Source organism: Tamandua tetradactyla, chromosome 23 (assembly GCF_023851605.1).
Source record: "Tamandua tetradactyla isolate mTamTet1 chromosome 23, mTamTet1.pri, whole genome shotgun sequence".
NCBI lineage: Eukaryota > Metazoa > Chordata > Mammalia > Pilosa > Myrmecophagidae > Tamandua > Tamandua tetradactyla.
This window is the reverse complement of record NC_135349.1, coordinates 23,056,665-23,124,834: the sequence shown is the minus strand read 5'-3', so window position 1 is coordinate 23,124,834 and position 68,170 is coordinate 23,056,665. Positions and strand designations below refer to the sequence as shown.

Here is a 68,170-nt window from a genome sequence, read left to right as displayed (position 1 = left end):
AGAATCAACCAGCCTGGTGGAGAGGCAGGATAAAGGAAGGGAGGTTGCAGAGGGAGTATGAATGTGCGGAGATGAGAAAAGCAGAATGACTTTGGGCTTCTGCTGAGCAGAATCGAGGGGAGGGCTGGTGTGGCCAGGGCCCTGAGATGGTATCTTTGGCTTGTCCTAAGCAACATGGCAGTTAAGCTTGGTATGGAGGCTGAATCTCTCCCCACATTCCGCACAGCTGTAGGGCTTACCCCACTATATGCAGTCTGACATGCTGGGTAAGGGAGTCTTCTGACTGAAGCGATCACCACAGCTGGAGCAGCAGAAGGGAGGTTCCCTGTGTGAATCCTCTGGTGGCATATCATCTTTGACCGATCCCCAAAAGCCTTCTCACACAGGAGACAGAAGACATAGGGCTTCAGCCGTATATGCACCCCTTAGTGAGCCAGGAGCAGAGAGCTGACTGCAAAGCCCTTGCCATTCTCCCCACAGATATACGGCTCCTCCCCAGAGTGGATTTGCTGGTAATTAACGAGGTTGGAGCTTCCACAGAAGGTCTTGCCACTTTGGGGACAATAATAGGGTCACTCACCAGTGTGAACACACCCGTGCTGGACGAGGGATATGCTTTGAACAAAACTTTTCCCACAAGTTCCACACTTGTAGGGCCTAGCTCCCTGGTGTTATTGTAAACTGGGAGAAGGCGATCTTTGCTTTAAAGTGGAAGAAAATTTAGCAAAATTGACCACTAGTTTTGGATGGAAGGCAGATTTTTTAAAACTTTTTTTTTAATTGTGAAATATAACATATATACAAAAAAGCAATAAATTTCCAAGTACATTTTAACAAGCACTTATACAACAGATTTAAAGTTTGGTATGGGTTATAGTTCCACAATTTTTCATTTTTTCTTCTAGCTGCTCCAAGACTCTGGGGACGCATTTGTTAAATCCTATCTTCTCTATTATACTCTTTGTTCTCTCTTTTTTTTCTGAAAAATAATATATATATACAAAAAAGCAATAAATGTAAAAGTACATTGCAAGAATTAGATGCAGAACAGATTTCAGACTTTGGTATGGGTTACAAGTCCACAATTTTAGGTTTTTATTTCTAGCTGCTCCAAGGTTTGGAGACTAAATAAATATCAATCTTTATTGATATTTATTGATACTCAGCACTGATACTCATTTGTTAAACCTGACCATCTCTGTATAACTCCACCATCACCTTTGATCTTTCTCTCAGTTTTTAGGGGTATTTGGGCTATGGCCATTTAACTTTTTCATGTTGGAAGAGGCTCTCGATAATATGGAATAGGGGTCAGAACTAGTTGATGTTCTGAAAAGGTTAAGCCCTCTGTGTTTCAGGACTTATGTGATCCAGGGACCTATCTGGAAATTATAGGTTTCTGGAAAGTTACCCTAGTGCATGAAACTTTTGTAGAATCTTATATAACACCCTAGGTGTTCTTTAGGATCAGCAGGAATAGTTTTAGTTGGGGTTTGGCAGGTTATGATAGGTAGCAATGTCTAACTGAAGCTTGTGTAAACGTGACCTCCAGAGTAACCTCTCTACTCTATTTGAACTCTTTCAGCCACTGATACCTTATCTGTTATACTTCTTTTCTCCCTTTTGGTCAGGATGGGATTGTTGGTTCCATGGTGCCAGGGCCAGACTCATCCCTGGGAGTCACTTCCCATACTCCAAAGAAGATCTTCACTCCTGTATGTCATGTCCCACATAGGGGGAGGGCAGTGGTTTCATTTGCAGAGTAGGGATTAGAGAGAGAGGGAGACCACATCTGAGCAATAAGAAAGATCCTCTGCAGGTGACTCTTAGACATACGTGTAGGTAAGCTAAGCTTCTCCACTGCATACATAAGTTCACAAGAGTAAGCCACAAGGTCAAGGGCTTGGCCTATTGATTTGGGTGTCCCTTATTGTTCTAGTTTGCTAGCTGCTGGAATGCAATATACCAGAAACAGAATGGCTTTTAAAAGGGAGAATTTAATGAGTTGCTGGTTTACTGTTCTTAGGCCGAGAAAATGTCCCAATTAAAACAAGTCTATAGTAATGTCCAATCAAAGGCATCCAGGGAAAGATACCTTGGTTCAAGAAGGCCAATGAAGTTCAGGGTTTCTCTCTCAAGTGAGAAGGCACATGGCGAACACAGTCAGGGCTTCTCTCTCAGCCGGAAGGGCACATGGTGAATACAGCGTCATCTGCTAGCGTCTTCTCCTGGCTTCCTGTTTCGTGAAGCTCCCCGGGAGGCGTCTTCCTTCTTTATCTCCAGAGGTCGCTGGCTGGTGGACTCTCTGCTTCGTAGTGTCACTCTCTCTGAATCTCTCATTCTCCAAAATATTTCCTCTTTTATAGGACTCCAATAAACCAATCATGACCCACTCAAATGGGTGGAGACATGTCATCTCTAATCCAGTTTAACAACCATTCTTGACTAAATCACATCAACCAGGGAGATGATCTCATTACAGTTTCAAACGTAGAGTATTGAATAGAGATTATTCTACCCATATGAAATGGGATTTATATTAAAACATGGCTTTTCTTAGGGGGCATACTTCCTTTCAAGCCAGCACATTTATGTTTGATACAGTATCTGGGGTTTCTCCAGTGGTAAAGTTTAATAGTTCCATATTGTTTTTCCATCCCTCAAAGGACTTTGCCAATCTGGAAGGCAGATTTTAAAAGTCATGAACTTGGATATTCAGCAGAAGAGATTTCCAATTTAAATATAGCAAATGTGGCTTGGTTTCTCCTTGCAGCTTATAGTGAAATGCATCAGGAAAGACATAAATTGAGAACTAAACTCTCAGGAACAAAGAAATGAGAAATTGATGGTCTGGAAAATTCTGGGCTTCCAGAAAGGGAGACCCCAGAATGCTCCACATAAGGATTTAACCAAACATAGAACCAGTCAGCCATTTCAGAGAAAGCCAGGATTGGAGATGGAGTTATCCAGGAAGGATCTGTGGAAAGTCTTATTGTCTGATGGTTATAATCCCTGCCTAACACATAGAAAACCAACAAGAATGTTACGGGATCTGTATAAACGGAACCACTGCAAGTCTGGACTACAAGGGACACAAAAGGGACAAGTTGAAGGAAAAATAACTTCAAAAGCAAAACCATGGAAGCTAAGGTCTGAAGCCAAGAAGGAGAGTGGAACCACCCACGCACTTAGAAAGAATGAGTTGGCCCCAAAGGAAGAGGGCAGGAGTTTCCATGCCCCAGGCCTCAAAGAGGATGGAGCACATTCCTTGGGGAATGGGGTGAGCCTTGCTGCCACCACATTGTTCTGAAGAGGTTGATCTTGTGCCCAAGAGATAACAGAGAGCCTGGGTGTTGCCTCTATGCTTGAAGAGGGTGAAGCTGAGAAAAAGATGGTCTCCTCAATGTCCTTCAAGGTTGCAATTCTCACTCCAGCATTTGGAGAGAGCTGGGCCGCTGTGCAGGCCTTTGGAAAGGGTGGGTCTGCCACCTTCTAAAACCCCAAGGATAAATGACTCTAGAATTTGAAATCTAAAGGAAATGGAAATACACATTCTATGACTGTCCCTACTTTTTATGTTGGCAGAAGATAGCTTGTTCTGAGTTTTACAGGTCCAGAGCCAGAGGAGAATTTTGCTTTAGTTCGGACAATGCCTATACTGATTTTGATGATATTTGGTACTGTTTCTGACTTTGTATTGTCTTTGTATTGTTATTGAAATGGTTTAAGGCTTTGTGATATTGTAATAGAATGAATGTATTTGGTATATGGAAAGAACATGTCTTTTTGGGGTCCAGAGGTTGGAATGTGCCAGTTTGATACTGTCATGTACCCCAGAAAAGCCATATTCTTTAATCCTCATTCAATATTGCTGGGTGGGGTCTTTTTTATTGTTTCCATGGAAATCTGACTCACCCAATTTGGGCAGTAACTTTGGATTAGATGGTTTCCATGGAGATGTGTCTCTACACATTCAAGATGGGGTTGCTTACTGGAGTCCTTTAAGAGGGAACCATTTGGAGAAAGCTTCAGTGCTGACAGAGCCCAAACAGCCAGAGACTTGGAGATGAAGAAAGAAAACACACCCAGGGAAGATGTTTGAAATGAGAAGGCAAAGACCCCAGCTGACATGCCTTCACAGCTGACAGAGGTGTTCCAAACCCATTGGTCTTTCTTAAACCAAGGTATCTTTACCTGGATGCCTTAGTTTGGACTTATTTTTATAATCTTAGAGCTGTAAACTTGCAACTTAATAAAATTCCTTTTTAAAAACTGTTCTGTTTCTGGTATATTGCATTCTAGCAGCTTTAACAAACTAAAACACCTATCATGTGGGAGACCCGGGTTCAACTCCCTACCCATGCATTAACCCCCCTAAAAATATATTTTATTCAACTTTTCCTTTACTATTGGACATATTATTATTATAGACAATGCTAAAATGAAAACTTCAAGCCATGCATTTTTTTCCCTGTTGAATCACTTGTGTAGGAATCATTCCCATGTGTGCAGCTGCTGCTCCATATAAGAAAGGACCTCTGGCTTCCATAAAGTGGAATCCCTTATAAATATGAACAGGCTGCAGTTCAACTTGCTAGTGCCTGAAACTGGTACAGTCACAGTGATGCCAGCCCATCCTTGGTCTTGAAGCCCTAGGAAGACCACAGCAGTTCTGGAAATTCTCCTCTGGAAGTCAGTAGGGACACGTAAGCACAACCAGCCCTTTTAACAATTAAAAGTACCACAGGATGTGAAAAACTTTAATTTAGTTAGCCACCATAACCTATCATTCTTTCTGTGGCTATCAATCATCCCCTCCTACATTTCCTTACTTCATCTCCTGATTACTTTATGCTTCCTGGTTGGGTTTTCTCATTTGTTTCCCCTCTCTTCCAATGATCATACACAAGGCTGTCAAAAATGCTTCTTGATGTGGGGCAGTGCTTCCTGTCTTCACAGCATGGCACACATAGAAAATGTTAAGAAAAATTTGTGCAGCACTGAGGTAAAGCATGAGGTTGCTCCCAGGTGGAGGTGTCTGGCCCAGGGGCTCTGGACACCGCAGGCCCACCTACCTGCCCTAGAAGTTAAAGCAGTGGTTCTACATTAGAATTACTCAGGAGCTTTTAAACTAAACCTGCCTAGGCTGCACCCAGAAGTAATAATGTGCAGCCAAGGTTGAGAATCTTTGTGCTAAAGGACTATCTCAGCACACCTGTAACCTCCACAGCTCAACCTTCTTTCCTGACAGTGCCTCCCTTCTGAGGAAGGGGTCCTGAGTATTAGTAAACTAAGGTCAAGGCCCTGAACTGAAGTGTGTGCAGCATTCAGCAGCTGGATTCATCATATGATAATACACTTTAACCTCATCAAACTGTGGAAGCCTAAGTGAGTGCTTCTGGGCTGGGGACACACAGATCTTTAGCCACAGTGGTGTAATGGAAAGTCCTGGGAAGGAAGGATAGACCTGAGGGAAAATGGGTGTTTATGCATAGAGGTTTGGTTTGGTGGTGGGGAGGGGAGTTACAAGCAGAAGCAGGTGGAGGATACAGGATAGTAGCAGGAGGTCTGGATTATGGCGGGGGTGGGGGATGGATAGGATGGAGGGAGATGCAGCAAGTGTTGCTGGATGAGCTAGTTAATGGAATAACAACTCCAGGAAGAGAATGAGGGGTGGAAAGCTGATGACAAGGGCAGCGGAGATACGTGTTCCGCCCTTCCACCCGGTAACACCAGTGTGCTTACAGGCGTTCAGGGAGTGCCCCACCAAATCTTCCCAGGGGTAGGAGATCTCGGTGGAGGCTGTGTTCAGAAACGCCCCCTCCTCCAGGCAGGAGGCAGCAGGTGCAGGGTTTTGTGCTTCAAAAGTTCTTACCCAGTAAGATCCTGTACCCTCGTGTCTCCTACATGACACCCTGGGAGGGGCCAGACCCTAGCTCCGGGAAGGCCACCGGTGGCATTGGAGAGGGCCCCTGTCCCTGCGAGCTGGCCACTGAGGTGCTGCTACAGCCCTGAGGCAGCATCCTTTGCAGCCTGGTGCCTGGCCTGGGGGGTGGGGATGCCGCTGAGTCCCCTTAGCTGCCAGCCCCATGGTGCCTGCTTGGAAATTGTCAGGCCTCAGAAAAGGAACTTTACATATAAAATGGACTCCCTAACCCAGAGGCCTCTCAGTTTCTTCCTCTCAGCTTCTCTCCCTCAGCTTCTTTTGCAGAGCATGATGTTTGAGAGACAGAGCAGCGTGTCAGTAACAAAGCAGTGTGTCAGAACCCCAAAAAACAATCAAATAATAAGTTAACAAGCCCCATCCAATCAAGGGTGACACACCACCTAGTGGACACCCTCCCCTCCTGACATCACTGTACCTTTAAAACACAGCTCCCAGAACAAAAATCCGGGGCCATTTTGTTTTTCCTTTTGTTGACTTCCCAGGCAGGAGCCATTTTTAGGTTCCCACCTGCTTTCTCTCTTTTGCTCTCCCACCTACCTTCTCCTTGATTCCACACCCCAAATAAACTTGCTAAGCTTTGACTCACTGTCCTGCATGGATTCCTTAATGACTCCATGTCTAACATCTGGTATCGAAACCAGAGATAGAAGCCACACTGAGATTTGGATCATTGACCCCTCGGGGTGACAGCCTTTCAGTTGACTCCATCCCCTGAACCGCACAGTTGTTCATGCTTCCATGCAATTGAAGGCTTGAGTTTACTGGCTCAGACCATCTCAACGTGATGCCGGCTTACATCCATGGCACACAAACATCTACAACTAATTCAGTCCTAGGTAAGTGACATCTTCTACCCAAATCCTCCCCTTGAGCATTTCGGATGGTTGCCCCACAGCGTTTGGGTCCGCTTTAACACAGTACCCTGGCCAGCTCCCCAAGTGTTTTTTTATTGGCCTGAAAAATCTGGGTGCTCAGTCAAAACTCTCCAGCTCCAAGACCGTTTTTCCATGCAGCAGTCAAAGTAATTCAGGGATGTCTTGAATGAAAGACTGCATGCACTTTTCAACAAACCGGGATGCCTGCTTTGTTGTCATGAAGGATTGTGTCTCTGGGTAAGTTAGTCTTACTTAAGGCTACGCCTACCTATAAGCTGCCAACGAAGCTGGTAACCATTAGCCTTGAAGGGAGCAGTTAAACATAAGTCTCCACAGGTAGACTCCCATAAGCCTCCTGTGCTTAGGGCCCCAACAAGAGACAGCACATCCCCAAACGCAAGTCCCCAGGGAGATCATAAGCCTTCAGTGGAGCTGGTAACCTTTAGCCTCAAAGGGAGCAGTTAAAAGTAGGTCTCCATGAGCAGACTTCCGTAAGCCTCCTGCAAGCAAAGTCCCTAGTACATAGCAAACTGACCCCTCCATTTTAATTGAAATTTGAACTCTGTAATGCAATTTGGCCACAATACCCTTTAGAACAAAAAGAAAAAAACAAAAAGCAATGTTGGCCACAAGATGCCACTCTCAAGTAGCACATGGTCTGATGCTCCCTACTCTCAAACTTAACAAACTTATTAAAATCTTGGCCTTCCTCTGTGCCACTCTATCCTCTATAGCTTTACCTCCTTCATGAAAAACCTTCTAAGCCTTCTGTCCCTTCCCTTACAGAGGTGTCCTTCAGTCACTTCTCCTTCTTTGATCCCACTAATCATCCCCTGTCAAAGCCTAAAGAAGTCATGGTTAATTATTAAGTTAGTGTGATAAGTGTTTTGTCTGGTTAATTGTTAATTAATGTATTCAGTATGTGTTCTATACAGGATTAAAGCCCTGGCCTAAATTTGCCTGTTAACTATACTCCTAAAAGATAAGTAACCCAACAATTAATCAATATTTAATGAAGTTAAATAAGCCTGTTTAAATGCTAGCTGATGTGCTGAAGTAGGAGTTAATGTCTGTTTTAAGAGGTTAATGCCTATTTATTAACAAGTATGCTCAGTCTAGTTATTAATTAATATGTTTCTGCATTTATAGTAATCAAATGTTCATAACTGGCTACTAATTACAAGAATTCTTTTGAAAGAAAAAAAGTTAGGCTGTATTAGAAAATTAAAAAGAATTTGATTATGTCTATAAAAAAGGTTTTATTTCTAAAACATAATCTGGCCTTGCTATAATTTAAAATAAAAATACTGCTATTATAATTAAAGTTAAAGATATTACAGTTAAAGTGTTCTGCAAAAAATAAAAATAGGATGAAGTAACATACTCAGTCCTTTATCTGTCCCTCTCAAAAGTATTTCTGTGTTTCTGTTTTTCTTTCAAAATAATTAATTTCCTATTTGTGACTATGCATTTTCAATGTTATAGTCTCATACTTCTGGATAACAAAAGCAAATTAATAAGAAAATTCTTAATGAGCTCTATTTAAACTGCTTAAAAATATTTAGGTGTCTGGTATAAATACATAAATCAATATTTCTGAAAAAAACTTTAAATAGCAAAATTCAAAAACTTTAGTTTTATAATTACTGTAAAGAAAACGGGACATTACAAAGAAACCATCCCTAAAATTTCCTTAAGACAACAGCAGAAAACTGCCAAAGAACTGCCTTTGGAAAAAGCGAAGACCTTTTTCCAATGGTCCTGGTCACAACTTTTAATAAAATAAATCTAATAATTGGAAATAATTTAAAAAGAGCATAAACTCTCAAAATTCCATGGCCCTTACCTAAAATTTTCAAACCCAGAAAGCCTAATATCTTTCTGTCTATGCAACCAATTACGAAATTTATCCTAAATTTAAACTTGGGACAAACTGAATGAGTTCAGTATATTTCCCAAAACTTAATAGTCAATATACTTTTAAAATTCTTTATAATTTTACTCAGATTAAAGGCCAACCTGTTTCAGTTGGGCCATACCTTAACTAAAAATAACATCTACAAAAGGTCCTATTTACAATGGGTTCTCACCCACAGGAGTGGATTAAAATCAAGCACATATTTTTCTAGGGTACATAATTCAATTCCCAACATGTAGAAAATGCTCAGCAAGGGCAGTCACTGAGAGGCAGGTGGGATACTTTCCCCTCCTGACTTTCTCTAGAGTCCAGCCTTCTATCTCACTCCTTTGCCTCTCAGTTTTCATTGCCCTGCTTATCATCTCATGCCCAAGGTCTTATCTTTCCAATGAGCTTTCAGCTCTAGAGGGCAGGGCATTTCATGTATCATCCCTTTACATTCCTTAGACATATAACAGTGGTGAGAAAAACCACTACTGAAGCCCCATATATGCTGAGCACATTATATGTGTGCATGTGTATATACAATCTCATTATTCAGAGTAGGCATTATCTGACCCATTGTTAAAGGTGAGTTCACTGAAGTTTAAATAAATTAGCATACTATGTGAACCAAAGTGCCAGGGCAGGAAACCAAAACTACTGTAGGTATTATAAACTTGGATTAGTTGATTACAAAACTTTTGGCTAAGTTTGACCCGTAACACTAACACTATGGAATTGACTTGTTACAGGAGCTTCTACTGCAATCATGAAAGTGCAGAATCAGGTGGGTGCCCTTGGAACTGAGTTTTTAAAGAATCACACAAAATAGCCCAGGCTACATATGGACAGTTGTGCAGGTTGTACATTGAAAAAAAAAGCTCCTAGCTGTGATGTGAGTGGGGATTTAAGTCAGGCCCATACTTGCTGTGGTAGACTGAATCGTGGTACCCCCAAAAACGACATGTTCTTAAACTTAGTTCATGTTTCCATGGGTGTGAACCCAAGAGTTGCTGTCAGACAGGACTATATAATGGTACAAATGTTCAGAGGAAAGCATGGACCTGCCTGTGCTTTGAGTTTTGTGTTTTAGCCACCCAAACTGCGAGATAATGAAAGTCCTATTTTAAGCCAACCAGTATGTGGTATTTTTCATAGCAGCCCTGGCAACTAAGATAGTCTTTCACCTCTTTGGGTAATTTTATTCCTAGATTTTTTATTCTTTTAGATGCTATTATAAATAGAATTTTCTTAAATTTCCTCTTCAAATTGTTCATCGCTAGTGTATAAAAACACAATTGCTTTTTTTTTAATTTCCAAAATATATTCAGGAACTACATTTGATGGTGGAATGTAGTATCAATATACAGTTAAGCGTGGTGGTAGAAGAACCACAACTGGCTTTTGTGTGTTGATCTTCTATGCAATTTAGCTGAATTAATTTATTAGCACCAGTCTGGATTCCTTTCTATTTTCTAAACACAGGATCATGTCATCTGCAAATACAAATAGTTTTACTTCTGCCTTTCCAGTTTGGATGACTTTTCTTTTTCTGGCCTATTGTTCTGGCTAAAATGAACAGCAGTGCTGAAAGTGTCCATTCTTGTCTTTCTCGTGATCTTAGGGAAAAGCTTTAGTCTTTCATCACTGAGTATGATGCTAATTGTGAGGTTTTAATGAATGTCCTTAATCATGTAAAGGTGTCATCCCCCCTTATTTCTTTTTATGTGATGATTTTTGCATATTGAAACCATTGTCTTAGTTTTCCCAACTGCTATGACAAATGCCATACAATGGGTCGGCTTAAACATTGGGAATGTATTGCCCCCAGTTTTGTTGTTGTTCAAAAAATTTTATTGCACGTGAACTAGAACAGGAACAAGGGGAAACAGTGATAACTAAAACAAAAGGCAGACCCAATAAAACCCAATAATTGCTAGTAAACCACTAGAAGCTAGGAAGTCGCAAGGAAGGAGTCTCCCCTACAAATTTAGACTTTCTAGCCTTTAGAACTGTGAAATAATAATTTCCTGTTGTTTTAAGCCATTCAGTTTGTGTTCTTTGCTATAGCAGCCTTTAGGAAACTAAGCAGGATAATAGGAGTGGAATTCCTTCTCCCCTTCAGGATCAATGAAACTTCACCATTCTTGATTTCATCACAGTTAACAGCCCCAGATGGAATGTCTGTCTCTTCTCTCCTTGCTTCTAAATCTGAGCAGCTGCAGCACAAAGGTTGAAGGGAGTCTGGGGTCAAGGGAGGGGAGAGGTGCATGTCCATGACCTGAAAGAGTATGTGGAGGGAACCAGGGTGCCAGCAGTGGAAGGAGGAAGGGAGAGAGACTCCATGGGCATTCTGTAGGAACTGGACATTCCCAGAGAGCTTCATACCCCTGGGATCAAAATCAGCCCAGGAGGCACAGTGGGAGGTAAGTGATGCCAGAGAGGGTATCATGTTCTTGGACCTCAGCATTGGGCAGCAAGTCAGCAGGCCCTACTGTCACCTCTGTGAGTAATTGGGATCAGGGAATCCCTGAGCCCCTCCTTTGCAGGCCTTGGATCTGGCCTCCCAGCCCCCACCCTGCCATCATGTTCCCAAATGGCACCTTACCCAAAGGTTTACTTACTCCCATGTTCACGGAGTTAACAGCCCTGTGACCTTCAGCCCTTTAGGTAGGCTGGAGTAGGAGGTAAGCAGGTCTGCCCTGGGCCAGCCCACTCTTCTCAGCCTTCCTTGGAGTCTCCCCCTCTTAGGAAGTGGACCCAGATTGCAGGACCAAAAAAGATGCATGTACCCAGGCAGCAAAGGACCGTCCTCAAGGCTCTCTGTGCCTGTCCCATTTGGGATATTGGAGACTCAGGAGGGACCCATGCAGACATGGACCTTGTTCTCCTGGAGTACACCTAGAGATGTCCTGGGAAGGGAAGAAGGGAGCTTGGCTATGAGTAGGGGGCTGTTCCAGTATCCCCAGTATCCCTCCTGAAGCACCTGTCACACCACAGTGAGCTCATAGCCACACCCATCCTTCAGCACCAGCTGAAGGATGATAAAATCAGAGACAGTGTGGTCCACTGAGCTCAGAGTGGGGGACCCTGACGCCCAGGGCTGATTGAGATCAGAGACAGAGCTGGCCTATATTAGAACCAATCTCATATCCACAACTAGGCAAGAGCAGCAACCTCCCTCCTACCCACACCTCCAGGCCTTAGTGTTTACAAAGTGCTTCCATATTTGTTGCTTGAGTCCCACAATAGCCCTGTGAGGAATGTCTACCAGGGACTGTCCCCGTGAGGCCCACAAGGGCAGAGGGCCCAGTATTTCTTGGCACATGACACCTGAGGGTTCAGCTTGCCTAGCTGGGCAGGTGCACTCCATCCTCATCCCTTTTCAGCTAGGGAAAGGAGCTTCAAAATTAAGGGGTGATATCTGGGGGTGAGAATGGGGGTGGGGAGGAGGGAAGACAGGCAGGCTCAGGGAAGGAGGGTAAGACTGTTACTGGGAAGGGCTGTGGGAAGGAAAATGGAAGGGCAGGGGGCAGAAGGGGGAGAAAAAATCAGGAACAGTTTGGCCTTCAGGAAATGGAGAGAGTTGTGTCTCAGCCTATGGCCCACAGCCAACTATGGAGGGATGGGAACTCCATCCTGCTATGCCCGTCTGGAAAGTCACTCAATCCTCTCACCCAAGCCAGCTCTTGCTCATCTGCTAAGGGTCAGTCTTCTAGGCAGCCTCCCCTGACCCTAGGCTGGGCCACTGGTGTCCTCCAGACCCAACCCTCCACCCTCCTTCAGATCCCCCATCTCAGCCTCTCTGCTATCATCTGCCTTTTCAGAACAGAAATTGGGTCCAAATTCTCTCAGGGACCCAAGGGACTGGAAAGACTGGGCTAGAAGAGGCTTTAAGGCTCCTGAATGAACAAATGAATAAATGGATGAATGAAAAAGCTGCTCCCTCCTATTGTTGTCACCACAGGGTTAAAAACACAATCTTACTGCAAGCATGTTTACCACCATGGGGCCTTAGAAACCTCTTTCCAAGCATTCAGAGTGGTGAGGGTGGCTGGTGGAACCTGAAATGGACAACCTTCAACAGCTAGGGAGATCGGTCCCCAGGGCAAAGGATGTCTAAGCATATTCGTCAAGTCCAAGCATTGCACAAGGGATGCTGAGATTTTTGAGTCCTGTGTCTCAGTGACCTCTCAGAGGTCAAGGCCATGGTCCTGGGTGGCCTTAGGCCAAGATACGCCTGAGTCAGGCTGAGATTTACCAGGTGAGGTGCTGGCCAAATCATGTGTGCCCGACTTCCAGGCCTTTCCGTCCTTTTTTTTTTTGGTATGAATCTAGACCTTAGGGCAGGGTTTCCTAACTTGTCTGATCAAAGAATTACCTGGTATATTTGTTAAACATTTGAAATCAGAGTCTGATATCAAATCTAATATGGGACTCTGTATTTTTAACAAATGCTTCAGGTGATTTGCATGATTGGGAAAACAATCCTTTAGGAGGGTGCTAGACCCAGGATAAAAAACAGGCCTACCCCCACTTAATGATTCTGATGGGGTCTGTTAGACTAACAGGTCTCTGCTGCTAGACGGTCCTTATCACTCATGATCATGTATGGTGGGCATTGTAACCCCAAATACCCTTCGGGCAAGTAACGCAAACTAAACGTGCTGAGTCAAGGATACAACAGGAAGCGAGGACTGTCCACCCATGACAGCTTCTATTCAGCTCTGGTCAACAATTTGTTGCTGTAAAGGTCCAGTGTTGCTGAATCATCCAATTTAAAAAAAAAAAATCTGGAAATCTAGCTTCTGATGTGAAACTTCCTGATTTGAATGTTGGCTCAACTGTAAATACACACAAACACACTCACACTGTGAGGGCAAAACAAGTACGTTTGCAACTACCTGTGACCTAAGCACTGGTCTAGGACATGCTTGGACAGTGAGGCTACCTTCCTACCCAGCTCAGGAACAACTGGATGAACTGCTGGACTAAGCCCACCTGTCCTGCTTCTGAGGTCTGGTCTGCCCCTCTGTTCTGGGAAGTATCTCTTTCTGCAATTTGGGAGGAGATTGGGCCCCAGGATATCTGCCCTAATGTGAGAAATTAGCTCCCAGTTTTCTGAAAAGGATTCTGTAAACATTTTTCTCTTCCCATCCCATCTCCACCAGGCACCTAACATTCATATGCAGTTCCAAATTTTGCTAAGTATGTTTACGACACTTGACACTCAATGTAGCTTTGCAAAGTACACAGGGCAGGGATTAGCCTCTGATGAGATAAGTGAGGCCCAAAGGCCACTAGTAAGCAGGATCATCAGGATGTGATCACAGCTATTTATTGAGTGCCTTCCATGTGCCTTCGACTCAAACTCTGAGCTCTTGGAGGTGCTGTTGATGGAGAACATGCATGAATGTTTTCCTCCATCGCTGACTCCCTCCTCAGGGGTGTCCATGGCTCCCCAGCTTGAGCAGATGAGAGCTATCCATTGGGTGTCACCTTGGGGAAGCCTCCCAGGCTCACTCTAGGCAAGGTCCCTTGTCCACTGTTGGCCTTGTTCATTCTGTGTTGTTACTGATCCTGAGTCCATCTCCTCTACAAGACACCGAGCTGCTCAAGACAGCGCTCTGTCTTGCTCACATCTGCAACCTTAAACAGGAGCTGGCAGGATGTTTGCTAACAGCAACAGCACTGAAAGGGCTCTAGACATTAGGAAGAGAATGGAACTGAGGATTCCAGAGTCGCTGTCCTGACCGAGGTGCGTCACACGGGTGCTCCTGTGGAATCCTCACCACAGCTTTGTGAGGCAGCCATCATCTTCTCTTTTTCAGAGGTGGAGAAAGCCAGTCTCAGAAGAGGAAGACCTATCCAAAGTCCCACAGCTAGGAAGAGGCAACCCTGGACACCCTCTAACTCCCATCCTATGTGGTACAGGCTGGGGAAACCCCTAAAGGCAGCACGCCTAAGAAAAGACGGCAAGATTTGGAGGCATGGATACATGGACTAATGGTGGAAGGAATGTTTCATATGGGAGGGCAGGCGGCCCTTGAAACAGCAGTTACCTCCCACATGCAGCCATGGTGAGGAAAGAGGAACACTCCACAGCTTGGAAACCTCTGCTCTGGACACAGATTATGTAGTGCTTTGGAAAGTCTCCCTGTAACTTCCCATGTGTCCAAAGTTTTACCAATAGAAATTCAACTGTTTGAGCACCCCCCACTCCCACCCCTGGCACAAGTGAGTCTTTATCACCTCTTCATCTGCTGACAGGGGAGCAGAGAAAGAGCCTGGGGAAATTCCAAGAGGGTCCCAAGGGAGACGTAGGGGCAGATGACAAAAGCTTGGGACAAGAAATGTCATAAAGAACCCCTTGAACTCAACAGACAGGTCTCCTGATCCTTTGCTTTGACCCTGGCCCCATCAGCCCTAGCTTAGCCCTGTCAAGATAGTCTTGGCTGCTTTGGTGATGAATGAGATCAGGGAGGCGGGCTGCGGTCAGTCCACACTCTCGACACCCGAAGGCTTTGGGGAGTGCAAGGCAGGAGGTCCTGGCAGAGGCTTACTTCCCGGGGCCAGGGCCTGACCTATCAACAGCATTTCCCGGGCGGTGGACTGCCTTTGCCACACCAGGAAGGGCCGCTCAGACGGAACCACCCCGCAATCGAGTGGCGACCTCCGAGCCCCGCGGGATCCTGGCGTCTGTTTCCCCGTCCGGGCTCTCCGTCGCCACTTCTGTCGCAGCTCATTCCACCGCAAGTGAAGAGTGGCCCGTTTCCTAGATACCAGTCACTCAGCCCAGACACATAGACTAGAGAGAACACTCCGGACCCAGGGGGTCCACCACCGGAACCGGAAATGTCCACAACCCCGTGCCACTCTAGGATGCGAACGATCTCGGTGGATTTAACTCTCTCATCCACCTGGCCAAGCGAGAGGTTCCTACTTGCGGCTGCTGTCACTTCCGTCTTGGCTCGGAGGCCTAGGAGTTCTTCAGCCCAGACTTCGGGGCCCCGAGCACTGCTGGGGGTGGCGAAGCAAACCTGCAGTAGGAAAGGTGTTCGCTGCCGAGGACATGCAGGCGTGGAGTTGCCGGGTCACCCGGAGCAGCACGATACGGAGGTTCCATGGTCAGATGTCCGGGTTCTCGACAGGAACCGACCCACTCGGAGACTCCTGGCAGAGAGTTTTCCGTCCGTCCTAAACTAAGCCGAAACTTGGCGCGGACTACATATTCCAGCATGCACTGCAATACCTCTTGAGTTCGCACACAGATTAGCCAACCAACACTCCCAACGTGCCTTCTGCGACTATGCAGGAATCAAAGAGTTCCGGCATCGAGAACTACAATTTCCGACTCGCATGCCAACAGCGGCGGCGCTAGTTAAAAAGCGTCAGGGAGGAGGTGTCTGGGCCCGCCTCACTCTACCAGTTCCGCTCCCCTCAGAAGGGCGGCGAGAGAGCAGGGCGGAGCCTCAGGCCCGAGCCAAGATGGCGGCTGCGAAGCCAACCCCCACGGACTCGCTCTCGTTCTGCCTGGCGCAGCTCACGGCGGCGGCCGGGGAGGGTCTGGGTGGGGGGAAGGATGCAGCTATCAACGAGACACCCCTGGGCCGTGCGCTCTTAGCCCTCCGCACGCGTCATGTCAAGGCAGCTGGGGGAATCGAGCGCTTCCGGGCACGCGGCGGGCTCCGCCCCCTTCTCGCGCTGCTACGGCGAGCAGCAGCAGCGGGCCCCACCCCGCTTCAGGAAGGCTCCGGCTCCGCCCCATCGTCGGTCTTGTCAACGGTTTCTGCTGGCCCCGCCCCAACATCGGGCCCCGCCCCCTCTGCGTCGTCGTCGACGTCTTCGCCACCAGCGCGCCTGCGCAAGACTCTGGACTTGGCCCTCAGCATCCTAGCTAACTGCTGTACGGAAGGGGCGTGCCGGGCTGAAGTGCGCAGACTCGGAGGCATTTTCCCTTTGGGTAAGTGCTCCGCCCCCACTTCTTAGAATGATTCTACATGCACCTCTTGCCTGCCTGAGGCGGAGTCTTGAGTTCTTTGTGTCGTATCCCGGAGAACGTGATTTGTGACGTTGCAGCACCCCCATCACTCATTCCGTCACGCCCCATGACGTCACTGGATTCGCCATATATTATACCTGAGTCCCTCCACCACCTCCACAGATGATTCTTGGCCTCGGTTCGTAAGCAGATAACGAAATGCCTGTGTGTCCGACACTGTTCTGGGCTCTGAGCCGACACGCAGTGATCTGGAGGCCAGAAGGTGTAGAGGTTCAGAAGGTGGGCCCTGCAGTTAGCTATGTCTGTGTTGTAGTCCCTCCATTTGGCCATGTCAAGGCTAGGATTCCTTGTTGTAGGATAGAATGATAATAACTACCTTGCAAAACTGAAGTGTGAAGGAAATCGAACACACATACAGAAAGCAGATACTCTAAGCATGGCTTGGGTACCTCCTGCTGTTGAAAACTAGCACAATTAGAACAAATCTTGACAAAAGAGAGCAAGCTTTTCGGTTTACCAGCTAAACTGGCGCCTCCTAGTGGCAACCATTGGAACACAGCTTCTGCCTTGTTGCCTGCTAGATGTGAAATGATGCCAGTTTCCGTGAAATTTTCATTTTTTGGATAAAATGGAGCATTCATATATTTGAAACGTGCATAAAATGCATGTGGACCTTCATGTGTTTGACGAGAGGCCTGGCACATTAAGTCTTCAGTAAATGATAGGTGGTGTTATTAGTATAATATCCCCTCCCCCATCATTCAATCACTCTCTGTTCTGCATTTGCAATATCTTTTGAATCGAACCAATTCTCTCTATTCCCACATCCACCATGAGCCAGGGACTGGGGCCCATGTTCTGGGCAGTGCTGGTAGTTGACTTGGTTCTAGCCCTTATCCTTTCTCGTCTGGAGTATTGCAACAGCCTCTTTGCTGCTCCCCTGCCCCTTAGCTTTTCCCTTGTAATCTGTTCTCTACGTGGCTCCCAGATTATATCATGCCATTCCCCTTCCTAAAACCCTTGCATGTCTCCCATCCTTTCACAGTTAAGTCCTTATTCCTTGGCTTGGCTTTTTTTTTTAACTTTTGAAATAATTTCAAATGTACAGGGTCAGGACGGTTGCAAAAACAATATAGAGAACTCCAACATAAACCCTACCCAGATATCCAGATCTACTATCCTTTAACATTTTGCCACATTTGTGCTATCATTTTATTTATTTATTCTCTAGACATTTGGAAAGTAAGTTGCATGGGTCATGCTTCCTGAACAGTTAATAAATCCATGTACATTTTCCAAGAACAGGGATATTCATGTATGTAACCTCATTAGGTACAGTTATCAAGTTTGGCCTGGCTTTTGAGGCCCTTCCTGAGGTCATTGCATATACTGGGTCACCTCTAGTGACCCACATACAGGCTACTTCAAAGCCTGAGATGCCCTGTAACACTCTACCCACCATCCTTCTAGCATATACATACCTATTTAGCCTTAGTGTTCATCTCTTCTGAAGGCTGTCCCTGATCTTCTCAGGACACATTCTCAAAGTGACTAATAAGAGAGACAAGAGGAGGGTAGACCACCTCATAATGCTAAACCCTTTTCACAGTGACCATTCTTCAGTGTGTGAAGACAGACAGCATCCAGAACCGAACAGCCCGTGCCCTGGGGAACTTAGCCATGGAACCTGAAAGCTGTGGGGACATTCACTCTGCTGGTGAGGAGGCTGGGAGGGGAGAGGGGTTAGCTAGGACTTGGGGTTGGAGAGAGGCTTGGGTGTCTGGCCTTGCTCACTCTCAGTCCTCCCCTTCCCTCTTCAGGTGCTGTCCCTCTGCTTGTCGAGAGCCTGACAGCCTGCCAGGACTCACAGTGCCTGCAGAGTGTGGTGCGTGCCCTCCGCAATCTGGCAGACTCACCCCAGCACCGCCTGGCCCTGGCACAGCAGGGAGCAGTGCGCCCGCTGGCTGAGCTCTTAGCCACCGCTCCAGACCCTGCGCTGACCTCGGCCCTAGTCCGTGCCCTCCTGGAGCTGAGCCGAGGTTGCTCTCGGGCCTGTGCTGAGCAGCTAAGTTTGGGCGGGGGGCTGGGCCCACTTGTCAGCCTGGCCTCCCACCCCAAACGGGCAGTGCGTGAGGCCACTATTCTGACACTTGCCAACTTGTGTGCCCAGGGTTTGGTACGGCCTGCGCTAGGCAATGCTGGTGGCGTGGAGGTGCTACTAGGAGAGCTCCGGCGGCGCCGGGGCCCCAACGGAGCCAGCCCAGCCTTCCAGCAGCCTCTGGTACGGGCTGTGTGCCTGCTCTGCCGGGAGGCCATCAACCGGGCCCGATTGCGGGACGCGGGTGGTCTGGAGCTGCTGATGGCCCTGCTACAGGACCCACGGGCCAGTGCCTGGCACCCTCGTGTAGTGGCTGCCCTGGTGGGCTTCCTTTATGATACTGGAGCGCTGGGCCGGCTACAGGCTCTGGGGCTTGTGCCTCTTCTGGCTGGGCAACTGTGTGGTGAGGCTGGCGATGAGGAAGAAGAGGGAAGAGAAGCTGCTTCCTGGGACTTCCCTGAAGAAAGGACCCCTGAGCGGGCAGAGGCTGGAAGCTTCCGAAGCCTTAGGTGAGTCTCTAAGACCCCTCAGAGCTTCGGTGGGTGGGCCACGCTTTGGCATGGTTGTGTCTGCTCCAGCCCTCTTCACTACCCTGCCTGCAGCCCCCCATTCTGCCTCAGTAAGACTTTTATTAGCTCTTGAGTCCTGATTCTTTGTTCTCCCTTGACATGACTCCTTTCCAACCCCTGGTAAACACATCTCCCCTCCCCTGGATCTACTTTTTGCCTTTCACCCCACCCCAACACCTCCAAACTTTGGGCCCTGGACTGGTTCACAGGGAGGCAGTAGGTGTCCTGGCTGAGATGGCATACTCTGGAGACTAATCCTTACACTGGCATCACCTTTGCAAGCTGAGACATCCTGGGAAAGTTGGTTAACTTCTTTATGCCTCTGATATCTCGTCTGTAAAATGGAGGATGACAACATACTGTCCCACTGGGTCATTGTAAGGATTAACCAAGACCACCTTGTACCCTGCCTGGCACTGGGTGGCACTTTGTAAATGCCAGTCTTCTTGTAGACTCCAGCCCCAGCCCGTCTCCTTGGTGCTCTCTGCCCTCCCACACACCACCTCCTAGCTAGTTTTGGAACATGGCAGCTTGTTGTCTCCTCTGCCTAGAACACTCTTACTCCTACGTGCCCTGATCCATCACCTCTATCAAGACTTTTGTTCAGATGTCACCTTCTCAGTAGGGACTACTGTCACTTCCCTTTTTAAAACTTCAGTTTTCCCGCTAGCTCTTCATTCCCTTTTGTTTTTCTCTTCATCACTTTACGCCATGTAACCTACCATAGCTTGTTTATTATTTGATAGTCTCTTTTCCTTCACTGGAATATAACTCCAGGAGAACAGAAACTTTATTTTGTTCCTGTTTTTCTCCTTGTCCCTTTGAGCACACCTCTTCTCCCTTGACTATGCTTCCTTGCACTTATTCTTTAATGCCCTAGGATTCTTTTTTTATTGTGGCAAATATATATAACCTAGAAATCATCTTAACCATTTTTAAGGGTTCATTTTTGTGGCATTCAGTACATTGATAGTCTTGTGTAACCTTTATCACTATCCATTTCCAGAACCTTTTCATTACCCCAAACAGAAACTTGTACCCACTAAGGAATAATTCCCCTTCCCCCCAACACTCCCAGTCCCTGGTAACCATTGTTCTGCTTTGTGTCTGTGTCTATGAACTTGCTTGTTCTAGGTATTTCATATCAGTGGACTCATACAATATTTCTCCTTTTGTATCTGGCTTATTTCACTCCGCATGATGTCTTCAGGGTTCCGATGAACCATGTTGTCGCCTGTATCAGAACTGCATCCCTTTATATGGCTAACTCATATTCCACTGTATGTATATACCACATTTTGTTTATCCATTCATCTCTTGATGGCCCCTTGGGCTATTTGTGAATAATGTTGCTGTGAACTTCTGTATGCGAATATCTGTCCAAGTCCCTGTTTTCTGTTCTTCTGAGTGTATATCTAGAAGTGGGACAACCAGGTCATCTGGTAATCCCATGACCTGTCTTTTGACCCTGACTTCTGGCTTTGGCCCTGGACTGAGTCTCCTCCTCTTTTCCCCTCCATAGGTCCTGGCTGATCTCCGAGGGCTACGCAGTGGGCCCCGGGGACATCTCTCCCGACTGGTCCCCTGAGTGTTGCTCACCACCGGAGCCCTCCGAACCGGCCAGCCCCGTGCCGGGTGCGACCTCCATGCAGACACCGCGCACCCCGCGCACCCCAGGCCGCAGCCCTGGTGCTGCGCCTGACGAGCCTTGGGGCCACGAGGGCCCGGCACTGCTCCTGCTGTCGCGTTTCTCCCAGGCTCCAGACCCAAGCGGGGCGCTAGTGACGGGCCCGGCGCTGCGTGGTCTGCTGGCATATGTGACAGGCGCGCCGGGCCCGCCAAGCCCCCGCGCGCTGCGCATCCTGGCACGCCTCACCTGCAACCCTGCCTGCCTGGAGGCCTTTGTGCGCAGCTATGGCGCTGCGCTCCTGCGCGCCTGGCTCGTACTCGGCGTTGCACCTGACGACTGGCCGGCGCCCCGTGCCCGGCCTGCCCGGCGCAACCAGCACCGAGAGCTGGGTGTGTTTCTTTCGCCCTCCCAACCCTCCCTCCCCCTCAGCCCCCCACCGCGAAGACCCACACCCCTCTTATCCCTTCTCCAGAACCTTGCCTTATGGCTTACCCATATTCTCCCTTGGAGAGAAGGGCCAATGTGTAGAGCTCTGTCCAAGCCTTCCAGCCCAGATTCTCTCACCCCAGACATGGCCTTCCCATGACTAGAATCCTGCCTGTTTGCATTTCTTTACCCATTCTGGCTCCCAGGTCTGTTCTGTCCTTAAGAACCCAGGCTCAGGCACAGTGGCCTCCCAACCCTGCCTTCTCTCTGCTCCTCTTATAGCACTGCCAGAGACAGCCCTGTCTTCTGTTCTCTAACTGCAGGCCATTTCAGTCTTGAAGGGCCCAGACTTGCCCCCTAGCACCCTACTTTCTGTTCTTGCCCATGCCTTTCAGTTCCCCCTCTTCTGTGTCCTGATCTCTTACCCTGAGGTTTCTGCCCTCTTTTCTTTCAAGGTCCCAGAGCCCTGCCTTACCTGTCCCATCCCATTCTCGCCCTGGGTACCAGCTCCGACCTGATCTGCCTATCCCTTCCCTGCAGGTGAGATGCTGCTGCAGAACCTGACTGTGCAGGCTGAATCACCCTTTGGAGTGGGTGCCCTCACCCACCTGTTGCTCTCTGGGAGCCCTGAGGACCGTGTGGCCTGTGCACTGACACTGCCCTTCATCTGCCGGTGAGGGGGTTAGGGATGCCTCACTGGATTGGAGATGGGGAGGGGGCAAGGGTACCATTCCCCAACCCTATTCCTTTCTGCCTTGTGAACGACCCCCTTCTCCTGGTAGGAAGCCCTCTCTGTGGCGTCGGCTGCTTTTGGACCAGGGCGGCCTCCGTCTCCTCCTCACAGCACTAAACCGACCAGCTCCACATCCACTCTTCCTCTTCTTTGCAGCAGACTCCCTTTCCTGCCTCCAGGGCCTGGTATCTCCCACTGTGAGCTCAGCCCTCCCACCTGCAATGTCCCTGGACCAAGACCCAGCCTCTCCTTGTCTCTATGAACCTCTGCTGGGCTCAGCCCCTATCCCAGCCCCTGACCTGCACTTCCTGCTGGATTCAGGCCTACGGCTCCCTGCCCAGCGGGCCATCTCAGCTACTGCCTCCCCGTTTTTTCGGGCCCTGCTAGCTGGCAGCTTTGCAGAAGCCCAGATGGATCTGGTGCCACTTCGAGGCCTGTCGTCCAGTGCAGCCTGGCCTGTTCTGCATCATTTGCATGGCTGCCGAGGCTGTGGGGCTGCCCTGGGGCCTGTGCCCCCACCAGGCCAGCCCCTGCTGGGCTCAGAAGCTGAAGAAGCACTGGAGGCTGCAGGCCGTTTCCTGCTGCCCCAGCTAGAGGAGGAGCTGGAAGAGGCTGTGGGTCGAATCCACCTGGGACCCCAGGGAGGCCCAGAGTCAGTGGGTGAGGTATTCCGCCTAGGCCGGCCCAGGCTGGCTGCTCACTGTGCACGCTGGACCCTGGGGCCAGGGCAGTGCCCACGGAAACGGGCCCTGGCCCTGGTGGGCCTTGTGGAGGCGGCAGGTGAGGAAGTAGGGCCTCTGGCTGAGGCTTTACTGGCTGTGGTGATGGGAGTTGAGGCAGGGCAAAGGGTCCCAACCTAGATTGTTAATGCTCCCTGGGAGGGAACCCAAGGATAGGTCAGTGATGAGAGTGGCCTCCCTTAGAGTGGTGGCAGTGAAGGGCTACTGACATGGGAGGAGGCTGGGCAGAAGGAGTCTCCGTCAAGGACCAGTGAGAGCATAGAACCAGACTCCAGGATGATGGTCCGAAGACCCAGGAGTGAGAAGCCAAGGCCTCTGGCTCTGGGGCCCAAGAGTTGGAGAGGGATATAGGGCCCCAGGCACCTGGCCTGGCCTAGCCCTCTGGAATTAAGATTAAAGACTGGAGTTGGATATCCCCATTGTGTGGTGTCTTTGTTTGCTTTCCTGTGGGAGTCCCTCCACCCCTCCACCCCATTAAGTAGGGTTGTATCTTGGTCTCTGGGGCTGTTCACATTCCATTCTTGCCATGCAGGAGTTCCTAGAGCCTTGGGATAGGGTGGAGTTCCCAGGCTTCTCCTGAGGATGTGGTTTGAGGCCCAGGGGAAGCCTGTTTCCTGCCCATGGGGCCTCATTGCTCAGACACAGCTCTCTAGATGGACACACAAACCTTGGGCAGGGCTGAGGGGGTGGGTGGAGGGGATGCTGTGAGTGTCGGGCTGTATGTTTGAGGCCCTGGTATTACCATTCCCTTGTCTGTCTTGGGCCCCTTTGTCTGGGTCTGTTTCCATCTCATGGCCCAAGTGTCTACCTGAGGGGAAGCTTTCTAAGCTCTTGGGATCTCTCAGGCCCTGTCCTCATCCTGTACAGAAAGAGCCAGAGTGCCTGGGCTGGCATTCAGGAGAGGGTGAGGCTCATGTCACTTTGGTGTCCTAGGCAAGGCCCACATCACCCAGCTTCCAGGTCCTAGGAGAGCTCCTGGACTGGGCCTGCCAGAGTCCGCCTCTTGGAAACTAGGTGGCAGTTGCTATGTCCAGGTTTCTGGTTCTCAGACTGCACGTTAGAACCACCCAGAGACATTTTGAAAATACTGATGCCTAGGCCCATTCTGACTGAATTGGACAGGAGGGTGCCCTGGGCATTAGCGATTTTACAGAGCTCCTCAGATGAACTGCCTCTGGGTTGAGGTACATGACCTAGCACTCAGGTCTGAATGGCAGAGCACAGTGCTGTCTGTCCATACCCATTCCTAGAGTGTCTAATTTTCACCTTGATTTCTCAAGGTTTCAGTTCAGAGAAGGCGTCTCGCGGCTGGAGTCTGTCTTGCTTTCGTCTCTTCATCAGATTTTTGGGAAAGGGCTGTTCTGAACAGGTCTGGGTTGTCTCACTGTTGGGGAAGGGCTTTGTCTTGAAGTCTGCTTGGCCTGAAGGGGTGGGTCTCTGAGTCTGTAAGGGGCTTGCTTGGGCCTGGGTTTCAGTTTCCCTATGCAGTCTCCCTGTGAATGTTTCCAAGTCTTGGAGGGAAGACCCCATCTTAGAGTCTTTGGGTGGGTTCGCTATGTCTGTCTCCAACTTTGATGGATTTCTTTGTGTCTAGCATGTGTGCCTTTTGGGATTTCTATTTATGGGGTTGTCTGTCAAGGACTCCGAGGGAAGATCTCTGAACCTGGTGTCTCACTGAGCTTTGGAATACCACTTCTTCCTTAACCCCAAAATTCTGTCTAGGACAAGTCTTTCAGGAACGGTCTGGGTGGGAAGGGGCTCTGTCTAGGACTCAAGTGCTGGCTCTGGGGGTGTCTGCTCCAGGGCTTCAGTCTGCCTGAGTGTCACTGGGTGTGTGAGGGGGTGCTGTCCTGCTTGGTCTGGAAGAGCTGCTCCTCTGAGCTTCCCTGACTGGGATTCTGGCCGCCTGGGGCTCCCTACAGCTGAGGCCAAGGCTGGGGTGTGGCTACCTCCGCGGGCCGGCAGCGGGCTGGGCCTGGGTGGCCCACGGCCCACCCTCCCTTCCACGCCCCCACCCCGGGTCCCCCGGGCCATCGCTCCCCCACCCCGCAGCCCCATCCCAGCGGGTCCCGGCTTCCTTACATGGTCACGGCTGGGCCTCCAACTCCCGGACGTCCCCCCGCCCCCCCCCCCCCACCGGACACGGCCCCCGCCCTGCTCACCCCGCGCCGCCTGTCCGCTCCCCGCCATGGAGGACTTGGGTGAGTGTGGCCCGAGTCCCCGCGTCCCCAGTGCCTCCCCGCCGCCTGGACCCGATTTTTCACTCGGGAGCCCTTTCGCACTCGCCGCATCCTTCCATCCCCGCCTCCCGTCTTCTCGCGCCTGCTTCTCGCCTTGGCCCGCTCCTCCTTTCCGACTCCACGTCCCCCTTCCTGCCTCTCCCTTCCTGCCTCTCCCGGGCCGGCAGCTCCCTCCTTCCCTCGCTCTGCTCCTTCATCCCTGGCTGCGGGCGGATGGGCCGGGAGGTGCAGCGCCGTGGAGCCCCGTCGCAGGGGCTCTGGGAAGGGAGGGGTTAAGGGGCCTTGGGTTCGGGGACCGGGAAAGTGGACGGGAGCGGGGAGTGTGACAAGGAGATCCGGAGGAGAAAGTCGGCCTGTGACAGAGTTTGTTAAAGGGAAGAGTTACGGGCCTCCAAGTTTGAGTAGGTCTCAACTTCTTGGGGGCTAGAAAGAGAATAATAAATGAGTGCCAAGATGCCTTGGAGAGGTCAGGGTTCTACCCTGGTGCTGAGAGTTGAGGAGTAGGTAAGCGGCATAGACTTCTAGGTTCTGGAAGGGAAAGGGTTAAAGGGACCGGGCTCGGGAAGCTAAGGTAGTTTTGGAGCAGGCAGGAGAACCCAGGAATCACTCCTCCCAGCTGGGGCTGGGACTGGAGGGCTGTGTCCTCCATGGAAAGGGTTCCGGCACCCTCCAGTAGAGGGTGCTCCTCAGGAGGGGTAACGGTCCTGTAGAGAAAAGCCAATCAGAAAGCAGGGCCCCAGCAGACCCCCCAGTGATGAGGGTAAGAGGGCACTCAACGGTCCTGGAGGTGGGCCAGGGCTGGGCGGGGCCTATTTAGGTAGGGAGGAGTTCATGGGTGTGGCAGAGAGAGCTTCCAATCAGAAAGCTGGATGCTAGGCATACGCCAATTTAGCAATTTGGGGTGGAGCCAAATTTAATTTGAGAAAAGAGCCAATCTCGATTCCAGCGGAGAAGATGGGCAAAATTAGAGAATCAGGTTGCTGGGGTTGTGTTTGACCCACAGGATGAGCCAGTTGGGATATCCTCCTCATAGATACTCCTTGCTGTTCTTTCACTTCACTGCCTTGGTCTGACCCAGTGTCATGATTCTTGACCTCTTAATCCTGACTTCTGTCCTCCAGTACTACTCATTTGGAATGTTTGTCCTCTGATCCCTTAAGGAATTCTGCCGTCCAATTCCCGGTGATGGTGACTTTAAGCTCAGCTTCTAGACAGATGCCTCTAACTCAGATGACCTTAACCTTGACCTCTCAACCTTTCACCCTGACTGCCTCTTCCTGCAGATGCCCTGCTCTCTGATCTGGAGACCACTACCTCACACATGCCAAGATCAGGGGCTCCAAAAGAGCGGCCCCCAGAGCCTCTCACGCCTCCCTTGCCCTATGGCCACCAGCCACAGGTGAGGCCAGATGCTGGGGGCTGGGGCAGTCCCTAGGGCCAGGCTTGGCCAGGGCTTGAGGAATCCAGTCCTGAGGGGGGCAAAGGACAGGTCTGGCATTATACATCTGCATCTTTTCTGTCTGTAGACAGGCACTGGGGAGTCTTCAGGAGCCTCTGGAGACAAAGACCATCTGTACAGGTAAGGAGCCTGGAAGCTGGGGACTGGGGAAGCCAACTGTGACTCAGGTGAGGGGACTTGGATTTGCTGTCCCTGACCCCAGGCTCCCATCCTGTTTCCCAGCACGGTATGCAAGCCTCGTTCCCCAAAGCCTGTGGCCCCTGCGGCCCCTCCATTCTCTTCTTCCAGTGGTGTCTTGGGCACTGGGCTCTGTGAACTAGACCGGTTGCTCCAGGAACTTAATGCCACCCAGTTCAACATCACAGGTACCAGGGTTAATGAGACAGGCTCTTGATGGGATGGGGGTGAGGGGCAAGGAAAGACAGAGACTAAGGCTTTTAGACTTCCTGGAGTAGCACTAAAGGACACAAAGCCTTAACTCTGTGTTAAGTGGCTTGAGCATGGCTTCTTGTCCAAGTGCCCTTCTCGCCTCTTTCCAGATGAGATAATGTCTCAGTTCCCATCTAGCAAGGCAGCTGCAGGGGAGCAGAAGGAGGACCAGTCTGAGGACAAGCAAATGTCCAACATGTGAGTCTGGAAGGGCTTGGGGAGAGAGGTAACAGGTATCCTGGAGGCTTGAAGCATCTGGGAGGCTCTGAGCTGACACAAACTGTATCTTCACAGCCCCTCCAGTTCATCCCCTGTTCCCCCAAAGCCTTCGGCCACCTCAGCCACTCTGGAGCTGGACAGACTGATGGCCTCACTCTCTGACTTTCGTGTCCAAAACCATGTGAGTTAGATGGGGGAGTGTGTCCATTTGGAGCTCCCCTTGTTCTAGGCCCTTTCGTATTTGTACCCTTGCTAACTTAACTCTCATGTCCTCCCCACTGCAGCTTCCAGCCTCTGCTCCAACCCAGCCACCAGTGTCCAGCTCGGTGAATGAGGGCTCCCCATCACCACCCCCAGGGCCGCCTACCAAGGGAAGCCTAGACACCATGCTGGGGCTGCTGCAGTCCGACCTCAGCCGCCGTGGTGTTCCCACCCAGGCCAAGGGCCTCTGTGGCTCCTGCAATAAACCCATTGCTGGGCAAGTAAGTCAAACCCTGAGAGAAGGGAGGCAGAGAACCACACACCCATATTTACTGAAAGTCAGGCTTTGTGCTGTTCCCTTTTAATAAATAACTGTGAAGTGGGTCTTACTGTTATTAGTATTTTATGGCTGAGGAAACTGAGGCTCTGAGTCATGCAACTAATAAATGCCAGGGTGAAAATATTCCAACCTATTTAGCATTTATGGTGCTCCTACACTGCCAGGCACTGTGCATGCTCTTTTACAACCCCTATATCATTTAATCTTTGCAAAAGTCTTGTTGGCTCCACCTACCATCTGCTCTTGGCTATTGTCTGAGCAGATATGATTGACAACAACTGTGCCTGATGGTTGACCAAGCTTCTCTTGCTGGATACATGTCCTGCTCCTATCCCAGAATTTCCAAACTCAGCAAAGCAGGGCAGCATTATGACTTTTGTGGACACTAGGCCTTGCTGCCTTCATGGCTACTTTCCTCCATAAAATCTTCTTAAAAGTATTTTATGACTATATTAGTATAAAAATGAATATATTCATATTACATATTATACATTAGAGTACTTTCTTCTAGTTAATTTTTTTTATTCTGCTTCTAAAAGAAATTAGAACAGTTTTGGGGCCCTAGGAACTGTGCCTACTGAGCCTAATGGGTATGTCACCCCTGAAGCAAAGGTAAAAGACCTGGGGTTGAATCTCCATCACATTTAGGCTGTGTGACCTTGAATAAGTCTTTTCCCTCCATGTACATTAGATTCTTCATCCTGACCCTGGTGAGATCAGACTGGGAAATTGTCTGTAAACCTTAGCTGGCAAATGGCAGCCTGGGGGCCACTCTGATCCCAGCCTCATCCCTGCCCCATAGGTGGTAACGGCACTGGGCCGCGCCTGGCACCCTGAACACTTCGTTTGTGGTGGCTGTTCCACGGCCCTGGGAGGCAGCAGCTTCTTCGAGAAGGATGGAGCTCCCTTCTGCCCTGAGTGCTACTTCGAGCGCTTCTCACCACGATGTGGCTTCTGCAACCAACCCATCCGCCACGTGAGTTGCGCCTCTCACTCCCTCTGGGCGCCCGTGGGATGGACCTCATCCCGAGTCCGTGACCACGGTCACGATCCCTTGGACTTTGCCCTCTCTCCTTGACTTCGAAATTCCTTGTCAGGCTCCCCCACACCTCAGATTCATTCCTCAGCCCATTCATCGGATAACTTGCATCCGATTCATCGAGGTCGGGGCTGGACAAGGGACTGAGCACCGCACTGAGTATCCTCTTTCATTCCCCGCAGAAGATGGTTACCGCCTTGGGCACCCATTGGCACCCGGAGCATTTCTGCTGCGTCAGCTGCGGGGAGCCCTTCGGGGACGAGGGTGAGAAGTCCACTACCGCGTTAAAAGCCTCGGGGCCGCCGGACCTCCCGTTCCGCCCCGCCCCTCCACTTGGTCCGACCCCGCCTCCCTCTGGCCCCTTGAGTCCAGGCCTCCGAAGCAATCCCGGCCTTGAATTTTCTCCAGCTACCTCCTGCCCCTATCCTCCCACCCGTGGGGTCCCAGCCCCCGACCCTGCTCACTGACTGTCCCTCTTCCGGCCCCACAGTCTCACGGCTTGGAGGCCTGCTTTTTCCTTAGACTCCGCCCTCTGTCTCCAACCCCCAGGCTTCCACGAGCGCGAGGGCCGGCCGTACTGCCGCCGGGACTTCCTGCAGCTCTTCGCTCCGCGCTGCCAGGGCTGCCAAGGCCCCATCCTTGACAACTACATCTCGGCGCTCAGCGCGCTCTGGCACCCGGACTGCTTCGTCTGCAGGGTGCGCGGCTGCGGGGCAGGGCCTGAGTGGGGCGGCTCGCCGGGAGGCGGGGCCACGCGATTACTGGGACAGGGTCCTCGGAGGGCGGGGTGGTGGTGGTGCGGGTCACAGTGGGTCACGTAAGGCTCCTGATGCAACTTATCCGGCCGGGGGTTCGGCCGCTGAGCCTCCCTTTTGCGGCTACCCTTTCCCAGGAATGCTTCGCGCCCTTCTCGGGAGGCAGCTTCTTCGAGCACGAGGGACGCCCGTTGTGCGAGAACCATTTCCACGCGCGGCGCGGGTCGCTGTGCGCCACGTGCGGCCTCCCAGTGACGGGCCGCTGCGTGTCGGCCCTCGGCCGCCGCTTCCACCCGGACCACTTCACCTGTACCTTCTGCCTGCGCCCACTCACCAAGGGCTCCTTCCAGGAGCGCGCCGGCAAGCCCTACTGCCAGCCCTGCTTCCTCAAGCTCTTCGGCTGACCCTCCGCCCCGCGCGGGTACCAAGCCCGGGAAGGCCGCGCCCCGGGTAGGCCACACCCTCCAGACCCCAGTTCTGGGCGGCCTTACGCACTGGCGAGATCCCGCCCCTAAAGTTCTCTGTGGCCCCGCCCCTAATAAGGCCGCGTACCCCAAACTGTGGGTCTAACCTTGACGAGAGATCCCGCGCGATCCCTTCACTCGATTTCCACCCTTGGGGGAACCCCCTGACTGAGGGAGGGTCCTTGCACTTCCGAGTAACCAGAGGCCCGGCCGAGAAGGCCTGCTCCCTCACCTTTCTGTGCACTTTTTTTTTCTACTTACATAAACACACCTTCCACGCCTCGTTTTTGGTGCCGTGCCGTGTCTTTGATTGCGCGGTCGCGAGCCCTGTGTCTGGGCGCCCCTTCTGCTGGCTCGGGCGGGCTCTAAGTCACTGCCCTGTGGCCGGAGCCTGACTAGCAGCCTCCAAATATCAGATGAACCCGAAGCTGGGGAGGACAGACGGTGACCTGCGCAGGATTGGACAGATAGTGCCGAACCAGGACAGGAGCTCAGGCTGGGGACCCTGCCAATCCTCCCTCCCTCCTATCGTCAGCTCCCTGTATCTTTGAAATAAGCAATTCATCTGTTTATTTAGCCCCCCTCCCCCATCCCCTTCTTTGGTTCCCACAATTCTTTTTTCCTTTAAGGACTCCCGGAGATGGGGCTGCATCCAGAAGTACCAATTTATGCCCGCCCTTTGGCTCACTAAGGCACAGCTTCCTTCTCCCTGAGGCACACATCTTCAGTAGCCTGTAGGCTTCATATACATCTGGCTCCAGTTTACCCCACCCACCCCCATTCCTCACACACCATGGTCATTATGACATCCTCTGGACTGCTGAGCATCAGCCAAATGTGGGGAAATTATCCAGAATGGGGAGAAGGCAGGGGAGTTAGCATGTCCAAAGTCATGATTTATTTTCTTCTGTTGGCTCATGAGTCCCTTCCTAAGACATCCCTGACCTGGCTCTGTGCTAGGCACTGCTGAGTCCACAGAGATGAATCAAGTCAGGGTGGTCTGTGTTCTGAAGGAGCCCCAGGTGTGTCAGGGAGAAAGCTACCTAGGCAGTGAATGACACCTGCTGGGGTCAGGGTAGTGATTGTGGGGTGGGAAGGGAGCAGTGGGGGTTGTAGGAACTGGAAGGAGGCTCCTAACTCAGACTGGGAGTCAAGGAATGCTTCTTGGAGGAGGTGATGCCTAGGGTAAGATCCGGCAGAAAAAGATTGGACCAGGATTGCAGGAGTGAGAAGTTCTGATTCCTTCTGAGTCCTTAAGTGCCATGGGCTTCCTGACTCCAGAAACTTCACACTGGACCCTGTAGCTCCCTGGGGAGGGGGCCTGAACTCCTGGGTCAAGACCACCACGGCCTCAACAGCTAAAAATGATGGCTCCTCAGAGGTTCTTTCACCTCAGGGGGGAGATGGTAGCCAAGGAGAGCATGTGTGGGCAGGAGGTATCCTTGCCTTGCAGACACCACAAATCTTTTCCTCTCTGAGACTCCTCTCCCTGGGTTTCTCTGGTCCTTCTGCTCTTTCTAGTCTACATTTGCTCCCTGGGGAATGCCATCTGTATTAGTCAGGGTTCTCTAGAGAAACAAAACCAACAGGAGAGATCTGTTCATATGAGATTTATAGAGGTGTCTCACGCAAGCGTGGGAGTGGAAGAGTTCAAAATCTGTAGGGCAAGCTGTGAAGCTGATGGCTTCAATGAAGGGTCTTATGAACTCCAAAGGAGAGACTCACTGGCTGAAGAAGCACTGACAGGGTCTCTCTTTCCTCTTAAAAGCCTTTACCTGATTGGATTATCACATTGTGCCAGCCCAGCCTTAATTGATTGTATATGTAATCAGCACAGATGCAATCAACTGACTGATGACTTAATATACCAGCCTTCTAGTCTATCAACCAGCCATGAAATATCCTTGCAGCAATAGTCAGGCCAGTGCTTGCCTGACCAGACAACTGGGCATAATCATTTGGCCAAGTTGACACCAGAACCTTACCATCACACCATCCATCCCCCTGGGTTGTAACCACCTCACTTTCTTGAGGATCTCCAAAATGGTCATCTCTGGTCCCAGTTCATTCATTCACCAGGTGTTTAGTGAGCACTTACTGGCTCCATGCCAGGCGCTGGAAAAATAATAGAGAACCAAGCAGATGTGCTCCTAGCCCTCACAGAGCTGACCATCAAGTAGAGGAGACAAGAGCAATGAAGGAATGGGGCGTTCCCCGATGCCCTAGGTACAGACGGTTCTTCCCCCCATTTCCACCCCCGACACCTCCCTGCTCATAGCACTTATAATTATTGTAAACCGGTGTTTATTTGTTGCTTGTTTATGTCTGTTTCTGATACTGGAATGCAAGTTCATTGAGAGCAGGGGACATGTCTATTTTGCTGACCTTTGTCTCTTTGTCTTTCCAGTGCCTGGAATCACATCCAGCTCACAATAGGTGCTCAACAAGTGTCTGTTAAATGAAGGAAGGAACAAGAAAGAAATGAAAAGAGGTAGGCTGAGAAGGAAAAAAAAAATAGAAGTCTAAGTTAGAGAAGATATTTCATCAGGGAGTCAGGAAAGGCTTCTTGGAAATGGATGTCTAAACTGAGACTTGGAGGTTGAGAAGGCACCAGCTAGGCAGTCTGTGGAGAGCATTCCAGGTAGAAGTACAGCAGATGCAAAAGCCAGAAGACAGGAAAGAGTTTGGCATATTGGAAGAAAGGAAAGGCCATGGTGTCTGGGTTACAGGATGCAAGGGAAGAGTAGTAGGAGATGAGGACAGAGAGGAAGGAGGTCACATTAGGAAACGCCTTGTAGGCCATAGTAAGAGCATACAGATTTTCTTATAAATGCTTATAATCTGACATTTGCCCTGGGCTTCTCTCATCACCCATTGAAGAAGACATTGGGAGACGCCCTGCCCTTCTCCTCTTGGTTTACCTGGAAGTCGTATGCAGACAGGTCCCAGTCCCCTGCTCTCCCCAACTGCTTCCCAATCTTCTTGCCTCAGGGTACTCTTTGGAGGAGGGGAGTTTCTGCAACCTTCAACCAGTGAGGTACAGGAAGTAGTGGATAAGTACCCCAACTTTATGCCCCCTCTGGGGTCAATTCTGAGATGTATTCTCTACAGAGTCTCTTAGGGGGTCTCCTCTCTACAGAGTCTCTTAGGGGGTCTCCATTGGAACTGAGTCCCCAGTGTCACAGTGGGAACCTGCTAATGAACACGTCCTTTATTGGCTTGTCTCCTTTTTTTTTTTCTCACTTATCCACTCTTTCCTCAAATAAAGTTCCTGCACCCAAATTCTTATCTTAAGATCTGCTTTTGAAGGAACCTGTGTTAGTCTGCTAAAACAAGTGTTATACAATGTATTGGCTTAAACAATGGATATTAGCTCATGGTTTTGAGGTTAGAAGAAATCTAAAATGGAGACACAGCAAGGCCATGCTTTCTCCCCGAAGACTGTGGCATTCTGGGGCTGGTTGCCAGTGATCCATGGGTCCTTGGCTTTTCTGTCACATGTGATGTCCTTGCATTTCTTCCTGGTTTGTTACGAAGGAGCAAGGGATGGATGGACAGGAGTCAGGGCATGGCAGGCCTTGACTATCAGCTTGCATTTCTTCCTGAGGGTAATGGGGAGTTATGAAGGGTTTCTGACCAAGGGAGTGACACTGTTAGATTTGGGTTTGAAAACAATTCCTCTGGATTACTTAAGACCTGACTCAGCCAGGCTCCCTGGGTCACGACTGAAGGGTGGATGTTTTTAGGGAGTCAAACAGGTGACTGTGAGCCTGGGGCACAGGTAAGGGTGGAGACTAAGGCCCAGGAAGGAGAGCTCCTGAGTTTGGAAGGGTCCAGCTTCTCAGGACCAGTCTTCAGCCTTGATATGACCTGATTCAGCTAAATGAAGCCAGGGAGGAGGCAAGGCCCAGGGGACTTGTCGGCTCACTGCCCCTGAGGTAACCATTAATCCCTCCCTGGGGGGAAACCAGGGGCTAGTCTCTTGAGGGGCAGATCCTAGGCAGAATGGAGGCACAGACAGAGGCAGACTCAGCACCAGGGGTCCAGAAGGTCCTAATTGACAACCCTGCTGACATTCTGGTTATCGCTGCTTATTTCCTGCTGGTCATTGGTGTCGGCTTATGGGTGAGAGGTCAAGGGTGTGCGGATGGGGGCTGAGCCTCTGGGAACTGGGGAAAAATTCTCAGGGAGATCTCAGGATGGATGGAATCCTTGAGGGACAAATTTAGGGCTGGGTGGCCAGCAGGTCTTTTGAGGCCCTCATAGAGGTTCCTTGTTTTCCCACCCTTGGGTTAAATGAGTTGAGGGAATCAGTGGATTTCCATCAGGGCCAGCATTCAGGATGAGGTCTCTGCTCTCTGGTCCACGTTTATGGTTGACCAGCACCCACACCCAAGACCCCGGGGAAAGTCAGGCCAAATCTGACCACATTCAGGCCTGGGTAGTTCCAGGGGAGAAGGTACCAGGATTGGGGCCCTGGGAGGGTGGAGGGACCTTGGGGGAGCTGAGTACTGGTTAATCTTCAGCCTGAAATAAAGCTGAGGAATGTGTTGAGAAGGCTAATGAGGCTCAAAGATGTGCCCCGAACCCGGATTCCCCTCCCCCACCTGTCCCCCAGTCCATGTGCAGAACCAACAGAGGCACCGTTGGCGGCTACTTCCTGGCGGGACGAAACATGGTGTGGTGGCCGGTGAGAAGGGCTGGGCTGTGGAGCTGGGAGGGGCATGGGGAGGCAGCCTGGCTCACCCCCCTCTCTGGCCATCTAGGTCGGGGCCTCTCTCTTCGCCAGCAACATTGGCAGTGGCCACTTTGTGGGCCTGGCAGGGACTGGTGCTGCAAGTGGCTTGGCTGTGGCTGGATTTGAGTGGAATGTGAGGCTCCTAATATCCACCTCCACCCCGAGTGGGAACTCCTGGGAGGGTCAGACCTGGGGAAGCTTCAGACAGGGGGATATAAGCGAGATTGGAGATGGCGGACTCCAAATTCTTGGCTGGGTTTGGGGTTGAGGTTGGGGGTGAGGGTCCCAATGTCCAGCCGGAAGGTAGGGGGATGCATGAGATGACCACTTTCAGGGGAATAGTCTGCTCCTGATTTGCTGTGTGATCCTGGATCAGACCCAGTGCCCTCTATGGGTCTAGATTTTCTCCTCTGTAAAATGGGTCTCAGAGATAGCCAAGCACCTTCTATTCAGGTGCCCTTCGAAGGTGTGAACTGTGAGGACCCCTGTACCAAATTAGAGCCCCTTGCAGAATTGGAAAGAGAAGACTAAGCTCTGGGACCGGGGCTTACCTTGGAAGATGGGGGAGTTCAGGGCTTTGAGCTCAGGACTTCCTAGAGGAGGAGGCTATGAGCTGAGCCTTGCTTGGGTGGGTGAAGAGCAGAGGGGAGGCAGCTCTGCCTGGGGAGCGAGGCTGAAGGGTCTGTGTTTGGGTTCATGTTTTCCTGGGAGGGACTGGCCAGGGCTAGGAGGGCAAGAACTATCCTGGTTAAGTGCCAGAAAGGCGTCAAGCCTCTGATCCGGTAAAGCCCAGGGTCATCCTGACAGCTGCATCTTCCGCACCCCAGGCGCGACCCTACCCGGGCCCATGTGCCTTGGTGCAGCATGTTCATGAAGAGAATGTCTGTCGGACCCTGCAGCGGCGACAGCGCGCTCAGGGTAGGCTCTCAGGCACGGTGACCCTCAGCTGCCGCGCTGTGCCCGCAGGCGCTGTTCGTGGTGCTGCTTCTGGGCTGGCTCTTCGCGCCGGTGTACCTGACGGCGGGCGTCATTACCATGCCGCAGTACCTGCGCAAGCGATTCGGCGGTCACCGCATCCGTCTCTACCTGTCGGTGCTCTCGCTTTTTCTGTACATCTTCACCAAGATCTCGGTGCGCCTGCGCGGCAGGCAGGGAGGGATCCTAGAAGGGCGGGGCCACTGCATGGAACCGCTCGGGGAGACCTGGAAAAGGAGCTGCCAAGGAGAAATCTGTAGGAACTAAGATGGGGGCGGGGCCAAGGAGGAACAGGTCTTTGGGCGCTGGCCTCAGCGGGTGGGCCTAGGAATACTAGAATGAGAAAAATGACGGCGCCTCGTAGGTCACGTAGGGGCATAACCTCGGCAGGAGGCGGGCCTGGACCCCTATCCTGGCCGGAGTCCCCACCTAAATGCTCATTCTTTCCTCCAAGGTGGACATGTTCTCCGGGGCAGTGTTCATCCAGCAGGCTCTGGGCTGGAATATCTATGCCTCTGTCATTGCGCTCCTGGGCATCACCATGATCTACACGGTGACAGGTGGCCGCAGGAGGGGTTTAGGGAAGGGAGCGGGGCTGAAGACGCCCCTAGAGTGGAGCCGTGGGCGGGGCTTAGGGAAGTCCTCAGAGGAAAGTGGGACAGAGAGTTTTTGAAGTGCGATGTGGTTCCAGGAGGAGGGGGACCGAGTCCTTTGGAAAGCAAACTTCCCCTTTCTCCTTACCGTCTCTTGGATTTGGACCTGGAAGTTCCCGCGCTCAGCCCGTGCTGGGCCTCAAAGTGAGGCCTGGGGATGGGGAAAAGGTTCAGCAACTCTTGCACTTCTTGAATGCCGGGCGGGGGAGGCCGACATGATCCCTAGCGCGGGTCCGAGGACCTCCGGATGGGCCCTGGAGCCAGACGCCGGGCCAGAGTGTGAGGCGTGGGGGCGCTGGTGTCAAGATGCCGAAGGGGCCTCGCCCAGGGGATCGCATAAACTGAGAATTGGACCTTAGAGACTCATCCTCTCCTCTGACACAGACGTGAAAACCAGCGCCTAGAGCGGGACCTACAGTGGGGTTCCTGCACATGGGCGCCTGGCCAAGGGGGCATCAGCGGAACCTAAAGCTCATAGCGCTCGGCTCACCAAGCCCTGCCTCTTGGCGCCTGCGTGCATCAACCCGGAGAAGGGGCACCCATTTGAAATGTTGTTCTCTAGGAAGGGGCACTTTTTAAAAATTCGCACAAAGACTCCACTAATGCTAGGCGCTGGTCTGACTGTGAGATTATGAGCTGGGCTCCCTGGGCTGATCCCAAGCCCTTTGCAGGAGGGCTGGCGGCGCTGATGTACACGGATACGGTGCAGACCTTCGTCATTCTCGGGGGCGCCTTCGTCCTCATGGGCTACGGTACGGGGCTCAGTCAGTTGGAGGGTGGGGAGCACGGAAATCGCGAGCCACAGAGCTCTCAGCCAGGGAGCAGGGACAACGCGCGTCTCCAGAACCTGGGTCCCCGGGAGGGCCTCCGCGCGAGTGCCGGGTTCACTGACGACCTCGCTCGAACAGCCTTCCACGCGGTGGGCGGGTATTCGGGGCTCTTCGACAAATACTTGGAGGCGGTGACGTCGCTGACGGTGTCCGAGGACCCGGCCGTGGGCAACGTCTCCAGCTCCTGCTATCGGCCGCGGCCGGACTCCTACCACCTGCTCCGGGACCCTGTGACGGGAGACCTACCGTGGCCCGCGCTGCTTCTGGGGCTTACAATTGTCTCGGGCTGGTACTGGTGCAGCGACCAGGTGCGGGAGACAGACGGGGTCCCGCGCTGGGGCAAAACTCGGGCGGAGCTGAGGTTTCCAAGGCGGGGCCAGAGGAGGCGGGGCTGGGGCGCAGGGAAACCCACTAGGGGTGGAGCTAAACCAAAGCGGCAGAAGCCGAGAGGCAGGGCCTGGGCGGGCGGGGACCCCCAATTAGAATGACGAGTAGAGGCAGCGCCCGAGGTGGCGGTGTCTCGGGGACGACGCAGGTCCCTTGTCCTCATCGCAGGTCATAGTGCAGCGCTGCCTGGCCGGGAAGAACCTGACCCACATCAAGGCGGGCTGCATCCTGTGCGGTTACCTGAAGCTGCTGCCCATGTTTCTCATGGTCATGCCGGGCATGATAAGTCGCATTCTCTACCCGGGTAACGTCCGCACCCACGGTCCTGTGCCCCCACAGCCCCCTTCTTGTTCCAGGATCCAGGTGCTACCGTCTTAAGATATGCGAACCCGGTCGCCCAGTTCCGTCTCCCACCCGGGGTCCCAACTAGGACTTCAGGTTTCCGCTTCAGGGGTCCTTGTCCCCAGACCAGGTTCCGCCCTAGCTGTGCGCGTGGCCTCTTCCCCGTAGATGAGGTGGCGTGCGTGGTGCCCGAGGTGTGCAAGCGCGTGTGCGGCACCGACGTGGGCTGCTCCAACATCGCCTACCCGCAGCTCGTCGTGAAGCTCATGCCCAATGGTAAGTAAGGGCCCTGGCGTGCTCCCTGCCCACTGGCGCGGGCACGCAGCGCACACTGTCACCCGGGAGGCGCAACCCTCGCGGCGCCTACGTTCACCTGGGGCACCCTGTGGCCCTTGCCTCGCAGGTCTGCGTGGACTCATGCTGGCGGTCATGCTGGCCGCGCTCATGTCCTCGCTGGCTTCAATCTTCAACAGCAGCAGTACGCTCTTCACCATGGATATCTACACGCGCCTGCGGCCCCGCGCTGGCGACCGCGAGCTGCTGCTAGTCGGACGGTGCGGCCTCGGCTCTCTCCCCATCTCCCACCCCACTAATCAGCCAGGGGTGGAGGCAAGGAGCTCCCGTGAGGTGGGAGTGGGGGTGGCGACCCCCGGATGAAGTCCCCAGATGGCGGCCCTATTGCAGGCTTTGGGTGGTGTTCATCGTGGCCGTGTCGGTGGCCTGGCTCCCCGTAGTGCAGGCGGCCCAGGGTGGGCAACTGTTTGATTACATCCAGGCAGTCTCCAGCTACCTGGCGCCGCCTGTGTCTGCAGTCTTCGTGCTCGCGCTCTTCGTGCCCCGTGTTAATGAGAAGGTGAAAGCGCTCATGTTGTGAGCCTGGGGCAGGGTTGAGGCATCCCGAGGAGGCTAACACTGTCTCCCCTGCAGGGCGCTTTCTGGGGTCTCATCGGGGGCCTGCTGATGGGCTTGGCACGCCTTATTCCTGAGTTCTCCTTTGGCTCGGGTAGCTGCGTGCGACCCTCAGCGTGCCCGGCGCTCCTCTGCGGCGTGCACTACCTCTATTTTGCCATCGTGCTCTTCGTGGGCTCCGGCCTCCTCACCCTCGCGGTCTCTCTGTGCACGGCGCCCATACCGCGCAAGCACGTAAGCGCCCCAACGACCACCAGCACAGCTCCCTCCTCGCCCCCTCCACCAGCCTGGGGACGGACCCCGAAAATTTCTACACTGGACGTGGGCGGGCAGGCTGTGAATTCACTTTGAAGTTTCATCTGCAGGAGCCCAACGTTTTTATTTTAAGTGACATAGTTATTGGAGGTGGTTTGGGGGTCGGTAGCCTGAAGACTTTCTGGGTGGAGATTAAAGTTCCCAAAGCCAATCCTTGGCATGACATTTGGGACTCCAACCGCAGGATCTGATTGGTGGCCAAGAGGGACAGAGTATACCATCCTGAAAGCTCACAAAAGGGTTTGGTCATGTACTGCTGCAGGGCAGGAGCCCCAGGAAAGGGCTGCCTGGGGGGCAGGGCTAAAGACCTGGTTCCCCTCTCCCCTCCCTCCTCCCAGACTGAGTGAACTGCACAGGTAAAGGAAGGAAGGGCAGCAGGAGGAAACTGAGGGAACAATTACTCACAAGAAGAAAAATTAGTTGGCTGGACTAGAGTTTGGAGAACTACAACTCTGGGTGTAGGCAGGGGACTTGGGACCAGGAAACACAGGGATGAGCAGGGCCAGTGCCTTTGAATACCCATCCAGCTGAGAGTGAAGGGTAGGTAGGAAAAGTCAAACTCGAGTGAGCGGCACATAGGTGTGCAGGCTGAACAGAGGCTGGTTAAGAGAGGGCAGAGAAGGGCTGGTGTGCTAGTGTGGACAGGAGACATTACTTAGGGCCTGAAGGGCTGGGGGATAGAACTCCCACCTGGTCCCTGCTCCCACTCCTCCCCAGCTCCACCGCCTGGTTTTCAGTCTCCGGCACAGCAAAGAGGAACGAGAGGACCTGGATGCTAATGAGGAACTGGAAGGCCCGGCCTCGTACCCTATACAGAATGGGTGTCCAGAGCATGCACTGGAGATGGAGGGTGAGGCACTGCCCAAGGAGGTGGGGTTGGGGAGCCAATTCCCTCATGCTAACTACAGGGCCTCTATTTCTCCCAGAGCCCCCTATCCCCACCCCTGGCCGGTTCCACCAGTGCCTGCTCTGGTTCTGTGGAATGAACAGGGGAGCGGCAGGTGGTCCCCCACCCCCTACCCAGGAGGAAGTGGCTGCTGCAGCCAGGCGGCTGGAGGACATCAGTGAGAACCCGAGCTGGGCCCGTGTTGTCAACCTCAATGCCCTGCTCATGATGGCTGTAGCCACCTTCCTCTGGGGCTTTTATGCCTGAGGCAACTGTGGAATTGCATGAGCCAGGCCAGGGTTCAGCCTCATAAAGAGTGGGGGTGAGGACCTGCAGTGGTCCCCAGAGAAAGGGGTAAAGCAGGAAGGGACAGGGGAAGGCCTTGGCTCCCCTTCTCTCAGTCTCATCTCAGCCTGGCCCAGTCCAGCTGTCTGGCAGTCACTTCCCACTGGGCCTTGGTCAATATGCCACAGCAGTTCCCCTAAGAAAAATTAAAGCTGCTTTTCCTATGTCCTGCTATGGTCAAAGTGGCTTCTGTCCTGGGTCTTGGGCTTCGGGCTGGGCTGCTCAGAGGACCTTCTTTTCTGGAGACGGGAGCCATGTGGCCCTCCAATCATCCACCTCCAGCTGATGTTTCTCGGTCTTCCAGCCTGCGTCCTGCAGTCCTGGGGAGAGGTTATAGGCTGCTGCTTGGACTGTTGGGGATAGACTACGGTCCATCCCTGGTGAGAGGATAGGAAGTGGCAAGGGGCAGGTGCAGGCTTGTGTAGTACCCGGGGTTCCTTTGACTTTGCAAGTGGTCTCTAGCAAGTTCTTTACCCTCTCTGAACTCATAAAATGAGGCTAAAACCCCATCTGTTTGCAGGAAGAATTCACTAAGATACCTCATGGAAAACAGAGGGCACCAAGTAATTCCTAATTTAAATCTCCATCTTTCCCCCCAAATTTCCTCAATGTCAATTGGGACTATACACCTGTCCACACTTATGCAGCCTTAGAGTGCCTCCTAACCTCTTCTCATCTTGCAGATAAGGAAACTGAGGTCCAGCCCTAAGGTGTCCCAAGAAATCCTGGGTCTTTTATGTCCCAGGTAGAGGGGTGGAGATGCAGGTAGGTAGGGCCCCTGGGTAAAAGGTTTCAGAGGTCAAAGTGCTACAGGGCTGAAGGATGTTACCTTTCAAGAACTTTGGGTACAACTTGTCCAAAACATGGTGTGTTTCCTTGACAACGGCCCAGCTATCTTTCTTAGGACCTGGGAGAAGTAGGGGAGGAAGTTGGGAGGGGAGGGAAGAAGAACCAGAAGCTTTCAGGTCCCCAAGCAGAACAACGTTCTCCCTCTTTCCATCCCAAAATCAAGTTATCAGTAGCCCAAATAAGGAGGCTCTTACCTGCCCGCATCTGATTCCTTAGCTCTTCCAGCTCTCTGGGGAGAGGCCCATCTCCTTGCAGGGCTCCAAGCACCAGGCCATGTGTGGCAGCCCTTAGGACAGTCTCAGGGCCTGCTGTCTGGCTCAGAACTACCTTCACCTGGTCTGGAGAGACCAGGAACAGACTGGTGTTAGGCAAGGGCCACCCCCCCAAAACCCTCAACCCTAATATCCTTCACCTGTCTGTGCCCACAGGCCTTAGCCTGGCATGGAAGGTCATCTCCTCACCCTTTCCTTTCCAAATTCATCTCCTGTTGCTTTCCAGTGCTCTGGCCAAACTGAAATGGCCAATTTCTAAATATAATTTTACAGCAGCTCACTGAGGTAACTTTATTTTGCATTTCTTTAATGGCTAGTGAGAACAAGCACTTTGTAGCAAACAACCACTTACTTCTGTGTTTCCCATTATCAGTCAGGCCCTCTCCTCTTACTCTGTGTGGGCTCTGATTTTGTATAAGGGTTTTAACTCTTATTTAAAGAAGTGGTTTTCTGAACAAGTCCTGTGCTGGTTTGAAAGGATATATGTCCCCTAGAAAAGCCATGTTTTAATCAAAATCCCATTTCAAAAAGGCAGAATAATCCCTATTCAATACTATATGTAATTAGATTATCTTCCTGGAGATGTAACCAATCAAGAGTGGTTGTTAAACTAGATTAGGGGAGATGTGTCTCTGCCCATTTGGGTGGGTCTTGATTGGTTTACTGGAGTCCTATAAAAGAGGAAACATTTTGGAGAAGGAGATTCTGAGAGAGAAGAATGACATAGCCATGAGAAGTAGAGAGAACCAGCCACCGACCTTTGGAGATGAAGAAGAAAAATGCCTCCTGGGGAGCTTCCTGAAACAGGAAGCCAGGAGAAAAAGCTAGCATATGATACCGTGTTTGCCATGTGCCTTTCCAGCCAAGAGAGAAACCCTGACTGTGTTTGCCATGTGCCTTCACATTTGAGAGAGAAACAGTGAACTTCATTGGCCTTCTTGAACCAAGGTATCTTTTCCTGGATACCTTTGATTGGACATTTCTATAGATTTGTTTAATTGGGACATTTTCTTGGCCTTAGAACCGTAAACTAGCAATTTATTAAAATTCCCTTTTTAAAAGCCATTCTGTTTCTGGTATATTGCATTCTGGCAGTAGCAAACTAGAACAAGCCCCAAGGAGGAACACTGTATTTATTTCTCATAGTAGACAGTAAACTCAAGAGGGTCTTTCTTCTCCAAGAGGAGACCTAGGAATGGAGAGAAAAGGGTTCGCCAGGGATAACTATAGATCACAGTCATATCTGAGTGTGTGGTAATGTATTAAGTGTTTTTACCTAATCATCTTATTTGATCCTCATAAAAATACTGCAAGCTAATGAGGCAGATGTTATTAGCTCCATTTTACAGAGGGGTTAATTAAACTTCACTGGGACATGCAGCTAATTAGTAGAGAAGCTATATTTGCATGAATCAAATATGTTCCCACCCAAGGACACCAGGCAGCCTCCCACTGTGGAGAAGGCTGCATACTCACTTCGCGGCTGGTCCCAGTGCAGGAGGTAGGATTCCTGGTGCCCCTCGATCAGCTGCTGTAGCTCTAAGACACTGGGGAGAGAACAGAGTGCAGTGGGGGAAGGAGAAAGCAGAGGGAGGAGTGACCATCATTGTCCACAGTTCTTTGGCCTTCATCCATTACCCCACACCCATCTTTCCTTTCTTCTTGCATCATCATCCATTCTCCCCATTACCCATCCTTCCTTCATCCAACAAGCCTATTGCTGATGTCTACTTGATGTTTCACTCCTAGCTGCCCCCAGACACAGCTGATGCTTGCCAAATATGTTCAGTAGAAGTAAAGAACTTCCACGAGATAGGTGGGGCCTGGTCAGGGGAGGCCAGTGGTGTAACCAGAATAAGGAGCATGTGTGGGGAGTAGGGGTGGGAGATATTGGGTTCCTCACCTGGAGACCAAGCAGTGTAGAGGGACTCCCAGGGAGAGAGACAGAGACGGCCAGAAACCTGTGGGAAGCTGAAGTCAGGATGCCTGGGTGCAGGACAGGCTGAGAGACAAAGGACCCAAGACCCAGGGGTTGGGTCACCTGTCCAGAGAGGCTCCATCTGATTGGCTGAAGTGGGGTCGAGCACCTCACCCCTCTGAAGGAAGTGCTTCAGGACCAGCCAGAGCCGGCCTTCATTCAGGGTCTCCATGACAAGGGCTCGGACTGCCCGGTAGTTGGCGTAGATGTGGAGGGCAGTGAGGAGGAAGAAACATCCAAGGCTGAAGCTGGGGCGAGGGGGTGAGGTGGTTAACAGGGGCCGAAGCCCAGCTGGGCATCTCCTCCCCACCTTGATCCCGCTCACCTAGGCCAATCTGACACCAGGGGAAGCATCAAGAGGCTGACCAGGAGCCCTGCCAGGTTCACCAGCGTCTCCTGGGAAACGGCAGAGCAGGTGGGAGGAGGAGGCCTCTTCTTCAGGACCCCACAGAGTGAAATGTCCAAGTGCCTCTCACCACATCTTCCCCCCACCTTCAGTTCCCCGTTCCAGAACTTCCTAGGGCTCCCTACTCTGATGAGCATACCTAGTAAACTTTTTAAGTTTCCTCTGCCCAGGAAGATACAACATCCTTGAAACATGTCTTCCTTGTTTTGCAATAGCCACCTGAATAACCCCACACTCAGGCAAGTAAACATGCACAGAGTGGGGGACTACTTTTATTGGTAGTTAAAAAAAAAAAGGCTGATTTCCCAAGCCCAAGCCCCTTAGCATGTAACAGGTGGGCAAAAGGCAGACAAACTTGCAAAGGGGCCAATACATGACACAGGAAGACAAGGAGCAAGACCGAAACCTCTTCCATTGAGATTCAATGCTATTAGAACTCATCTGATAGCCTGATTGAGGTCCCCTGACAGGGAAATACCCCAGGCTGCTTGCTTCTAACACATGAGGGAGGAATCTGAGGAACCTCTGGGGCCAAGGAGAAAACATCTGGGAGAGGCTGACGGGGAGGGAGAGAGTGGGAGAGAGCAGGCATGCAGATGGGAGATCCTAAGGAACAGGGCCTGAACTGTACTTATCTCTCCCTCCATAACAATTCTTGGATTTAGAGCTGGGAGAAACAGGGGGGATGAATAGGTCCATTCACGCCTAGAGAGAGGGGACCTGCCCAAAGTCACCCTGGGAGACTGGACCTCTCTGTATCTTGTTTCCTCATGTGTGAAATGATGTGTGAGTGCCTATTGCACAAAAACACTGCATAGGTTTAATGGGTTCATGCACCTGAAGTACTTGGCACCTGGTTAATGCTTAATAGGTATTAGCTTGTGCTAATATTATTGAAGGGAATTAGTTTTAGTGTTTTAAAACTTATTTTTTTTAATGAAGTTCTATTTGGAAATTGAGTAAAACAATATAAGGGAAGTCCAGAAAGTAGGACTGGACAGAGCAGAAGCTTCTAAATTGCTTCAGTGTCAAAGAAAACCAGCCTACACTTCTGGGACCTCCCTGGGGCTCACTTTCCTGGTCTATAAAACAGGGATAATAACTGCAGTTGCTTCATAGGGCTGGTGTGAGTTGAATGATGGGATGCACATAAATATTTACTATAGAGTTTGGTAGAATCAGACGCCTGTAGGGTTCAGTCTTAGGGGTGTTCTCACCCCCACTCCAGACTCCCTTCGTCAGGCTGGGCTGGAAGGGCCTGCTAAACTGCTGAGTGGAGACCTCTGGTCAGTGACCCTGGCCTTGCCATGTGCTTTACTTGCCAAGTGCTTTTATACGTGGGGCCTTGCTTGATTGGAACATCTACCTCCCATGGTGGGGCCAGGGCCTAGAGAGAGCAAAGGTGGAGGTGGGGGCAGGGGCTCCTTTTGAGTCACAGAGCCAGCAGGCAGGGGCCAAGGGTCAGAGCCAGTGCTCTCATACCCAACCACATGCTTCTGCATGGGTGTCCCCTGCCCCCAGAGATACCCAGGTGCTTCCCTCCATGCACTCCAACTATGGCCTGGCCTGGACCTCCCCCTTCCATCCCTCCTGCTCACCTGGCTGCTATCCTTGGCTGCCACATCGGCCATGTTGTTTCTCCGGGCCTGGTGCATGGTCAGTGCAGCCCGAGTGGCCCCACCAGCCACGCTCACGATGCACTAGGTGGGAAGAAGAAAGTGTGGAGGACAGAGAGGCCAAGACTGGTGGCGACATGGGTGTTTCAGTGGAAGAGCCAAGCAAACAGCTCATACCAGCTTTGGAAAACCAGGCCTCGGGCTACCCTACAGCCAAATCTTGAATGCTGTCCACAGCATCTGGTTCTTATCCCATACTTCCCCAGGAAACTACAGTCCCACTTGTCACTTCTACCCTGTGGACCTGGCGCCCAGGGAAACTCAATTTTCTCTCCCAGGATAGAGCTCAAAGTCTCTCTTGCCCCAGAACTTCCTCCACACTCTAACTCCTACCTGGGCTGTACCCTCTCCCCCATGCTGAGATCCCAGGCCCAGTCTGGTTCCCAACTTTATGTTTTTGTTCACAGGACCCCACCTGCCTGGAATTCCTATGCTTTCTTCCTGCCCTAGTCAAGGTTAATCCAACCTTCAAGGCCAGTTTGAAACCCACATTGGTGGACCTGACCTCTCAAGGTACCAGGATCTTTCCCTCTGAGATCTCAGGGGTCAAAGCTCACCTATGACAGCTGCTAAGTGCCCTCATCCATCCCCTATTTATCAAACTTCTTTTAGATGCTAGACTCCAGCCTGGGTGCTGTGATACAAGTCAGAACTGGCCCCTGCCCATAGGAAACTTATAAATCAATAAATGACAAACAAGTTATTACACAGGCAGAGGAAACAGCTTGTGCAGGAGGAATGTGATACAAAATGGGGCTGGTATGACTGGTGGGGACCTGACCATGTAGAAATGTGCAAGCCTAGTTAAAGTCTCTATCCTAAAATCAATAGGGAGCATCATAGGTTCTGGGCAAGGAAGTGACCTCATCTGTCTCCATTTTTAAAGGACAATCTGGCTGCTCTGAGAAAGACTGAAGAGAGGTGAGAATGGACCTAGGAAGCTACTGTGCTCTTTTGGGAACAAGTTGGTGGTGACAGGGAGATGGAGGAGTGGAGGGATTGGAAAGATTGAGGGAAAAAGTACCAAACTGAGTTGAGGCGTAGCCGAGGGTGATAGGGAGGGAGTGGAAGAGGCATAGATGACAGTCAGACGTCCTCTGGGTGATGTAGCAATATTGGTCACTGAGATAAGGAGTCCTAGAAGAAGGGTCTGGAGGGACATTCATGGCCCTGTTCTAGTCCTTTATTTGACAGATGAAGAGACTGACGGCCCAGGGTAAAGTTTAGTGGAAGAATCTGGAACCAGTATCACAGGTCACAGTTCCTGGTTCATAGCTACAGCAATGGTTCTCCCTGGATGGGACTGCCCTGGAGAGGAGGGGCTTCCCATGGCCTTTAGTACATAGGCCAGGAGGCTAAATGTCCTGCTACTGCAAAGACTGGCACTCCCCAAATGTGCGCAGTGTCCAGTGGAGAAGCACTGCTCTAGAGTGATTTTAAGCAGATAGAGGGAGTTTTCTTAAGAGTGTCCTCTTAAATCTTGACTCTGCACTAGGTTCTTATCCCTGTGGTGGAGACAGGCTGAGCTCTTCACAGAAACCTCCCTTGGCCTCGGTTTCCTGCCCTGGGCCTCGGCTAACCTTGAGGGTGGCTGTGAGGGTGAATGTGTGGCACAGAGAAAAAGCCCATATTCACCCTTCTTTCCCCTCCAGCCTCACTGTTTGCTCCTCATACCCATCATGCTCCTTCTTGCCCCACACTATTTTCTGCACAGAACACGTTTCCTGCACCTTGATCTCCCTCTTCAGGACCCAGCTGAAACCTTACTGTTTGGGGCAGGCCTTCCTGCATCCCCTCACCAAGTGGTATTCCCTGCTGAACCCACTTGCAGCTCCCTGTGATTCTCAACTGGAATACCTATACAATTTATTTATTATAAATAAATAAATAAAGTATAATTACATGTGGCTTCCTTTAAAAAAATGGGAGATCCCAGGTTCTGTACCACGTATGCAGTCTGCATGCAATAAATATTTTATTGAAAAGAATGAAAGGGAGTCCAGGGAGTGGTCCTAGGTTCTTGTCAAGATGTTGACACTGCACCCCACCCTTTTCTGCCCAGCTTGGAGCTTTCCCACCAGTCCTGTGGCTACTGAGGCTGCCTTAGACTGCCTGAGGCATTGGAGGCTGTCTGACTAGAAGAGGACCAGGAAACATGGCTAATGCTCGGCCCAAGAAGAATCCTCTAAACATTCTCCCCCTTCTGGAAGTGCCTTGAGAGCAGGCCCCAGGTAAGCCTATACCCAGAAAGTACCATCAGGGCAGATGCCTTGGGCATGAGGGTGCCTCAGAGGTGGGTACCTTGGACAGGTTGCTGGTGCAGATGATCAGCGTGAAGCAGACTGGGTATATGGGAGCCATAATCTCGAGGAACATGGCTATGTCATTGAGGATGTCAGCAAAAAGCCTGAGGAAAGGGATCAGAGGTTAACCGTTAAGGACCATTGTTAAAGAAGACACTCCTTCCCTCTTCCCCAGCCCCTCCCCTCTTCCCCAGCCCCTCCTCACCTCCACTGCTTGGCATTACAGTCCAGCTTGCTCCTGTTGGGGGAGAGGTTATTGTGGTTTGGATTTAAAGAGACAACACATTCTGAGGAAGTGGTCGCGGGGGAAGTCCCATGCCATGCTAAGGTTTGAGAGGCTCCGGAAAACCCACACCTCAACCACTCTCACCACAGCCTGTTGCTGCTGCCCGAAACGCCAACATCAAGTGGTCGCCTTTCAGCGACCATCTGGTGTATCCCCCTTACTACCCCACAACTTACCAAGGAAGAAATCGCCTGCCTGTGGCTGCTGCCTGCCCTTGGGCTCTCCTGAGATTCCTCCACCATCTCCTCTTCCTCCACTTTATCAAGAGCATCCAGTAACAAGCTCATACATTTTGGACTGGTAAATACTACGTTTAGTGCAACTCCTGCATGTTACGATAACTAGCCCAGAGAGGGGATGTAGCTTCTGTTGGCTCACATGGAGTGGGGGGAAAGGTCAAAAGAAAGACCCCGGCTCTGCCATCGAGGGCCAAGATATTTCTATCACACAACACTGTGGGTAGTCACCTCTTTTGCTCCTCCGTGCAAGGCAGGGTGGTCCCTGGCCTATGCACAAATACCTAGAGACCACTTCTCCAAGATTCCAGGGGCAGGGGATGTAGTCCCCAGGCCAGCCTAGCCCAGGATTTAGAATTAGCTGTGACCTTTAATTTGAAATCTCCTGGAAGGAAAGAAGCATTTTTGGACTGGGTATGGGACACACACTAGGGAGCTCCTGGGGGAACACATGGCAGAGGAAGGGCTAGAACGCAGGACTTGAACCCTGGGGGACTGATCTAGGACTCTGCCCGCTAAACCAGCCTGAGCCAGGCAAAGAGTACGGACTTTAGAGGCCATCTCAGCTCACTAGTTACAAGCTCTATGACCTTGGGCAAGTAACTTCCATTTGGTAGGTCAGTTTTTTATTTTTAAATTTATTTTTTATTACCAAACCAAAACAACAATTAAAAAAAAAAAAAAACCAAAACAACATACAGACATGAACATTCTTAATATACAAACATTCTGTGCATGATGTACAATCAATGGCTGACAATATAATCACACAGTAATATATTCATCATCATCATTTTTTAGAACATTTGCATCACTCCAGAAAAATAAATAAAAAGAAAAAACTCATAAAAACCATACCCCTTCCCCCTCCTTCTCATTGACCACTAGTATTTCCATCTACTCAATAGATTATAACCTTTGTTCCCCTTATTGTAGGTCAGTTTTATATCTCAATGGATATGTTCAATCTTGTGCTACAAAATTGTTATAAGGATCAGAGACAAAGTACAGAGAGTTCCTGGGGCACAGTTAGCACTCACCATTAATAGCAGCTGGTGTTTACTGAGTACTTTGTACAGACTATCTCACTGAAACCTCCCCTAACCACAAATAGTGGCAGCTACTATTACTGTCCTAACTACCACCACAAATAATTCACTACTTCCCTGGGGAGGAAGCAGGCAGTGCAAATCTTTAAACCCCTTCCAGACACAAGGTGGTTGTGACCCCCAGAGCCATGGGGGACAGGGCTCCTGATGACCTGCCCAAGCCCATTCCCCACTCGGCTCAGCCAAATCCAACCAAGTGTCTGAGTCACCAGGGAAGGCTGTGGAGTAAAGTCATTCCTTTTGGACTACGTAAGCACTGTTCTGTTCAGGCTTCTCTTTCAACTAGTAAGCATTCTTAGGCAGAGGACACTCTAGCCTGTGGCTTTGTTTTTCCAGGAGAGGCAGCAGAGTGGCACATCAGTGCTCTTGAAGGCAGATCTGAGCATGGCCATGGCTCTAAGCTACACTGTCAGGTGACCATGGCTCTAAGCTACACTGTCAGGTGACCATGGGCAAGCCAGCTGGACTGGATATCCCTCTTTAAGGACCCCTTGGGTCTGATGATGAAACTTCTGAATTCCCACTCCCCCAAAGACTGGTAGGAGAGGGGGAGATAAGAATACAGCTAGGGCTGACAGAGATGTGTTCCCTGTATGGGTGGAGTGGCCAGAAGTCTGCTGACCAGGAAGACAAACTCACCCTTTCCACCAGGCAAAGCCAATGCGGCCCAGCATGCCAGTTGAATCTAGGGGAGAGAAGAAGGCATTGGGGAAGGCAATGGTAAGGAACAAGGAAGAGCCTTGGGGGCTGTTGGGCCTGGCAGACTCTGACACTGAATCAGCCAGTTCACACTAGGACACTGTCCTTGGCAGCTCAATTTGGTGTAATAAACAGACACAGCTATGTTATGGGGTCAGAGTGCTCAAACCCAGTAGTTTCTTGAGAAATCCAAGGAAATATCTACCCATGTACACCGAAAGACATGGGCAAGGATGTTCTTTGCAGCATGGTTCCTGACAGCAAAAAGCTGAAAATAATGCAAATGTCCATTGACAGGAGAATGTATAAATTTTCAAACATTCATTCAGTAGTATATTAGAGCAGTGAAAATCCAACAAACCGCAACTACTCACATCAACATAAAGGAATCCTAATATTATAATCTTGAGTGAAAAAGTAAGCCATGGGCAGTCTAGGCACATGCCCCCCAAAGAATTGAAAACAGGGACGTGAACAGGTATTTGAATACTGATGTTCATAGCAGCATTATTTACAATAGCCAAAAGATGGAAGCAAATCAAGGGTCTATCAATAGATGAATGGATAAACAAAACATGTTGTATCCATTCAGTGGAGTATTTAGCCATAAAAAGGAATAAAGCTTTGATACATGCTACAACAGGGGTGAACCTTGAAAATGTCATGTGAAATAAAATAAGCCACACACAAAAGAACAACTACTGTATGATTCTATTTATATTAAATATCTAGAATATGCAACTTCATGGAGACAGGAAATAAAAAGCAGGTTACCAGGGGTTGGTGTGTGGAGGTGGGTGGGAAGGGGGAATGAGGAATTACTGCTTAATGGGTACACAGTTTGTCTGGAGTGATAAAAAAGTTTTGGTAATGGATGACAGTGTGGTAGCACAACATTGTGAATGTGATTTATTCCACTTAAAAATGGTTAAAATGGCAAAATACATATTATATATATGTACTTTCAGTACTGTAGCTCTGAGGTTGGTCAGAGGGTTCACAGGTGGTTATTCTAGTATAAATAAATTTAAAAAGGAACTTGAACAGCAGGTTGGTAACAGAGAAATCTGGGGGTGTGGGGCTGAGAGAGAAACCTCCTCACATTGGATTCAGAGAAGTCTCTGGAATCAGCTGGACCTTCATTTGTACAATAGGTGCTGACCAGTTACCTACTCTGTGCCAGGCACTATGTGAGACATGGGGGATACCTCAGTGTACCTAAGAGTCAGAATCTAGTTTAAGAGGAGGTGCCAATCAGTATGAAAAACACTGATATACACCAGGGATTGGGAAACAGTGGTTCCAGTCACTTGTTTACAGATTATCTATGGCTGTTTTCACCATACAACAGTTGCATCAAGTTGCTGCCTCAGAAAGTGTGACCATGAGTATTAAGTGTAAAATATTTACCATCTCTTTCTTTACAAAAAAGTTCACTGACTCTCGATTTAGACCATCTTTTATACTGGGAGTAGCACACATTACGCCCAGTAGGGGGAGCACAAAGAAGGAATGCTTCAGAACCAGCCATCTGGGGTGGGGGTGGGGGCGCTCAAATGGTGGGCACTGAAAAGAATATACACAATGGGCAGAGGGCTCCAACTTGTGTGATCTTGAAAGCATGGACTCTGGTGGGAAATTCAAGGAGAAGAGAATGTAGGCTGTGAGGAGGTGGGTCAGGAGCTTCCCACAATACATTAAGGTTGTGACATAGGCCAGCCTTCCCCAATCTCCACTGGATACAGATGCACTCACCTCTGGCCACACCTTGCAATTTGGCCACTGAGACCTCTGATCTAGACATTTGGCTGGACATCTTTACCCCCCACCCTTAACTCAAGGGAGACCACCAAGCACTCTGGTAGACACCTGAAATACCCACGCTTATCAAATCTTCACAGACTCATGAAGGATGGAGAGAGATCATTACTTGCTACAGATAAAAGCAGCTGCTGCTCAAAGAAGTTAGGTGAACAATACTGGGACATTTTACAAGAAACTTTGGATGTCCAGCTTTTCTGGAAGCACCTCAAGACATTGCAAAGCTGGGCCTGCCTCCCCTCACTGCTTCAGTTGGCTGGGGAGACATGTGAGCAGATTAATTCCCTCCTGGTTGGCTTGGTTTCTCCCATTTCTGTCCTCAGTGTGGCCCCGAAAATAACTCCTACTAGGGTGGCTTTATAGGCTTCCTCCCTTCTGTCCCTTATCTTCCCCTCAAGTAAATTTTATTCAACACAAAATCTTTATTGTTCTATTCAATATTCTTGTGTTGGATCAACTTGGTGACTCTGAACATGGCAAGATGACTTTTATTTACTGGTTGAGAGGGAGCTCAATTGGAGAGGCTCTATTCTTCCTTTCAATTGCTCACTTACATTCAGTCAGGGTTATGCCCTCCATTCAAAGACTACCTGGCCAAAAGTGGGTCTACTCAATCTTTGTATGATTCATCAGGCAGTCTGCAGCGTCTCTTTCGGAATCTGTCTGGTAGCTACAACTAGGATGTAATAATGATCCATACCTGAAAGCCACTAGAATAGGGAACTTAATTCCTGCCTGTCCTACTATGTCTCACCTAGCAATGAGCTGGACTGTAAGATTTAGAAACTTCTGGGTCCCAGTAAGAGATCAGCTGTCTACAAATTATACTTGGCTCCATTCTAAAATCTTAACCAGCAAAGGAGTGTAGTGCTTAAGAGTGGACAAACAAGTCAGTATGCCTGAGTCCAAATCCTGCTCCCAAGTGATCCTGGGCAAGTTACTAACTTCTCTGTGCCTCAGTTTCCCCTCTTAAAAATCAAGTAAAATTGGCATCTACCTAATATGGCTGTTGCAGAGATTAAGATACATATTAAAAAAAAGTGAGTAAAATGCCTGGCACACAGCACGTTCTCAACATATTAGTTGCTAGTAGTATTATCATGTTAAGTTATGAAAAATAACATCATGCTCCATGAAGAGATCTGTAACCAAATATGACCACATCAAAAGAATCCCAATTAAGGGCTTCTGTTTTTGTTGTTTTATGAAGGCAGGTACTGGAGTAAATGGATGGTCATTCAAATCTTAAAATGGTCGTATTTCTGAGATGAAGATGCACGTAAGTAACATGTTGGTGATTAAATCTGGGGTGCTCAGAAATGACAGGAAAACATTAACCACTGACCCAAGCTCCAACTGCATCCCAAAAACTGAGCCAACAGGAGAGCAACATGAAAGATTCAAATTAAGCCCAGTGTGGTGATATAAAAATGGACTCTGGAACACCACCTGGACTTAAATCCATGCCCTATCGCTTACTGGCTGTGTGACTTCAGGCAAATTACTTTGCTATGCCTTAGTTTCCTCATCTATAAAATGGGGATGTGACATACCGATCTCAAAGCTGTTGTGAAGAATAAGTAAGTCAATACATACAAAGCCTTGCACATAATAAGCACTGCTTATATGAACTATCATTATTATTGAAAGTAAAAATGGTAAGATCAGCAAGCTGCAGATCACCACCAGCTCTCCACTGAAATGCACTACTGGAGAAAGCTTCTTTCTGGAGGTGACTAACATTGGGCCAGTTCGTTCATTCTTTTTAATGGTGAAAGTGTAAACAGGGGCCTCTTGATTCTCCAAAAGATCCAGGGATGGTCACTAGAAATGTGGCCAGACTGATGTAGTTGCTGAATGAGCCTCCCTTGGGTCTGACTTAAATACTCACCAGAAACAGCAGTGAAAGAAAAACAAGGGTGGAGAGAGCCTACTTTTCCTTGTGGAATCCAGGGTATTTTCCCTTGTCTCTTCTACTTCACTGTCTAGGTACCAAACTGTTTCTATTTTTTTTCTTAGAGGTTTTGAAAAAAGCAAGAGGCACTCAACAGATGATTACTTTATTATTTATAGCATCATCTAGTATCCCAGAGGACCTAGAATACCTTTAATGTTTTCCAGAACCCCCCCTCCTACTCAGGACCAAGTACTTCCTCTCCTCTGGAACTAACCAATTTCCCCCAGTCCCAGTAGCTGGCAGTTTTATTCAGCAACTGTGCTCTAAGACAGTTCTGGACAAACAGTAAATGGGGAAGAAGTGGTTAACTTTGGGATCTGGGATTCAGATGATACAGGGGCTCTGAACAGTTTGTAAGGGGAACAGGGTGTGGCTGCTAGGCTGGTGGGTGGGATGTGGATATGGGGAGTAGCGATACGGCTGGGATACAAGGCACTGTTCTAGGTAGTGGGAAGATTTGGCTCCTGTGTTCTACCTTATCAGGCCCGAATCCACAAATATACTTATCACAGATGAGAGCTAGCGCCTAGGACACTGGCAGAGGAGCAGAGGAAGGGCTGGGCTTTTGCAATAAAAAAAGGAGACCAGAGAGAGGGTAGGTCTGAATGTAGGGCTAAATGAGGCTTTGGGGGCCCAGCTCACCTTTCACGAGCCAGGTAGCTGTGGCAGCTGAAACGGAGGCTTTTGCATTCCCCACCCCTATGCCCAGCAAGACTGCCTGGGTGGCCAAGGAGCCCGAGAGGCTGGACGCAAAGGCCTGGAGGAGAGAAGAAAGGGAGGGACAGGTGGAGGCAGAAACATGGAGGTCTAAGTTCTGTTAACGGCTCTCCTTAGTGTGTGACCCGTGCGATGTCACGTCTCGCGTCTCGCTCTGGGCCATAGACTCCCGTCTGTAAATGGGGAGGGGAAGGTGGCGCGGCACTGTTCTCCCCGCCCTCGACGATGAGCCCCCCCCCGCCCCAGATGGCCACGCTGACCTGCACGGAGTCCCACAGCTGATAGGGCAGATAGTCCGGGCTGACGCTGTCAGGGAAACCCTGTGGCAGGAACACGGCCTGGAGACCCGAGAGAGGTAGTGAGGCAGCCCGGAGCGCCCCCCTTGCACCCCCTTCTCGTCCTCCAGGGTTCACCGTAAAGGCCCCGGAGAACCAGCGCCACTCCCCGGCCTCCCACTGCAGGCTCCCGTCGGCTGCAACACGGCAGCTCCGGGCAGTCCCGGAGCCGAACCGCTCCGAGCATACTTGGGCCTCAAGACCTGTATGCTCAGCCATTGCGGATCTCTTAGCTCGAGTCCCACTAGATGAAATACGTGGCGGGCTCCGCTTCCGTCTCGGCTACGGCGGCTGCAGAGGGGCAGTCTTCCTCCGCGAAAAGGGCGGCCAGGCCCTGTGTCTCGGTTTGTCCGGGCCTGGAAACGGACTACCCTTTCTGTCCTCCCGGGCTCCCACCTCGGACCCAGGGCCGGTCGCGACCCTTGTTCTATGTAGTACTTTGTAGCTGGGCCACGGGAGAAATGGAGGCTCTTTGACCAGAGACGAATCTGAATTCCTGTAACCAGCAATGTCCGGTTATGGGGAAAATAAAAGAGGGTCTAGGGAACAAATGGTGTTTGAGACCCGGTTCAGCCACAAAACTTTTATCTGTGTGACTTTTGGCAAGTCAGTATTCCTCTTTGGGATTCTTTGACATACTAGGGAGTATTATATATTTTTAGTCCTTTTATCTCAAGTACCGAACACATAGGTGCGCAAAAGATATGAATGAATGAATGAACGAGTGAATGATGAGACGCTGGACCAGATGATCCCCGAGGTCCTGTTGAGCTGCAATTTTTTTTTACTTTCTTTAAATTCTAGGCGTCTATGGCCTCCACTAAAAATTCTCACAGAATTTGCAGAGCCTCCTGGATGGAGGAGTATGTCTGAAGGACCCCGAGGTCCTTATCCGAGGGTTTGGGCAATCAAGGGATTGCAGTAGTAGTCTATCAGGAAAGAAGAGAAATAGGTAAGAAGTGCCTGTGTGTGTATTTGGTGGGGGAGGAGGTTTCCATGAAATCGGAGAAAGTCTAAAGACACAGTGCTTCCTTCCCTCCTTCCTTTCACTTTAGCTTTCCCACCCTCCCTTTTTTCCTCCCATTCAGTGCAATATGCTGACTCCAAAGTAGAAATTTGCCGAAAGCTTCCTTTTTCTTTCAGAAAATAATATGTCCTAGTTCCTTAGCTTGACATTCTCAGACCTGAACAGTTTGGTCTCAACTGAATGACCACATCCCTTCTACAAACTTCTGATTCTTCCAAACTATCTCCATCCTCAGGGACCTTTCAGCCTGATACATCCTCAATTCCCTCTCGCCCTATCCGACACCTAAGCACAGTCCCTCTGAGGCCAAGATAGGCCTGGGGCACTGCAATTTTTATCTTATTTTTTAGTTTCCTGGTACTAAAGTGAAAAATTGAAGGGTTACAAACAGTGTGTTATGTTTTAAATGTTACCTTCTGTGAGGCATTGTTGTGATAACACTTTAGTGGTTAAGAGAACTCGGAGGGCAACCTATATAAATGAATGCTATCAGAGGGTCACAGTTTGAATCCAGATTCTGTTACTTAACAGCTGTGAGATCTTGGGCAAGTTACTTGAACTCGCTGTTTTTCAGTTTCTTCATCTGTAAACTGACAGTAGTGCTAATACCTTCCAATCAAGGTTGGGATGAAGATGAAATGAGTCATATGTGTAAGGCTATGAAATTGTGTTTGGCACATAGAACATGCTATTTAAGTGCTGGCTATGATTCTTTCTAGATAACTCCAAGTGTCCAACTTTGAGGCCTTTTGCTCTATGTGAGGCAGGTCAAATAGTCCTCATGCCTCGTATCACCATACAATTTATTATCTAAACTAGGTCTTTCGAGAGTGGCACTGAAGGAGGCACTACTGTTAATGTCAGAATAACAGGTCTAAAATGGAGCTGTCTTGGGAGATATATATATATATATATGGTCACAGTATTTATGTACCCCCTGCAGCGTTACTGACCACATTGGCCTCACTGCACTCAGAACTTGGTTCTTTTGTCTTTGCAGTATTTTTTCAGCCCTTAGCAAGTGCTGCCTGGAGCCGTTTGTTTTTGTATGTATTTAGTACAGATGTCCTGTCTTCCCAAGTGAACTGTAAGTAACTGAGGACAGAGACTTAACATACACTTCCTTGTAACCCCAGCAATCAGACCAGTTTCTTGACAAAGAGATGAGTGATGGATATTTCACCTTCCCCTACTCCATAAGGATTCTGGAGTCCTAAATCCTGCCCCCAAATCCTGGTATCCCATAGTATACCAAGCAATAGGAGGAATACTCCACACTCCTCATCTCCTTGACTTTTTCTCTGATTGGGCTCTCCATTTTCCCTCCTGCCCTGCTACAGTCCACTCTCCACATAGCTTAAAATTCCTTTGCCTTCCTATTGCTTTTTTTGGAAGAAGATTGCAACATTCTTCTTCTCCAAACCCTGAAATGGCTTTTCTTCACACTTGAAAAGAAAACCCAAACTTTTTGCCATGACCCATGGAGCCCTGCAGATCTGACTCTGCCCTCTTAGGCTTCACCCCTACCATTCACCCTCTCACATCTCCAACACCCCACTTTACCCCCCACCCCACCCCAGAATATATGCTTCAGGAGGGCCTCTTTTACAGTATATTTCCAGTGCCTTGTACTTGTGCCTGGTAGGTGTCTAATAGGTAAGTGCCTAATATGTAATTGTGGAATAAATGAATTTATTTTCTCAACAGCTCTCATAAGTTAGGTATATTTTAGTACCCTTTTACAGACTACTTCACCTAGGTCACAAAATCATGCAGTTATTTATTCAACAAATATTTTAGTGAGCAATGACTATACTTTCCAGCACTTGGAAATTTCAATTTCCAGGATTGAAAATTTAAAACTACACTATCATTGTTTTTTCTTTCCTTTTTTTGTTCTGTATTCTTTTTTTAAAAATTAGAAAATAATAGAGGGATACATTGTTGTCATAAAATAATTCAGATAATATAGATAAGGGTAAATTTTCCCTTGACAATAATCCCTTGTTCCATTTCCCAAACAAACCAGTCCCTTCCAAGTAAACATTGTTTATCATTTTGTATACACACATGCAAAGATACATATACATACATATATATACACATATGGAAATATATAATGCTTCCCCACTCCTGTACTCCCAGCCCTGGGTGGGCTGCTCTATCTATAGTTCACCTAACATTTGACTTAAGGATATTTTCATATTGTCACATTTATTTTAATGCTGCATGTAATGTCATGCTATGAATGTGCCATAATTTCTTTGACATTTCCCCATACTGATGGACCTGTAGGTTGTTTCGACCTTTTCCTTATTACAAACTGGTGTGGTAGATTTCTTGTACAGGGTTTTCTGTGCATAGAATATTGATATTTCTTCAATATTCTTCAAAAATAGTGTCCCAAATGAGCAGGCCATGGCGGTTCAGCAGGCAGAATTCTTGCCTGCACGTGCCAGAGACCTGGTTTCGATTCCTGGTGCCTGACTATGCAGAAAAAAAAAAAAGGAGTCCCAGAGCAGAATTGCAAGGTTGAAGGGTATGAATATTTTGACTAAATACTGCCAAATTATTCTTCTAAAAACTTTACACTCCTACCAAGTGAAAGTGCTTTTCACTTTCATCAATATATGTATTTCCACCACCCCAAAAAGTTCCCCTTGGGCATCTCTGCAACTGAATCCCCACTTTCATATACCAGCCCTAGTTAACTACTTATTTGCCTTCTGTCACTAGACCTTAGTTTTGCCTATTCTAGAATTTCACAGAAATGGAATCATGCTACATGTACTCTCTTATGTCTGTTTTTTTTCGCTCAGCATAGTGTATTTAAGATTCACCCATTTTGCAGCGGGGACCATCAGTTTGTTCTTTTTTTGTTGCTGAGTGGTATTTCAGTGTGAACCATAATTTTTATTTCCATCCACTGGTTATCGGACATCTGGGTTATTTCCAGTTCTGGATTATTATGAATAAAGCTATGAACATTTGAATCTGAGAATGTTTGTAGACATATTTTCATTTCTCATGGAGTGGAATTGTTGGATCATATGGTAAGTGGATGTTGAACTCCAGAAGAAATAGTCAAACTGTTTTCCAAACTGTTTGTTCCATTTTATACTCCTATTGCAATGTATGAGAATTCTAGTTGTTTCACATCAACACCAACACCTAATTGGCCTTTTAAATTTTAGTCATTCAGTGGATGTGTGGTGGTACCACATTGTGGCTTTAATTTGCATTTCCCTGATGATTAATGATGTTGAACATCTTTTCAGTTGCATATTGGCTATGTGTATATCTTTGTGAAATGTCTGTTCCAATCTTTTGGTTGTTTGAAAAAATTAGGTTGTCTTATTATTGAGTTGTAAAAGTTAATATAAATTTTGGACACATGTCCTTCGTCAGATTGTGTTATGGATTGAATCAGGTCCTCCCATCCCAACCCCCAAAACAGGTTCAAGTTCTAACCCCTTGTGTTGTGATTATGAACCCATTTGTGAGGCTACTCTGACACAGAATGGGCCTTAACCCAATGGCTGGGATTCTAGGATACAGGGGAAGTTTGGACACAGTAGGAGAGTAGGAGACAGATAGGGAGAGAGACAGCTGTGATGGAGGCAGAAATTAAGTTTTGGATTGCCAGCAATCCACCACCGGAATGCTACAGATGTCACAAGAAGCCCGGCCTGCTGACACCTTAATTTTGGGTGGCTAGCCTCCAAAACTGTGAGAAAATAAATTCCTGATATTTAAGCCAACCAGTCTATGGCATTTTGTTATAGCAGCCTCGGCAAACTAAGATTGTATCGTAATTCTCTCTCTCACTGGTAATACATACTTTTATTTTAGAGAAATGAAAACATATGTTCACACAAAAACCTGTACCCAAATGTTTATAGCAGCTCTATTCCTACTCACCCTAAACTGCCTACAATCGAGGCCATGTCTTTTAATGGGTGAATGAATAAACAAACTGTGGTGCACCCACACACTGGAATATTACTTGGCAATGAAAAGGGAACAACTCACAACTTGGATGCATCTCAGAGGTATTATGCTGAGTGAAAGAAATCAGTCTCAAAAGGTCAGGACTGTATGAGTCCCTTTACATGACATTCTTTAAAAGACTAACCTAGTGACTAAATAGTGACAGAGAACAGATCAGTGGTTGGCAGGGCTTACAGGTGGGTGTGGGAGTGAGCATAAGGGAATTTCTTGGGGTGATGCAATTGCTATACCCTGATTGTGGTGTTGGTACATGAATCTACATATGTTAAAATTCATAAACTATACACCAGAAAAGAGGATGACTTTGCTGTTTGTTAATTAAGAAAACACCTAAACAAAGAAAGTAAATCAACAAACCTCTGAGAGTATAGGTGCTTATGAATGTTGGTTTTTGAATGGAGAAAGCTGTGCCAGGAAACATATTTGTTAATGCTGGTTACCTTAGTAGGTGGAGGGAGAAAAATGATCAACTTTTCCAGTGGACAGATTTGTATTGCGTCACTTATTTCAATGAACATGTAGCGACTTTTCTTTTTTTTGGCATGGGCAGGCACTGGGAATTGAACTTGGGTCTCCAGCATGGCAGGTGAGAACTCTGACTGCTGAGCCACTGTGGCCCACCCAACATGTAGTGATTTTAAAACTTGAAAAACATCTGCTAAAAATGGAAACTATTGGGAAAACATTTAAAAGGAAGAAAAAGGGCATTTCTATTTTGTGGAGTACGTGGTGATACCATGGAGAACAAGACAAATGCATCTCCATTCTTGGGGAGTGAAGACTGACAGAGTCCAACTCCCTTTCTTATGACTCATCTGCCAAATGTGGCTAATAACAGTCCCTACCTAAAGGGTTTTTACAGGGATGAATAACTTAATACATGCTCGTAACAAGGAAGCACTTACTGAATTAGTGTAATGTAAGCTATTAATATATTTATGAAATGGGAGAATAATTGTCATCATGGTGTTGTGATGCCTTAAGAGAGCCTGTCATGTAATAGGATCTCAATAAATGTGTGTTTGGAGCCTGGGTACTGAGATGGGGGGCAGGGGGCAGAAGCAAGGATTTGAACCTGGTTTGGTTCTTGCGTTTTCTGGATCTCCTCATTTATCTTTTTTTTCTTGGTCTTGCTATCTTCCTAGCGTCAGGGAAGCCTCTCCCTCCTTCTCCTCCCTCAACTGACCTATCATCCTTCATCAGGACCTAGACACAGGGCGTTTCCCTCTTAGGCAGACACTTGTCTCCTTGCCTACAACCTAGCTTGTCACAGAGGAACCTACATCCCTGGGGAGTGTAGGTGAGACACAGCACCATTGGGCCTGAAGGTGAGCTCACTTTGGGGAGAAATAATATCTCAGGGCAGAGGGGGATTTAAGAAGCAGTGGGAGGAGGTGGCCCTGCCTGGGCACCAGGGATCTTTCAGGGGAGTGAGGGGATTGGGGGAAATACCCAGGGGCAGGGAGGAGGATACTTAAACTCTTTTCTCTAAGTAGGCAGATGGCCCTTCTTCAGGCCAACAAGGATCTCATTTCCCAAGCAATGAGAGAATTTAATGCTCTGCTGGATCAGCAGGTAAGCCCAGTACTAGGTTTCAAAGGAAACCAGTGGAGAGGTGGGGGTGAGGGCAGAAAAAGGAGAGTAAGGGTGGAGTTGGTGGAAACAATGAAAGGAAGAAATTCTCGAATCCCATTCTCTTCCCCTTCTACTCCCAGGTCCACCCTGATCCTCCTATCTCTGAAGAGGCTATGGTGACCATAGCGGGCGACTGGGTGAACTTCTACATCACCTATTACAGGCGGAAGATGGTCGGGGAGCAGGAGGAGCAGGACAGGGCTCTGCAGGAACTTGAGCAAGAGCTGAATACTCTGGCTAACCCTTTCCTGGCCAAATACCGGGCCTTCCTGAAGTCCTTGTGAGCACCCAAATCGCCCACTGCCTTCCTCCTAGCCCAGAGACCAGCCCTTCATCTCTAAGAAACCCTCAAGTCCTGGCTCTGTCCTTCAGGTCCTTGGGCTCTGCTCTTCCGCTGCTTCTACACTCCCACTCAATAAAGACAAATACTGGTTTTGCTGGTCTTCGGATCTTCTTCCAATTTTTGTCCCACTTGTAGCGGCAGTTGGAGTCCTTTTCCCTCAGCCCTACTTCCTAGATTTCCCCTTGGAGACTTAATTCCTTAGAGCAGAGGTCACCAATCCCAGATAACCACCAGCCAGTACTAAAATGGGTCGGAGGAGGGGCCTAACACACAGAGTCTGAAGGGAACGTGCTGGGGATGAGGTGGGGGCAGGAGGTAGCTGGGGGTCGGGAGTGGTAGAAAAGGAAGGATAGAAGCTCTCCTGCCACTGTAGTCCTGGGATGGGCTTGTTTGCAGAAAGTTGCTGGAAGTCTTAAGGAATGAAGCACCCACCGCCTCAATTTTTCAGTTCCCTACCCTTAGCTCCAGTTTGAGCAAAATTCTAGGACTTTCTGACTCTAAAGACTACAGCAAAATTCCTCCCAGGTGTCCCAGCGTAGCGGGGTAATTTAGAACTGCAAGAGTTCTTGGTAACCATCTAGCTCGCCCCACCTTCCTCGTTGCCCCTAACCTGCTCCTCCACTCCCCAGACTAGACCTTTTTCTCCCCGACCTCCAGACCCTAAATCTTTATAGTCTAGGATTTAGAGGGGGTGGAACCAGGGTTGAGCCAGACGCACGAGCCTTTAAAAAACGAAACGAAAGTGCTGGGGAGAATACTAAGGGGGACTAGCCGGCAGCCCTGTCTCCCTGGAAAGCCCGAGGGGCACGGAAGCCGGGAGGATTGGAGGTGGGTGGAGGTTAGGGGGCGCAGGCGCGGAGGACGCAAAGGGCCTTGCGCGCGGGAGGGGGGGGCGAGGCGCACCACGATTCGGCCAATCACAGGTCGCGCAAAGCGCGCGCCCCGCTAAGGGGGCGGGGAGATCCCCTGTCCTTTTCTGTATTGTTGCTTTCGCGGGGAAAATTTGGGGCAGCGAGTGTTTCTCTTGTTCCCACTTTCAGCGGGCGTTCTCTTTGGTTCTGTGCATCCCCACCTCCGGTTTTTGGTTTTAGGGCGCCGGCAGTCTAGGCAGTCTAGTCCAGGGTCTAAAGGGGACGGGCTCAGTGCCCCCAGCCATCTTTCCAGCTTAGGGGTGTGAGGAGGCCCCAGACCCAGCGAGAGGATGGCCACCTCGCAGAGAACCAGGCAGCGAGAACCTCTGAGGTGTGGTCGGTGTCCCTGGTGGAGGCCGAGGCCTTCCCCACAGCGTGCCTCAGGAAATCCCAGTCCTTTAGTGTGGACCCAGGGCCCGCCCAGGTGAGGCAGTATTCAAAAACGCCGCCTTTGCAAGCAGAGCTGGTGTAGTGTACATGGGTAGGGGCATATGAAAAACTATTAGGCTTACTCTTGCTATATGGAGCGAGCTTTAGAAGAATGGCCCGAAGTCACTCTGGCTAAATTAATTAATAACTTTCCATCAATTTAAAGTATCCTGCCTTGGGAGGTGGTGAGCCAACAGTCCCTAAAGTGCTCAGTCAAAGGAAGATGACCAATTATGGGGAATGCTGTAGAAAAGATTCCTACAGTGGATGGGAAACTCAACATCTAAACGCCATTCGAGCCATTCTGTCAGAGTGTATGAAATTGAGAAGTAGTCAAACGTGTTTAGAGCCAAAGTCTATCAATTGCACACCGTGTTCTCATGTCTGGACCTAGATCTAAGTAAAATGTGGAATAATTTTATTTTTCAATGATGGTGTTATGAACTACCTGGGTCTGATGGTCCATAATGACAAAATTAAAGTTACTGAAGCAGTGAGTACCCCAAATCCATTACTGTTTCTGCTGAGAAATTAACCAGAATTAGAAGGAAGAAAAACGTTTTGATTGTGAATGAAGAGTAACTACAGCACCTAATGGTAGATTATACTGACCTGCTCCCATGCCTCTAATTGCCACATAAGTCCCGGTGCTTCACAGATCTGCACCTCTATCCCTGGCTTGCTTCTTGTGCTGGTTTGAAATGATGAAAAGCCATGTTTTAATCCTTCATTTTGTAAAGGCAGCTGTTTCTTCTAATCCCTCTTCAGTATTGTATGTTTGAAACTGTAATTAGATCATCTCCCCGGAGATGTGATTTAATCGAGTGGTTGTTAAACTGCATTAGGTGGAGGTGTGTTTCCACCCATTTGGGTGGATATTGATTAGTTTACTGGAATCCTATAAAAGAGAACCATAAGAGAGAAAGCCAGGAGACTCAGAGAGAGCACAGAATGCTGCAGCTGCTGTGAGCAGAGAGTCCTTCACCCAGCACTTTGGAGATGAAGAAGGAAAATGCCTCCCGGGGAGCTTCATGAAGCAGGAAGCCAGGAGAGAAAACTAGCAGATGATGCCATGTTCGCCATGTGCCTTTCCAGATGAGCGCGAAACCCTAACCATGTTTGCCATTGTGCCTTCTCACCTGAGAGAAGAAACTCGGAACTTCATTGGCCTTCTTGAACCAAGGTATATTTCCCTGGATGCCTTAGATTGAACATTTCTATAGACTTGTTTTAATTGGGACATCTTCTTGACCTTAGAACTGTAAATTAGCAACTTATTAAATTCCCCTTTTAAAAGCCATTCCATTTCTGGTATATTGCATTTCAGAAGCTAGAAAACTAGAACTCTTCTCTAAGGAGCTTCAGACCCTGAATATTTATAGTGCTGCTTAGACAAATTCCAACCTGAATGCCCACCTTTTAACTCAGACTTAACATGGCCTAAACTGAAGTCATTTTCAAGAAATCTCAGCTTCTTCTAAGAAGCCATTTTTTCCTACCTTGATAGAATCTTCCTGCCTCTTTGTGCCCCATTGTGTTCTCTGGTTTCTTCCATAATATCTTCTGTTATTGTACCTATTTTTTTTTTTTTTACTTTTTTCCTTTTTCTTTCTTTGAGTAGATTCTTTAAACACAATACCTGGCACATAATAGAAGGGAAAGAAATAATTTCTTTCACTGGATTATCTTCCACTTGGATGATACCCTCCACTCCTCTTTATCCTTCACACCTTTGTTCCTTTGATTACCAAATCTTCTTTCATCCACCTCTTAAATCTTTCATTGCCTCAATCTGGTTCTTCTGGTTCTTACCTGTACTATTACTGTAGGCTTCTTTTAAAAAAGGTATTTTTATTTTTTTTATTGAGATATCTCATGGATCATACAGTCCATCCAAAGTATACAATCAATGGCTCACAATATCATCACATAGTTGTGAATTCATCACTACGATCAGTTTTAGAACATTTACATCACTCCAGAAAAAAAAAATACTCATACATTCCATACCCCTTATGCCTCCCTCTCATTGACCACTAGTGTTTCAATCTATGAAGTTTTTTACCCTTTATCCCCCCTATTATTTATTTATTGTCCTTATTCCTAATGCTGACTGTGACGTTCACCCTCATACTGACCTCACACTGACCCCACTGTGACCTTCACCAAAATGCTGACATTCATGATGACCCTCACCTTGAACCTGAAACTTACTGACCTTTATCTCATCCTGATGCCATCCTCATCTTGATTCTGACCCTACTATCACCCTGGATCAGGCTCTGCAATTAACCCTCCCCTCTTCCTGAGCCTCATCTTCACCTTCTTCATGATCTTGACCCTCAGCTGACTCACCCTTACATCTCTCTAATGCTGTGACCACTCCAACTCTGACCTTGACCCTGAAGCTGAACCTGACCTTGACGCTACCCTCATCCTGACTCTGATGCTGATCTTGATCCTCAAGCTTACCTGACTTTGACCCATCTTGACCTTTACCCTGACCTAACATTACCTTCAACCTGATCCTGATTTGACCCTGACCTTTATCTTGACCCTTAATGTGACTCTTATCCTCACTCTTTTTCCTGACCTTGACCTTCACATAGACACTGACTTCATACAAACCCTTACTCTTTTTCTCACTATGACCTTGACTGTGAATCTAACTCTCCTCCAAAATTCTGACCCATAACTGGACTCTGATCTAACTTTATACCCTGGCTCATATTATATGGACTTTGGCCTTGGCCTTTCAGTGGTATTCATCCTGACCCTGACCCTCTATTACCATGACATTAACCCTGACCTTCACTCTGATGCTGACTGTCATCATAACTACTGTGATCTTCACTAAGACCCTGACATTAATGCTGACTCTCACCCTAGCCTGACCTTAATACTGACCCTAACCATGAATCTCCACCTAATCCTTATCCTAAATATTACCATGAACCTGCCCATGACCCTTATCGTCAAACTGATCCTGACCCTCACATTCCTTATACTCACCCTTATCCTCACCTGACTCTGACCCTGATTTTGACTCAAGCCTTATTTTTACCCTGACCCTCTACCTGAATCTGACCCTGAACCAGACCTTTACTCTGAATCTGAACCTCACTTGACCTTCATACTTACCTGCTTCTGATCCTAACTACATCCTGAAGCTCATACTGAGCTAATTCTGACTTACCCCTACCTTGACCTTAAATTTGATTCTGATTCATAGTTGGCCACAGCCTAAATAAGATATGACCCTAAACTTCACCCTTACCCTAATACTGATCCTGATGCTTGTCCTGATAGTGTCTTTCATTCTCACCTTCACACTGACCCTGATCCAACCAGACTTTGAACCTCACCTGAATTTAACTTTTATCCTGACTCTACCCCTGCCTCTCCTCCTGAATATAATCCTAACTATTGCCCTGGGATTGATCCTCACCATGACCCTACCTGTGCCTGTTTGAAGCTATTATGTACCCCAGAAAAGCCAAGTTTTAATCCTCATCTAATCTTGTGGGGCCAGACCTATCGTTTAGGGTGATTGTTTCCATGGAGACTGACCCACTCAATTGTGGGTGTGACCTCTTGGTTAGGTTACTTCCATGGAGATGTAACACACCCAATTGTGGGTGTGGCCTTTTGATTAGATGGAGATGTGATCTACCCATTGAAAGTGGATCTTGATTAGTTTACTAGGGTCCTTTAAAAGGGGAAACATTTTGGAGAACCTCAGATTCAGATGCTTGGAGAAGAGTTGCTTTAGAGGTCACAGAGATACAGTTATTTGGAGATGCTTGGAGTGCCAATAGAGAGAGCAGACTCCTAGGCATGGACGTTTGGAGATGCAGAGCCCTATAAATGTCACCACATGCCTTCCCATCAGTTCCTAAGCAAACTGTGACCCAGAAGGCTGCACGGTGTGTCTGGTTGGGGAGCAGGAGTGCCAGGTTGAATTTGGCAGAGTTGTGTCCCAGAGGAGCTAAGTGAAGTCACAGATGCTTAGAAATGAAACCCCACTGGCATCAGAAGCTGAAAGCAATGGAAACTGGAGCAAGGACCAGCAGATGCCAGCCACGTGCCTTCCTACGTAACAGACACCTTTCTTAAGTCAAGGTAGCTTTCTCTGGTTGCTTTAGTTGGGACATTTTTATGGCTTTAGAACTGTAAACCTATAACTTAGTAAATTTCCTTTTTGTTGTTATTGTTTTTTTAAATTTTTTATTTTATTTTTTACATGCCGGGGAGCGTGGGGCGCCTGTGTCCCGTGTGTGCGGTCGGACGCTCCCTGGATCTGTTGTTATTGTTTTTTACAATGTACTTTGAAATTTACTGCTTTCTTGAACAAATGATACATTTCACAACAACAAAAAAATTAAAAAAAAAATCTCAAGTCTTCAACTCATATTTTACATTGAGTAACTCATATTTTACATTGGAATCAGGAGATTTCTCTGTCAGGATACTCCAACATGCCAAATCCCCTTACAAATACATGAAATTCAAGCAGATTATTGGTCCATGCAACTCAAAACTACTAATGCTCTGGTTTTGATTTGCTTGGTATGATCCTCACCTAACTCAATCTTCCTGGATTGAAGATTCCTTGAGGAGACAGCTCATCCAAAGGCATTTGGGGTGACCTCACTGCCTATGGGTGTTTAGGGACCACAGATGATGGTCAACAGGGACAGACTGGGCTCCTTTTCTGGTTACCA

General features: G+C 49.2%; 5 protein-coding genes across 8 annotated transcripts; 4 read left to right on the top strand and 1 right to left on the bottom strand.

Moving 5' to 3' along the window:
• Positions 1-15,369: 15,369 nt before the first annotated feature.
• On the top strand, positions 15,370-23,331 carry ARMC5 (armadillo repeat containing 5). The gene is made up of 6 exons (XM_077141143.1): positions 15,370-16,685; positions 18,334-18,441; positions 18,545-19,331; positions 20,914-21,410; positions 21,988-22,120; positions 22,230-23,331. Exons 1-6 carry the CDS (start codon positions 16,082-16,084, stop codon positions 23,038-23,040), a joined length of 2,940 nt encoding a protein of 979 aa, XP_076997258.1. The 5' UTR covers positions 15,370-16,081; the 3' UTR covers positions 23,041-23,331.
• A 1,723-nt stretch (positions 23,332-25,054) lies between these two features.
• Positions 25,055-30,352, top strand: TGFB1I1 (transforming growth factor beta 1 induced transcript 1). 2 transcript variants are annotated; one of them, XM_077141141.1, is made up of 11 exons: positions 25,055-25,121; positions 26,444-26,559; positions 26,687-26,739; positions 26,842-26,984; positions 27,159-27,246; positions 27,343-27,448; positions 27,552-27,749; positions 28,611-28,784; positions 29,030-29,111; positions 29,397-29,545; positions 29,740-30,352. In XM_077141141.1, exons 1-11 carry the CDS (start codon positions 25,109-25,111, stop codon positions 30,004-30,006), a joined length of 1,389 nt encoding a protein of 462 aa, XP_076997256.1. In that variant the 5' UTR covers positions 25,055-25,108; the 3' UTR covers positions 30,007-30,352. The 2 variants fall into 2 exon arrangements, with proteins under 2 accessions (XP_076997256.1, XP_076997257.1); XM_077141142.1 differs by lacking the exon at positions 25,055-25,121 and adding an exon at positions 25,324-25,664.
• Positions 30,353-33,964: 3,612 nt separating this feature from the next.
• SLC5A2 (solute carrier family 5 member 2) lies at positions 33,965-40,826 on the top strand. 2 transcript variants are annotated; one of them, XM_077141137.1, is made up of 14 exons: positions 33,965-34,191; positions 34,685-34,756; positions 34,833-34,937; positions 35,771-35,935; positions 36,234-36,339; positions 37,104-37,184; positions 37,341-37,570; positions 37,818-37,953; positions 38,160-38,267; positions 38,395-38,545; positions 38,676-38,844; positions 38,919-39,134; positions 39,933-40,065; positions 40,142-40,826. In XM_077141137.1, the coding sequence occupies exons 1-14, from the start codon at positions 34,072-34,074 to the stop codon at positions 40,366-40,368; spliced, it is 2,019 nt and encodes a 672-aa protein (XP_076997252.1). In that variant the 5' UTR covers positions 33,965-34,071; the 3' UTR covers positions 40,369-40,826. The 2 variants fall into 2 exon arrangements, with proteins under 2 accessions (XP_076997252.1, XP_076997251.1); XM_077141136.1 differs by having other exon boundaries at positions 40,124-40,826.
• On the bottom strand, positions 39,262-55,392 carry RUSF1 (RUS family member 1). The gene is made up of 13 exons (XM_077141138.1): positions 55,016-55,392; positions 54,681-54,795; positions 50,201-50,246; positions 48,136-48,168; positions 47,929-48,034; positions 45,550-45,651; positions 43,871-43,941; positions 43,609-43,793; positions 43,471-43,528; positions 43,044-43,114; positions 41,490-41,633; positions 41,276-41,353; positions 39,262-40,766 (listed from the first exon to the last, which is right to left on the bottom strand). Exons 1-13 carry the CDS (start codon positions 55,307-55,309, stop codon positions 40,669-40,671), a joined length of 1,401 nt encoding a protein of 466 aa, XP_076997253.1. The 5' UTR covers positions 55,310-55,392; the 3' UTR covers positions 39,262-40,668.
• Positions 55,393-61,285: 5,893 nt separating this feature from the next.
• Positions 61,286-62,205, top strand: AHSP (alpha hemoglobin stabilizing protein). 2 transcript variants are annotated; one of them, XM_077141140.1, is made up of 3 exons: positions 61,286-61,456; positions 61,625-61,703; positions 61,844-62,205. In XM_077141140.1, exons 2-3 carry the CDS (start codon positions 61,629-61,631, stop codon positions 62,045-62,047), a joined length of 279 nt encoding a protein of 92 aa, XP_076997255.1. In that variant the 5' UTR covers positions 61,286-61,456; positions 61,625-61,628; the 3' UTR covers positions 62,048-62,205. The 2 variants fall into 2 exon arrangements, with proteins under 2 accessions (XP_076997255.1, XP_076997254.1); XM_077141139.1 differs by having other exon boundaries at positions 61,294-61,456; positions 61,622-61,703.
• The last annotated feature ends 5,965 nt before the right edge of the window (positions 62,206-68,170 follow it).

Coding starts and splice junctions, on each gene's coding strand:
- ARMC5 (XM_077141143.1), top strand. CDS start 16,082: ATGCCAACAGCGGCGGCGCTAGTTAAAAAGCGTCAGGGAGGAGGTGTC. Junction 16,686..18,333: donor CGGAGGCATTTTCCCTTTGG/GTAAGTGCTCCG, acceptor CCCTTTTCACAG/TGACCATTCTTCAGTGTGTG. Junction 18,442..18,544: donor TGGGGACATTCACTCTGCTG/GTGAGGAGGCTG, acceptor TTCCCTCTTCAG/GTGCTGTCCCTCTGCTTGTC.
- TGFB1I1 (XM_077141141.1), top strand. Junction 26,985..27,158: donor CACCCAGTTCAACATCACAG/GTACCAGGGTTA, acceptor GCCTCTTTCCAG/ATGAGATAATGTCTCAGTTC. Junction 27,247..27,342: donor GACAAGCAAATGTCCAACAT/GTGAGTCTGGAA, acceptor GTATCTTCACAG/CCCCTCCAGTTCATCCCCTG.
- SLC5A2 (XM_077141136.1), top strand. CDS start 34,072: ATGGAGGCACAGACAGAGGCAGACTCAGCACCAGGGGTCCAGAAGGTC. Junction 38,268..38,394: donor CGTGAAGCTCATGCCCAATG/GTAAGTAAGGGC, acceptor CTTGCCTCGCAG/GTCTGCGTGGACTCATGCTG. Junction 38,546..38,675: donor GAGCTGCTGCTAGTCGGACG/GTGCGGCCTCGG, acceptor GCCCTATTGCAG/GCTTTGGGTGGTGTTCATCG.
- RUSF1 (XM_077141138.1), bottom strand. CDS start 55,309: ATGGCTGAGCATACAGGTCTTGAGGCCCAAGTATGCTCGGAGCGGTTC. Junction 41,634..43,043: donor GCACTGGGACCAGCCGCGAA/GTGAGTATGCAG, acceptor TGGTCTCTCCAG/ACCAGGTGAAGGTAGTTCTG. Junction 41,354..41,489: donor AAGGAATCAGATGCGGGCAG/GTAAGAGCCTCC, acceptor TACTTCTCCCAG/GTCCTAAGAAAGATAGCTGG.
- AHSP (XM_077141140.1), top strand. CDS start 61,629: ATGGCCCTTCTTCAGGCCAACAAGGATCTCATTTCCCAAGCAATGAGA. Junction 61,704..61,843: donor ATGCTCTGCTGGATCAGCAG/GTAAGCCCAGTA, acceptor TTCTACTCCCAG/GTCCACCCTGATCCTCCTAT.